The sequence below is a fragment of the Budorcas taxicolor genome, chromosome 5 (assembly GCF_023091745.1).
Source record: "Budorcas taxicolor isolate Tak-1 chromosome 5, Takin1.1, whole genome shotgun sequence".
NCBI lineage: Eukaryota > Metazoa > Chordata > Mammalia > Artiodactyla > Bovidae > Budorcas > Budorcas taxicolor.
This window is the reverse complement of record NC_068914.1, coordinates 119,648,286-119,706,374: the sequence shown is the minus strand read 5'-3', so window position 1 is coordinate 119,706,374 and position 58,089 is coordinate 119,648,286. Positions and strand designations below refer to the sequence as shown.

At 51.3% G+C, this 58,089-nt stretch overlaps 1 protein-coding gene and 1 non-coding gene across 3 annotated transcripts; one reads left to right on the top strand and one right to left on the bottom strand.

Annotated features, from left to right (window-relative positions):
* Nucleotides 1–16,765: 16,765 nt before the first annotated feature.
* LOC128049128 (U6 spliceosomal RNA) lies at nucleotides 16,766–16,874 on the bottom strand. Its single transcript, XR_008199494.1, has one exon. It is a non-coding gene; the product is annotated as a U6 spliceosomal RNA (small nuclear RNA).
* An 11,906-nt stretch (nucleotides 16,875–28,780) lies between these two features.
* On the top strand, nucleotides 28,781–54,917 carry CARD10 (caspase recruitment domain family member 10). Of its 2 annotated transcripts, XM_052639975.1 has the most exons (20): nucleotides 28,781–29,021; nucleotides 29,877–30,014; nucleotides 32,252–32,577; nucleotides 36,657–36,848; nucleotides 37,752–37,907; nucleotides 38,512–38,637; nucleotides 39,679–39,870; nucleotides 41,537–41,671; nucleotides 42,016–42,131; nucleotides 42,937–42,965; nucleotides 43,407–43,530; nucleotides 48,809–48,968; nucleotides 49,392–49,500; nucleotides 49,947–50,190; nucleotides 50,376–50,445; nucleotides 51,475–51,577; nucleotides 52,646–52,804; nucleotides 52,899–53,014; nucleotides 53,461–53,573; nucleotides 53,802–54,917. In XM_052639975.1, the coding sequence occupies exons 1-20, from the start codon at nucleotides 28,787–28,789 to the stop codon at nucleotides 54,040–54,042; spliced, it is 3,084 nt and encodes a 1,027-aa protein (XP_052495935.1). In that variant the 5' UTR covers nucleotides 28,781–28,786; the 3' UTR covers nucleotides 54,043–54,917. The 2 variants fall into 2 exon arrangements, with proteins under 2 accessions (XP_052495935.1, XP_052495934.1); XM_052639974.1 differs by lacking the exon at nucleotides 39,679–39,870 and having other exon boundaries at nucleotides 28,783–29,021.
* Nucleotides 54,918–58,089: the final 3,172 nt, after the last annotated feature.

The following is a 58,089-nucleotide window of genomic DNA, read 5'->3' as shown; positions in this document are numbered from 1 at the left end:
AGTATCACCCTCTGTTCAAAGCCCTAGGTCTGAGGAGCTGGAGTAGGGGCAGACAGAGGTGGGGTTGGCCAAAGTGTCCTGGGGGAAGCAAATAGCCCCTGCCCTCCTCACCTCCAGGCAGTCCCAGCCTGTGGTTGCCCTACAGGAGGTACTGATCGAGGGCCGGAGGGTCATGGCCAGTGAAGAGGCTGGGCAGAGGGAGACCTGACCTTGTCCTCTTCTCTCACCTAGCCCAGAAGAAGATCAGTGACACCTGTTCTCTATCTCACCTCTCCCACATCCCACCCTCTCGCTCAGAGAACCTGGAGACAGACCTATAGGATACAACATCCTTAGTGCTCAAGGCAGTCATCCCCTAGTGGGCAGTGGGTACCCCAGGAGCCAGCTATCCCAGAGAAGGCAGTCAGGGAGGGCTTCCTGGAGGAGGCTACTCTCTCTACACGGAAGCCTAAAATTAGGAAGGATGTGCCTGACCTTGGAAACAACTTGATCAAAGGCATGACATTTCCAGAGAAATGCTAGCAACATGATGGACCTAGAAAAAGATGCAAATAAGCGAGCCAGGGGAGATTATGGGTGGAGAGGGGGATGAGATCAGTCTTCAGGGCCTCAAAGCCTGGACTTTCTGTGGCTCTGGAGCTCCCTCTTTTGCCCCAGGCCAGAAGGTGGAAAACTTGAAAAAGATGGAAGACTTTCCAGTTCCTGATAGACCTGCTCTGAGCCAGAGCATCTAGGCACTTCCCCACAGTGGTGACCTTGGGCAAGTTATTAACTTCCTTGGCTTCAGTTTTGGGCTCTATAAAATGGGGTTAAAGAGAGGACCTGCATCAGAGGGCTGTTGGTGAATGGAATTAATTTAGCATATCACTTTGTGGCGCCAGTGGTAAAGAACCCACCTGCCAATGCAGGAGACTTGAACCCTGGGTTGAGAAGATCGCTTGGAGGAGGAAATGGCACCTCACTCCAGTATTCTTGCCTGGAGAATCCCATGGACAGAGGAGCTGGCGGGCTACAGTCCATGAGGTCGCAGAGTCCGGCATGACAGCATCACGCACAGCACAGCACCTGGTACTGTGTGTGCTGTGTGCTAAGACGCTTCAGTCGTGTCCAGCTCTGTGACCCCCTGGACTGTAGCCCACCAGGCTCCTCTGTCCGTGGGATTTTCCCTGCAAGGACACTGGAGTGAGTTGCCATTTCCTTCTCCAGGGGATCTTCCTGACCCAGGGATCAAACCCACATCTCTTATGTCTGTTTCATTGGCTGGTGGGTTCTTTACCACTAGCGCCACCTGGGAAGCGCAACACGGGCCCTGGCGCTAGCGAATCTTTTCTAAAAAATGTATTTATTTATTTGGCTACTTCGGGTCTTAGTTGCAGCATGCGGGCTCAGTAGTTGCCGAGTGTGGGCTGAGTTGTTCTGCAGCACGTGGGATCTTAGTTCCTCAACCAGGGATTGAACCCAAGTCCCCTACGTTGGAAGGTGGATTCTTTACCACTGAGCCACCAGGGAAGTCCCTCATGAGTCTTTTCGACCAGCTAAATATTATTACTAATTGGGAAAAAGAGAAAGTTGGTTTTCCCCCAAGGACATGATGACAGGTGGGTGGCAGGTGTTTTACCAGAAGAGTCTACAGAAAAAGACATGGTACTCAGCCCCTGGGATTCCCAGGCTTGCTGGAGCCAAGCAACCCCCAGGGGCTCTTATTAAAAACACCTGCTTCCCACGCCTAGTCTCTGACCTGCCAGGTCTGGGGTGAGACAAGCTGTGGGGTTTGTAAGGAGGCCCCAGGCCTGGACCTTCTATCAGGCAGGTATGGGGAACATTCCTCTCTGATGACAAGAATTCACTCCAACTGCTTCCTCCTCGGGGAGACAATTCCTTCAAAACATGCTCTTTTAAAATTGTGCTATTTATTGAGTATGCCTCACCTATTCTACAGAGAAGGAAATGGCAACCCACTCCAGTATTCTTGCCTAGAGAATCCTGTGGCCAGAGGAGCCTGGTGGGCTGCTGTCTATGGGGTCGCACAGAGTCAGACATGACTGAAGCAACTTAGCAGCAGCACCTATTCTAAACCCTTTCTGTGTTAACTCAGACAATCCTCACAGCAATCCTGTGATGTGTAGGTACTCAGGATTGCTCCCATCTTACTGATGGGGAAACTTGAGGCCTATGAAAGCTAGGAAACTTGTCCAAGGTCGCAGGAACTCTGTGACTTCTTAGGAGTCAGATTGGGACTTGAACCTGGACATAAGCTCTTAACCATTGGGTTGTAGTTTCCCCACCTGCTTCTGGTCCCTGGGCTGTTTGATAAGATTCCTCCAGGTGTCTTGGGTCAGAGCTGAGGGGTTCATATTTTTGACTCCTTGTCCTCTAAGATAGCAGTCTCTAACCTTTTTGGCACTAGGGACTGGTTTTGTGGAAGACAGTTTTTCCACAGATGGGGTAAGAATGGGGATGGTTTGGGGATGATTCAAGCACATTACATTTATTGTACACTTTATTTCTATGATTATTACATCAGCTCCTCCTCAGATCTCAGGCATTAGATCCCTGAAGTTGGAAACCCCTGCTCTAAGGGTGTGACCTTAGAATCAAGAAATGACCAGTCCTGCTTCAAACCACCTTGGGAAACAGAAAAATGGGATTCAACTTCCTGTGCCCTGCTTACTTCCTCTGGGTAGTACTCTCTCCTGGAACTGGTTTCCCTACCTCTAAATGGGGGTGCAGCACCTCCCTAGGTATCATCAACAAGTTAGAAGATCAAGGATGGGGAGGGGGGTTGTGAACTGTTAGGCTGTGGGTTCTTTTGGACCTGGGAGTGGCCAAGCTAGGGTGTGGGAGGACTGGGGTCAGTCTAGGAGTTGTTCAAGTCACCTACCTCCAGGGCGAGCCCTTTTCTTTTTTCTTTTTTCTTTTTTTATCTTCTGGAAGCATCACATGGCATGTGGGATCTTAGTTTCCTGGGATCGAACCCAGGGCCCCTGCATTGGCAGAGCAGAGTCTTAACCACTGGGCCACCAGGGAAGTCCCCAGGGGGTAGCCCTTTTCCAGCTAGTGTCACCAGGACTCCAGAGGCTGGGGGAGGCCACACAGTGGTGGGAAGAGAGGTTGGTGGGGAACCTGGCTTCTCCCTTCCCACTTGGCACTCCAACATGCCCTGGCTGGCGGTGGCTCATGATTCACCAGCTTTAACCCTGGTTTCATCAGTAATCAAGAAACGCATCACGAGAGAGCTTGGGGCATTTTCTGGAGGGCCCAGTGCCGTCCCAGAAACTGGGGAGCAGTGTAGGGGAGAGGAGAAGGAAGAGGTCCAGCCTCAGAAAATTTGCATAATGTGTTCTTTTATTTGAGGAGACTGAGAAAGCTTCAGGACCTGACATCCCTGGAAACCATTCACTCATTCATTCTAGTTTACTGAACCCCTTACACTGCACCAGTTACCACAGACCCAGAGAAATAAAGCGAAGTTATCCAGAAGCTTCCTGATGTGGAGATTACTGTATTATCGGCTAATTCCTGCACAGTGCAGTGAGGCGCAGGTTTACCAAATTCAGAATCTACAGAGGAGAGAGCCATTAATCTGGGGTTGGGTGGTTGTGGCATGGATAGGGGAGCAGGGTGAGATATTGGCAGTTCTGAGGCCCACATCGGGGAAATGACAGTGTGGGCTGCAGTCAGATGCTTCTGCCACTTCTGAATGGTTCTTCTCCCATCTGGACCCCAGTTTTCCCAGCTATGAACTGGACACAGTGATGGAGCCTTTCTCCTTGGGCTGTTATAAGAGTTAAAGGATTTCACTCATGTAAAGTACTTAGAACAGCCCCTGGTGTGTGGTCAGCGCATGGGTCACAGCGTGCCTGGCATACAGGGAGAGGGATTTCCAGTGAAGGAGCCTGTCTATGCATGGGCCCAGGAGTGTGCTGCACATGGGTGTGACAGACATCGGTTGGGTGGAGTGAGAGGTAGGAAGGATCACTGGAAGTAGTACCCTTTCCTGTGGACACTTTCCTTAGGGCAGTGGGGAGCTACAGACGGTTTTTGAGCAGAGGAGGGACGTTTGCAGACCTGAGCACCAAGGCTACAGACTGGTGATAAGCTGGAAGGCCAGACTGGGGCAGGGAGACCAGTGAGGAGGTGGTACCAGGGTCTTGGTGAGACACATGGAGGCCTGAATGAGTAGCTGTGGGATGGAAAAACCTGGAGATGAGGACCAGTGTCAGGGGGACACACAGCTGAATGGATGCGATGACATTGGGTTGGCCAGGAAGTTCATTTGGTTTTTCCATGACATCTAACATCATCAGTCTTCCCTGGTGGCTTAGAAGATAAGGAATCTGCTTGCAATGCGGGAGACCCAGGTTTGGTCCCTGGGTTGGGAAGATCCCCTGGAGAAGGAAATGACAATCCACTCCAGCATTTTTGCCTGGGAAATCCCAAGGACAGAGGAGCCTGGTGGGCTACAGTCTACAGGGTCACAAAGAGTCAGACATGACTGAGCGAGTCACATGAACAACATCAACAATACGATGAGTGAATAGACACCACACCGTGGGCTGGGGGAATGGAGGGGTCCAGGTGTGTTGGGGGATACTGATTCAGAATATACCAATATTCTTAGGAGAGAGTTTCAGGATAGGCCTTAAGGGGTGTATAGGAGTTGTCCAGGGGACCCATGAGGGAAGGGCTGCCCGGACAGATGGAACCAAAAGCAGAAGATGCTTTCACAGTGGGCCTGGGGAGGAAAGAGGGGGGTTCAGGAGTTGGGGGGCGTTGGGTGTCATCTGTAGGCCACTGGGGTTGGGCGAAGGTCAGCAGACAGAGCAGTGGGAAGAGAATTTCAACGTCTCTGTTAGCCTCTCATGGCTGTTGAAACAAATGAGGTACCGCCTGGTACCTTAAGGCATTCTGCTTTAAAGCAGTGGCGATTTATCCTCTCACCGCAATGCGGGCAAGGCTGTGCTCCCTCACAAGGCATCCAGCTTCCAGTGGCTCAAGGTGTTCCCTACCTGTGGCTGTAAAAGTTCAAACTCTGCTTCTGTTTCCACATGGCCTTCTCTGCGTCAGCATCTTTTCCTATGAGGACGCTTGCGATTGGATTCAGGGCCCACCTGGATAATCCAGGATAATCTCACCTCAAGACCCTTAGCTGAATTACATCTACAAGGACTCTTTTTCCGAATAAAGTCACCCACAGGTTCCAGGTGAACCTATCTTTTGGGGAGTGGGGGTTACCATTCAACACACCACAAGGTCCTAAACTCTAATCCCAGCGCTTCATCCCAGATGGAGAGTCTTTCCTCTTTCCCCTTCTTCAGGACTCCCGGTCCCTCCAGTCGTGCCTCAGGCAGGACGCCCCACTGTTCACCCTTTCATTCCCAGGGCCCAGAAGTTACGGACACGTGTGCAGAAGTAAGCTCCTGCCCCGTCTCCCTTCTTCCAGCAGCCAACGCCCTGAGGCGGGGACCTGGCTAAACCTGTTGGGGTGAGCGCCACCTTGTGTTCATTTGTAGCGCTGCAGTCCGAGGCTCCAGTCCGATCCTTGCCCTGCGGACAAGTGGAGCCGTGCGTCCACAGAGTTCCGGCTGTTCCCCGGCTCCACACAGGTGGATTCTGCTGGCCTCGATGTGAAGTGGGGGACATAGCCCCCAGACCAGGAGACCGCGGCTCAGAGAGGCTGTGACTTGCTAAGGTCTCACAACTTCGACTCCCGTCTGACTCCAAAGCCGCACCGCACAAACTAGACTAGTGCACCGGGCTAGGGGCAGGACCTGTCCACTCTGGCCGCTGCGAGGCTTTTCCGGGTCTACATTTGCCCACATGAAAGAGGAGCAGGGATGCACATGGGCACCCCCGGGCAGCCCCTTGTAGAGAAACCCGAAGAACCCAGAATTTAGTCTTTCACTGAAATGGTCTGTGGACCTCATTGCTTCTCCATACTTTCCAAACATTGGTCTTAAAAAACAAAAAGCAATTAGGTGTTTATTGTTTTTCTCTAAACATTTTCATGTGTGTGAACTATTTAATAACTTTAAAAACATACTTACTGGATTAGAAACTTTATGCAGGCTTCCAGTTCTCCTCTGAAAGGCAATAAGCTGAGCTGTTTCTTCCACATTCTTCCAGGAATGATCCCTGCATGATAATATATAGGTATGTATATATGCACATATACACGCCCTTGCATGTATATTCCGGAGAAGGCAGTGGCACTCCGCTCCAGTACTCTTGCCTGGAAAATCCAATGGACAGAGGAGCCTGGTGGGCTGTAGTCCATGGGGTCGCACAGAGTCAGACATGACTGAAGCGACTTAGCAGAAGCGGCAGCAGCAGCATGTATATTCACACACTCCCATTTAAAAAACAGTGGCAAGCAATCAACATTCTACATTTGCTCTGTCACTTAATGACGCTTTTACATTTGATCCATAGGATTGTGTGTGTGTGTGTGTGTGTGAATGAGTCATTCAATCATGTCTGACTCTTTGCCACCCCATGGACTGTAATTCACTAGGTATGAATACTGGAATGGGTATCCATTCTATTCTCCAGGGGATCTTCCTGACCCAGGGATCAAACCAGGGTCTCCACCGTTGCAGCAGATTCTTTACCATCTGAACCACCAGATATCTATATCTATATCATAAGTGTATACAGGGTGAACACAACAGGCAGCCAGCACCCAGATAAATACATGAACACACACACACACAAAACACACGAACACAACCAGCTCCCCGTGAGTCTCCTCAGTGCCTCTTCCAACTAACTGTCCTGACCTCTGAGATTTTGATGTCTTTGCTCTCCATGTAAATGGCATCATGTCCTCTTTTGTAGGCAGCTCCTTTCACTCAACATTTTGTTTGTGGGATCCAGTCACACTGTTGCCCGTGGTTGTACATTATTTATCCTCACGGCTTGTAATGCCCCACTGTGTGACTACACCACACTTTATTTCATCTGTTTTACTATTAATGGACATTTGGATAGTTTCCAGGTTTTGCCCATTACAAACAGTGTGCTATGAATATTCTAGCTTAGTATGTGTCTTTTTGGTGAAAGTGTTGGATCTACACCTAGAGGCAGAATTTCTAGGTCACAGGCCTACACGCGTTCTGTTTTGGCTTCCCAGGTGGCTCAGTGGCGAAAGAATCCACCTGCAGACGCAGGAGACCCTGCAGACGCAGGGTCAGGAAGATCCCTGGAGAAGGGAATGGATACCCATTCCAGAGACTTGAACCTGAGTTTGATCCCTAGGTCAGGAAGATCCCTTGGAGGAGGAAATGGCAACCCACTCCAGTATTCTTGCTTGGAAAAAATCCCATGAACAGAGGAGCCGGGTGGGCTACAGTCCATGAGATGGCAAAGAGTTGGACATGACTGAGCGACTGAAGCACGCACCCACGCACTTTCTGTTTTAGCAGAAGCTGCCAAAAGGTTTTCCAAAGTGATGGTAACAGTTGACGTTCCCACCAGTTTGGATTACTCCATATCTTCACTCACCCTTGATATTTTTGCCTTTTTCATTTTAGCCTGTGTATTGTGCTATGGCATTGTGGTTTTCATTTGCATTTCTCTGATTACTAATGAAGCCGAACACCTTTTCATGTATTTATTGGCCGTTTGGGTATCCACTTCGATCTGTTCAAGTCTTGCTTATTTTTCTTTTTAAAAAGTTTTGTTGGTGTATAGTTGATTTATTTTGCTATTAGGATGTCATGTTGGGTGTTTTTGTATTGATTTGTAGGAGTTCTATGTATATTTCAAGCAGAAGTTTCTTTGCTGTATATGTTCATTACAAACATCCTTTCCCATTTTGTGGGTCATCTTTTAACTCTTCAAAATGTATTTTTTGTTAAAGGAGAGTTCTTAATTCTGATATACTCTGCTAAAAAATTATTTGCTCCTTTGTTTTTTGTTTAAGAAAACCCTGCCTCTTTCAAGGTCATGAAGACGTTCTCTTAATGCTTTCTTCTAAGTCTTTATTATTTCACTCTTTCACATTTAGGTATGGAATTTATTTCTGTTTATGGTGTGAGATAGGGGTTACGTTAGGCTGAAAAAATGGTCTCCCAATGATGCGTACCTCCTAATTCCTGGAACTGTTACCTTCTATAACAAAGTGTGTGCAGAGTGATTAAATTAAAGGTTTTGAGTGAGAAAGATTATCCTGAATTATCTAGTTGGGTCCTAAATACAACCATGTGCATTCTTGTAAGAGGAAAGCAGAGGGAGATTTCACACACACACACACACACACACACACACACACACACACACACACGGAAGCCCCTATGAAGATGGAGCAGACAGAGATAGATTTGAAGTTGCTTGCCTTGTGACTGTATTGATATAACCAGGAACCAAGCAGTGCCTGCAGCTCCAGAGATGGGAAGAGGCAAATAACATTCTCTCTGACAGCCTCCAAGGTGTTGGCTCTGCTAATACCTTAATTTTGGCCCAGTGATACTGATTCTAAACTTCTGATCTCTAGGACTGTGAAGGCATAAAGTTCTATGGTTTTAAGCTACAAGTTTCTGGTAATTTTTTTTACAGCAGCTACAGGAAGCCATTAGAGGAATCAAGATGCATTTTCCCCACAATATTCTATGTAGTTGACCCAGCACCATTTCCTGAAAAGATCATCCTTCTCCCATTGCACTGCTGTGTCATATGTGCCACATGTGTGGGTTGTTTCTAGACTGTAGTGGTGATGATTGTACAATTTTGTAAATATACTTTTTAAAAATCCCACTGAATTGTACACATTTTTCATTTGCCACGCCACATGGCTCATGGGATCCTATTTCCCCAACCAGGCACTTGAACCCAAGCCCTCAGCAGTGAAAATGCATGATCCCAACCACTGGACGAACAGGGAATTCTGTTTGTCTGCTCTTGAACCAATGCCACACTGTTTAAATTCTTGTTTCTACAGTAGTTCTTGATGTCTGGTACAGTAAGTTCTGTGGTTTTGTTCTTTAATTTATTTTTTTTATGTCAATGGCTTTTCCTTTGCATCTCCATATATGTTTTAGAATCAATTTGTTTAATTTCAGGGGGAAAACTCTGGGATTTTTGAATTGGGATTGTGTTGAATCTTGCAATTAATTTAAGAAGAACTGATATGTTTAAAATATTGAGGCTTCTAGTCCATGAAAATGATATAGCTCTCAGTTTATTTAGATCATATTTAATCTCAAATAATGATGTTATTAAAAAATAAAAAATTGAGATGCAATTCAACATACCATACAATTCATTCATTTAAAGTAGACAGAGTGGGAATTCCCTGTGTGGCTAAGAATCTGCCTTCTGATGCAAAGGATTCAGGTTCAATCCCTGGTCAGGGAATAAAGACCCCACAGACAACGAAGAGCCCACACACTGTAACAAAGACCTAGTGCTGCAAAAAAAAGAAAAGAAGCATACAAGGAATTCCCTGTTCGTCCAGTGGTTGGGATCATGCATTTTAACTGCTGAGGGCTTGGGTTCAAGTGCCTGGTTGGGGAAATAGGATCCCATGAGCCATGTGGCGTGGCAAATGAAAAATGTGTACAATTCAGTGGGTTTTTTAAAAAGTATATTTACAAAATTGTACAAACATCACCACTACCTAATTCCAAAATATTTTTTATCACTCCCCAAAGAAACTCCATCCCCATTGGCAGTCATTCTCTACACTCCCCTTCCCCCAACTCGGCAACCACGAAGTTCTTTTTGTCTCTACTGGATGTGCCTATTCTGAACTTTAAATATATGGAAGTGGAATCATAAAAATGTGACCTTTTGTGTTTAGCTTCTTTCACTTAGCATCATGTTTTCTAGGTTCATTTATGTTGAAACATTTATCAGCACTTTCTCTCTTTTATGGCTGAATAATATTCCATTATTCAGGCAATGCCAAAGAATATTCAAACTACTGCACAATTGCACTCATCTCACATGCTAGCAAAGTAATACTCAAAATTCTCCCAGCCAGGCATCAATAGTATATAAACCGTGAACTTCCAGATGTTCAAGCTGGATTTAGAAAAGGCAGAGGAACCAGAGATCAAATTGCCAACATCTGCTGGATCATGGAAAAAGCAAGAGAGTTCCAGAAAAACATCTATTTCTGCTTTATTGACTATGCTTTATTGACTGTGTGGATCACAGTAAACTGTGGAAAATTCTTAAAGAGATGGAAATACCAGGCCACCTTACCTGCCTCCTGAGAATTCTGTATGCAGATCAAGAAGCAAGTTAGAACCAGACATGGAACAACAAACTGGTTCCACATTGGGAAAGGGGTACACGAAGGCTGTATATTGTCACCTTGCTTGTTTAACTTATATGCAGAGTACATCATACGGAATGCTGGGCTGGATGAAGCACAAGCTGGAATCAAGATTGCTGGGAGAAATATCAATAACCTCAGATATGCAGATGGCACCACACTTATGGCACAAAGCGAAGAAGAACTAAAGAGCCTCTTGATGAAAGTGAAAGAGGAGAGTGAAAAAACTGGCTTAAAACTCAACATTCAGAAAACTAAGATCATGGCATCTGATCCCATCACTTCATGGAAAATAGATGGCAAAACAATGGAAAAAGTGACAGACTTTATTTCTTTGGGTTCCAAAATCACTGTAGATGGTGACTGCAGTCATGAAATTAAACGATGCTTGCTCCTTGGAAGAAAAGCTATGACCAACCTAGATGGCATGTTAAAAAGCAGAGACATTACTTTTCCAACAAAGGTACATCTAGTCAAGGCTATGGTTTTTCCAGTAGTCATGTATGGATGTGAGAGTTGGACTATAAAGAAAGCTGAGCACCAACGAATTGATGCTTTCAAACTGTGGTGTTGGAGAAGACTCTTGAGAATCCCTTGGACTGCAAGGAGATCCAACCAGTCCATCCTAAAGGAAATCAGTCCTGAATATGCATTGGGAGGACTGGTGCTGAAGCCGGAATTCCAATACATTGGCCACCTGATGCAAAGAATTGACTCACTGGCAAAGACTCTGATCCTGGGAAAGATTGAAGGCAGGAGGAGAAGGGGATGACAGAGGATGAGATGGTTGGGTGGCATCACTGACTCTATGGACATGAGTTGAGCAAGCTCCAGGAGTTGGTGATGGACAAGGAAGCCTGGCGTGCTGCAGTCCATGGGGTCGCAAAGAGTTGGACACGACTGAATGACTGAACTGAATATTCCGTTATCTAGATATACATTGTTTGTTCATCCATCTATCAGTTGATGGATATTTGGGTTATTTCCACTTTGGGGCTATTATTAATATGAGTAAAGCTGCTGCGAACATCATGTATACGTTTTTGTGCGGGCATATATTTTCAATTCTCTTGGGTATTGTATATCTAGGAGTGAAATTGCTGAGTCATAGAGCACCTCTATATTTAACTGTTTGAGGAGCTGCTAAACTGTTTTCCAAAGCAGCTGCACCATTTTACAATCCTACTAGCAATGTGACAGGGTTCTAATCTCGCCACATCCTGGCCAACACTTATTACTGGTTGTCATTTTGATTATAGTCATCCCACTCGGTGTGAAATGGGACCTCACTATGGTCTTTATTTCGTTTTCCTAATGACTAACACATAATAATATTTTGTCTTTTTCAGTGTAGTGGTCTTGCACACCTTTTGTTTGATTTCTTCCTAGGAAATTGATATTTTGGATGCTCTTATAGATGGCTTCATTTCTTAAAAATAGAATTTTATTATTTTCCAGCAATTTTAGGTTCACAGAAAAATTGAGAGAAAAGTACTGAGAATTCTCATCTATTCCTTGCCTTCACATACATAGCTTCCCCCACTATCAACATCTCATTGTTTTAATCAATGAAACTATGGTACATCATCACCAAAAGTCTGTAGTTTACATAAGGGTTCACTCTCGGTGTTGTACATTCTACGGGTTTTGACAAATGCATAATGACATCCATCCATCATTATAGTGCCACACAGAATAATCTCACTGCCCTAGAAATCCTCTGTGCTCCATTTACCATCCTTCCTTCCCCCAACCACTAATCATTTTGCTATCGCCATAGTCTGGCCTTTTCTAGAATGTCATAAAGTTGGAATCCTGCAGTATGTAGCCTTTCCAGATTGGTTTCTTTCACTTAGTAATATGCACTTAACTTTCCTCCATGTCTTTTCATGGCTTGAGAGCTCGTTTCTTTTTGGCACTGAATAATATTCCCTTGTCTGGATGCACCGCAGTTATCTAACTGTTCACCTACTGAAGGACTTCTTGGTTGCTTCTAAATTTTGCCAGCTATGAATAAAGCTGCCATAAATATCCAGGTGCAAATATTTGTGTGCACTTAAGTTCTCAGCACTTTTGGGTAAATATTAAGAAGTAAAGGATTGCTGAATCATATGGTATAAGAGTATGGTTAATTTATAAGAAACTGTCTTATAAAAAAACCATCTCCCAAAGTGACTGTGCCCTTTTGCATTCCCATCAGCCAAGAGAGAAAGTTCTTGATGCTCACCAGCACTTGGTGTTTTCATCATTTTGGATTTTGGCCATTTTAGTAGGTGCACAGCAGTGTTTCATTGTTGTTTCAATTTGCAAACCCCTACTAACATGTGATGTTGAGTGCCTTTTCATATGCTTGTTTGCCATCTGTACATCTTTCCTGGAGGTGTCTGTTCAGATATTTTGCTACTTTTTTTTTCAGTTATGTTGTTCATCTTCTTATTCTTTGTATTTTAAGAGTTTTGTATATTTTGGGTAACAGTCCTGTATCAAATATGTCTTTTAGCATATTTTCTCCCAGCCCTTGGCTTGTCTGTTCATTCTCTTAACAGTGTCTTTTACAAGTTTTCAATTTTAATGAAGTCCAGCTTATCAATGATTTCATTACTTACATCTTTGATGTTTTATCAAAAAAGTCATCACTGGACTCCAGGTCATCTAAATTTTCTCTTATATTATCTTTCAGGACTTCAGTAGCTTCAGTTTTGGAGAAGGCGATGGCACCCCACTCCAGTGCTCTTGCCTGGAAAATCCCATGGATGGAGGAGCCTGGTGGGCTGCACATGGAGTCACTAAGAGTCGGACACGACTGAGCGACTTCACTTTCACTTTTCACTTTCATGAATTGAAGGAAATGGCAACCCACTCCAGTGTTCTTGCCTGGAGAATCCCAGGGACGGGGGAGCCTGGTGGGCTGCCATCTATGGGGTTGCACAGAGTCGGACCCGACTGAAGCGACTTAGCAGCAGTTTCAGTTTTGTTTTTGTGGTCAGTGGAGAGAAATATAGTTGATTTTGACCCTATTTCTAGTTTTGCTAAATTCACACAAATTGTTGAAAGCTGTATGTTAAAGTCTCCTACCATGATTACAGACATCTCTTTGTCCTAGTTTTGCTTGCATTTTTTTAAACCACGTACTCTTTTTCTTTTTTTTTTTTTTTTAATTAGTTATTTGGCTGCACTGGGTTTTCACTACAGCATGTGTGATCTTTAGTTATGGCATACAAACTCTGCAATATATGGGATCTATTTCTCTAAGCAGGGATCAAACCCCTGGCCCCCTGCTTTGGGAGCACAGAGTCTTAGCCACTGGACCACCAGGGAATTCCTCTTCACTTGGTTAATTATAATCCACTACCAAAGTGGATTCCATGCTCACCTCAGTACTCCATTTATGAGTTCCTTTATTTGTTTTTAAAAATTTATTTCTTTGGCTGCGCTGTGCAGCATGTGGGATCTCAGTTCCCCCACCAGGGATTGAACCCTGGTCCCTGGCATTTAGAGTATGAAGCCTTAACCCCTGGACCACCAGGCAAATCCCAAGTTCCTTTATTTAGCATTGCCTCTTTGCTGCTTGCACTCTAGCAGGAAGGGCTTCGTAGTTTTTTTTCAAGGGCACATATATGCTTTAAGTTTAAATTTAACAATACGTAATTACCTCTAAAATATAAACATATAAAATAAAGCAAAACCAACTAAAACAATAGCAAGATATTCCAGTAGACTCCCCCTTGTACATAGTATTGGCTTTCATTACATCTCACCTTTGATCTGTCTTAGAAACGATGACCTGTACTGAGATTTCATTCCAGAAAAATGGTTTCCACTTCACCTCCGATAGACCGAGTAAAATGAGATTGCCTGCATCAAGTGTTGGGAAGCATGTGGGCCTCTCGCAAACCACCAGTTGGAGTTCAAAATGGTCAAGCACGTGGCAGGACTGCTTGGCAGATCTACTGAGATTGTACATATGCCAACCCCATGACCAAGCCAGGCGACTCTTGGCTGTGAATCCAACAGAGGTGCGTAAACATGTCTATTAGAAGGGCAAATGGATATTCACAGTAGCGGCATCTGTAATAGCCCCCAACAGGAACTACCTAGCTGCCCATTCAGTTCAGTTCAGTCGCTCAGTCGTGTCTGACTCTTTGCGACCCCATGAATCGCAGCACGCCAGGCCTCCCTGTCCTTCACCAACTCCTGGAGTTCACTCAGACTCACGTCCATAGAGGCAGTGATGCCATCCAGCCATCTCATCCTCTGTCGTCCCCTTCTCCTCCTGCCCCCCAATCCCTCCCAGCATCAGAGTCTTTTCCGATGAGTCAAGTCTTTGCATGAGGTGGCCAAAGTACTGGAGTTTCAGCTTCAGCATCATTCCTTCCAAAGAAATCCCAGGGCTGATCTCCTTTAGAATGGACTGCTTGGATCTCCTTGCAGTCCAAGGGACTCTCAAGAGTCTTCTCCAACACCACAGTTCAAAAGCATCAATTCTTCGGTGCTCAGCTTTCTTCACAGTCCAACTCTCACATCCATACATGAATACTGGAAAAACCACAGCCTTGACTAGATGGACCTTAGTCAGCAAAGTAATGTCTCTGCTTTTTAATATGCTATCTAGGTTGGTCATAACTTTTCTTCCAAGGAGTAAGCGTCTATTAATTTCATTGCTGCAATCACCATCTGCAGTGATTTTGGAGCCCCCCAAAATAACCGTTTCCACTGTTTATCCATCTATTTCCCATGAAGTGATGGGACCAGATGCCATGATCTTCATTTTCTGAATGTTGAGCTTCAAGCCAACTTTTTCACTCTCCTCTTTCACTTTCATCAAGAGGCTTTCTAGTTCCTCTTCACTTTCTGCTATAAGGGTGGTGTCATCTGCATATCTGAGGTTATTGATATTTCTCCCGGCAATCTTGATTCCAGCTTGTGTTTCTTCCAGGCCAGTGTTTCTCATGATGTACTCTGCATAGAAGTTAAATAAGCAGGGTGACAATATACAGCCTTGACACACTTCTTTTCCTATTTGGAACCAGTCTGTTGTTCCATGTCCAGTTCTAACTGTTGCTTCCTGACCTGCATACAGATTTCTCAAGAGGCAGGTCAGGTGGTCTGGTATTCCCATCTCTTTCAGAATTTTCCAGTTTATTGTGATCCACATAGTCAAAGGCTTTGGCCCATTACACAGTATGTTTACAAAACAGAACGCTATTCAGTGACGAGACCAGATACACTGTCTACAAATACACGACAGTCTACAAATTTAAGTACCTACTACAAATATGGTGTTGTATCTATCACCTACTACAACTATATGTACCTACTACAACTACTCCAACTGTGGTGTTGGAGAAGACTCTTGAGAGTCCTTTGGCCCACGAGGAGATCAAGCCAGTCAATCCTAAAGGAAATCAGTCCTGAATATTCATTGGAAGGACTGATGCTGAAGTTGAAGCCCCAATACTCTGGCCACCTGATGCAAAGAACTGGCTCATTGAAAATGACCCTGATGCAGGAAAAGATTGAAGGCAGGAGAAGAAGGGGATAATAGAGGATGAGATGGTTAGATGGCATCACTGACTCGATGGACATGAGCTTGAGCAAGCTCCAGGAGTTGGTGATGGACAGGGAAGCCTGGTGTGCTGCAGTCCATGGGATCACAAAGAGTCAGACATGCCTGAGCAACTGAACTGAACTGAACTGAACTACACATATATGTACCTATGTGGAAGAACCTCACTTCCACGTGGTGAATGTGGTGAATGAAAGACTCCAGAGACAAAGGAGCACAAGTTGGACAATTCCATTTCTATGAAGAACAAAAATAGATGAAACTAATCTGTGGCGACAGAAGACAGAAGGGTAGTTGCCTCTTTTTGTGTTATTTTTTAATTGGAGGATAATTGCTTACAACGTTGTGCTGTTTTCTGCCATACGACAACATGAATCAGCCATAGGTATACATATGTCCCTCCCTCTCAAACTATCCTCCCACCCCATCCCACCCCTATAGAGCACTGGGTTGAGCTCCCTGTGTCATACAGCAAATTCCAACTGGTTATCTATTTTACGTATGGTTATCTATTTTAGCTATGGCAATGTATAGGTTTCAGTGCTACTCTCTCAGTTCATCCCACCTTTTCCTTCCCCAGCTGTGCCCACAAGTCTGTTCTCTATATATCTGAATCTCTATTCCTATGCGGCAAATAGATTAATCAGTATCAGTGTTCTAGACTTCATATATGTATGTTGCTGTTATTGTTTAGACATTAAGTCTTGTCTGACTCTGCAGCCCGCCAAGTTCCTCTCTCCATGCGATTCTCCAGGCAAGAATACTAGAGTGGGTTGCTGTTTCCTTCTCCAGGGGATCTTCCCGACCCAGGGATCAAACCTACGTCTGTTATGTGTCCTGAATTGGCAGGTAGGTTGTTTATCACTAGCACCACCTGGGAAGCTATATATACAGTAATATACTCTATTCTTCTGTTTTCCAAAACTATGGACTACTTCACGAATTTGCCTGTCATCCTTGCAGAAGGGCCACATTAATATTCTTTATATTGTTCCAGTCTTTTAGTATATGTGCTGCTGAAGCAAGCACGAGTAGTTGCCTCTTGATTGGGCAACGGAAATGGTCAGTGTCTTGATCTGGGTGGTGATCCCCCAAGTGGAGACATAGGTCAAAGTCTTTTAAGTGCCCACTTAAGATCTGTGCACCTTATCATGTTTCATACCTAGGTAAACATTTTTTAAAAGCTTTGAAAAACGTTTTGAGGCATACAGTCACTTGACCCAGGACTTGGAGACTGAGTCTGCCACGCACAGGCAGAGCAGGCTCCACGGCTGACACCTTGCTCCAGCCCCAGTCACCTCCTGTGACAATACATTTTTAAAGATGTCTGGCGTGGTATTTGTCACCCCACACAGGCTCTGCCAGAAATCTGCCGCTCCCCCATCAAAAGGTACTGTCCAGGCCCTGCCCTGCCCTGGCACCCTCAGTCTGGGCGAGCCAGTGACTGTTTTGACCAACAGAGTGTGACAGCATTGACACTGGCTGACTTCCAAGGCCAGGTCATAAAGGGCGATGGACTCCTCGGGCTCTCTTTGGACATGCCATGTTGGAAGCTGGCCGCCCCAAGGCCGTGATGCTTAGAGACCATGTGGTAAGCATGCTGAGAGACAGAGCGAGGTGCCTGAGGAGCCCCAGCTGTCCAGCCTCTAGCTGCTTTTTGATCCCCACTGATGTCACGTGAGCAAAGATGAGAAGCCCGAGTGCAGACTCATGAGCTACAAAAATGGTGGCTGTCCTTTGTTGTAAGCTATCTTTTGGGGTGGACTGATATGCACCAATAGGTGCTGGAACATCTGATAACTTTACTCTGCAGGGCTTTTCCAGGCCCCCTCTCTGCCACTCATCCAGGCACATCTGGGTACACTCAGTTTCTTATTGCACAAAGGCGTTCTCCTGCCTGTGGTGCAAGAATCTTCTCCCCCCTGGTTCCAGACCCAGCTTCTGCCCTGTCTCCTCCAGGAAGCCTTTCTGTTTGTTTATAAGCAAGCTGATGGCGGGCTTCCCAGGTGGCTCTTGCAGTAAAGAACCCACCTACCAATGCAGAAGACAGACATAAGAAACGCGGGTTTGATCCCTGGGTCAGGAAGATCCCCTGGAGGCGGAAATGGCAACCCACTCTAGTATTCTTGCCTGGAGAATCCCATGGACAGAGGAGCCTGGCAGTCTACAGTCCATGGGGACACAAAGAGTTGAACATGAGTGATGTGATTTAGCACAGTGCAAGCTGATGGTGGGGGATGGTGATCATGAGGGTGGCTACACCTGTACAGAGGCAGAGGGTATATGTGAACCATCTGTGAACCAGACTGTGTCTGAGTTCAAATTCTAGAGTTCCCACTTCCCAGCTGGGTGCCCTTGGGAGAGGTACGTAACTGGAGCCTCAGTGTTCTCATCCATAAAATGGGAGTAATAATTGTGGCTACTTCCCAGGTCTGTCCTGAGGATTAAAGGGATTAATCAATGGAAAGCACTCAGTGTGGCCTGGCAAACAACAAGCACGCTGAAATATTCATCGTCAAGACAACCCTATTTGATAGGTTCTATTCTCCCCATTTTACAGATAAGGAGACTGAGGCACTGAGAGGTGTTTAAATGCAGGCTCCAGAGCTTGTGCCATGCTGCAGGTTCATTTCATCAGGCTACATTTACTGCAGGGGAGTTGGAAAATGAGGTCAGGAAAGGAGGTTCCTGCTCCCCAAAGTACAGTAACAAATGGGAGGCCAAGTAAGAGTTAAACCTGGTTTTCTCATCCACACTGAGGTTGCTCACTCTCCCAAAAGCGTGTAGAAGTCAACATGTTCCTGGCTGGGGCGGGAAGCTCAGCCTTTGGCCTCACCTAAGCCTAGGGCAGTGACCAAGAGCGCCAGGCTGCGATGGCACAGGAGCGGCTGAGAGGAGCTACCCCACGTCCAAGCTCAGGGGCAACGGCCGAGAGGAGCAAACCCATGTCCAGGAGCGGCGGTTGCATGGGGAGGGCTGAGAGGAGCTACTCCATGTTCAAGGTCAGGAGGGGTGACCTCCTCCAAGGTAAGAAGCAGCGGCTGCACTTTGCTGGAGCAGCCCTGAAGAGATATCCCACGTCCAAGGTAAGAGAAAACCAAGTAAGACAGTAGGTGTTGCGAGAGGGCATCAGAGGGCAGGCAGTCTGAAACCATAATCACAGAAAACTAGCCAATCTGATCACATGGACCACAGCCGTGTCTAACTCAATGAAACTAAGCCATGCCATGTGGGGCCACCCAAGACAAATGGGTCATGGTGGAGAGGTCTGACAGAATGTGGTCCACTGGAGAAGGGAATGGTAAACCACTTCAGTATTCTTGCCTTGAGAACCCTATGAACAGTATGAAAAGGCAAAATGATAGGATACTGAAACAGGATCTCCCCAGGTCGGTAGGTGCCCAATATATAACTCCAGAAAGAATGAAGGGATGGAGCCAAAGCAAAAACAATACCCAGCTGTGGATGTGACTGGTGATAGAAGCAAGGTCCGATGCTGTAAAAAGCAATATTGCATAGGAACCTGGAATGTCAGTTCCATGAATCAAGGCAAACTGGAAGTAGTCTAACAGGAGATGGCAAGAGGGAACGTCGACATTCTAGGAATCGGTGAATTGAAATGGACTGGAATGGGTGACTTTAACTCAGATGACCATTATATCTACTACTGTGGGCAGGAATCCTTCAGAAGAAATGGAGCAGCCATCACGGTCAACAAAAGAGTCTGAAATGCAGTACTTGGATGCAATCTCAAAAATGCCAGAGAGATCTCTGTTCGTTTCCAAGGCAAACCATTCAATATCATGGTAATCCAAGTCTATGGCCCAACCAGTAACGCTGAAGAAGCTGAAGTTGAAAGGTTCTATGAAGACCTTCAAGACCTTTTAGAACTAACACCCCCCAAAAATGTCCTTTTCATTATAGGAGACTGGAATGCAAAAGTAGGAAGTCAAGAAACACTTGGAGTAACAGGCAAATTTGGCCTTGGAGTATGGAATGAAGCAGGGCAAAGGCTAATTGAATTTTGCCAAGAGATCGCACTGGTCATAGCAAATACCCTCTTCCAACAACACAAGAGGAGACTCTACACATGGACATCACCAGATGGTCAACACCGAAATCAGATTGATTATATTCTTTGCAGCTGAAGACGGAGAAGCTCTATACAGTCAGCAAAAGCAAGACCGGGAGCTGACTGGCTCATATCATGAACTCCTTATTGCCAAATTCAGACTTAAATTGAAGAAAGTAGGGAAAACCACTAGACCATTCACATATGACCTAAATCAAATTCCTTATGATCATACAGTGGAAGTGAGAAATAGATTTAAGGGACTAGATCTGATAGATAGAGTGCCTGATGAACTATGGAATGAGGTTCGTGACATTGTACAAGAGACAGGGATCAAGACCATCCCCATGGAAAAGAAATGCAAAAAAAAAAGCAGAATGGCTGTCTGAGGAGGCCTTATATACAGCTGTGAAAAGAAGAGAAGCAAAAAGCAAAGGAGAAAAGGAAAGACATAAGCATTTGAATGCAAAGTTGCAAAGAATAGCAAGGAGAGATAAGAAAGCCTTCCTCCATGATCAATGCAAAGAAATAGAGGAAAACAATAGAATGGAAAAGACTAGAGATCTCTTCAAGAAAATTAGAGATACCAAGGGAACATTTCATGCAAAGATGGGCTCCATAAAGGACAGAAATGGTATGGACCTAACAGAAGCAGAAGATATTAAGAAGAGGTGGCAAGAATACACAGAAGAACTGTACAAAAAAGATCTTCACGACCCAGATAATCACGATGGTGTGATCACTCACCTAGAGGCAGACATCCTGGAATCTGAAGTCAAGTGGGCCTTAGAAAGCATCACTATGAACAAAGCTAGTGAAGGTGATAGAATCCCAGCTGAGCTATTTCAAAACCTGAAAGATGATGCTGTGAAAGTGCTGCACTCAATATGCCAGCAAATTTGGAAAACTCAGAAGGGGCCACAGGACTGGAAGAGGTCAGTTTTCATTCCAATTCCAAAGAAAGGCAATGCCAAAGAACGCTCAAACTACCGCACAGTTGCACTCATCCCACATGCTAGTAAAGTAATGCTCAAAATTCTCCAAGCCAGGCTTCAGCAATATGTGAACCGTGAACTTCCAGATGTTCAAGCTGGTTTTAGAAAAGGCAGAGGAACCAGAGATCAAATTGCCAACATCTGCTGGATCATGGAAAAAGCAAGAAAGTTCCAGAAAAACATCTATTTCTGCTTTATCGACTATGCCAAAGCCTTTGACTGTGTGGATCACAATAAACCATGGAAAATTCTGAAAGAGATGGGAATACCAGACCACCTGACCTGCCTCGTGGGAAACCTGTATGCAGGTCAGAAGGCAACAGTTAGAACTGGACATAGAACAACAGACTGGTTCCAAATAGGAAAAGGAGTGCGTCAAGGCTGTATATTGTCACCCTGGTTATTCAACTTCTATGTAGAGTACATCATGAGAAATGCTGGGCTGGAAGAAGCACAAACTGGTATCAATATTGCCGGGAGAAATGTCAATAACCTCAGATATGCAGATGACACCACCCTTATGGCAGAAAGTGAAGAGGAACTAAAAAGCCACTTGATGAAAGTGAAAGAGGAGAGCAAAAGTGTTGGCTTAAAGCTCAACAATCAGAAAATGAAGATCATGGCATCCGGTCCCATCACTTCATGGGAAATAGATGGGTAAACAGTGGAAACAGTGTCAGACTTTATTTTTGGGGGCTCCAAAATCACTGCAGATGGTGATTGCAGCCATGAAATTCAAAGACGCTTGCTCCTTGGAAGGAGAGTTATGACCAACCTAGATAGCATATTCAAAAGCAGAGACATTACTTTGCCAACAAAGGTCCGTCTAGTCAAGGCTATGGTTTTTCCTGTGGTCATGTATGAATGTGAGAGTTGGACTGTGAAGAAACCTGAGCGCCGATGAATTGATGCTTTTGAACTGTGGTGTTGGAGAAGACTCTTGAGAGTCCCTTGGACTGCAAGGAGATCCAACCAGTCCATCCTAAAGGAGATCACTCCTGGGTGTTCATTGGAAGGACTGATGCTGAAGCTGAAACTCCAATAGTTTGGCCACCTCATGAGAAGAGTTGACTCATTGGAAAAGACTCTGATGCTGGGAGGGATTGGGGGCAGGAGGAGAAGGCGTCGACAGGGGATGAGATGGCTGGATGGCATTACTGACTCGATGGACATGAGTTTGGGTAAACTCGAGGAGTTGGTCATGGACAGCGAGGCCTGGCGTGCTGCGATTTATGGTTGTCGTAAAGAATCGGACATGACTGAGCGACTGAAGCGACTGACTAACTGAGCCTGGGTTTCTTCCCCAGCTCTGTAGGGTAAGAGGCCCCGCCCCCCGGTCTGGGTCCTGGGAGAGTAAGAGGCCCCGCCCCCTGGGCAGGGTCTTGGAGGAGGAAGAGGCCTCGCCACTGGGCTTACCTGAGATGGTCCGGTTCAGCAGGGGTCTGAGCTCTCTCTGTGAGCACTGCAGGCCAGTGGATGATTATTCACCAGCTTGCCTGGTAGGACCGCCCCCACACCTCACCTCCTGCTCTGGGGTGGGGTCTGAGTCATGGGGACCACGGTGAGTAGAACTGATGGCTCGGAATGGTGCAAGTCCCAGCAAGTGAGGGGAATGAGGGCCCTGTGGGAACAGAACGTGAGATTTCCTGCCCCTGAGTCTTTGCACTAGCTGTTCCTTCTGCCTGGACGGCCCTGCCCTCTCTTGTCTCTTCCCCAGCTTTAGGTTTTGATGCCCCCAGGGCAGAAGACTTGTTCTTCTTACCTTTGGGAGCAACTTAGTTTAAAGGGCTTGGCCCAGGGCACGAAACAGACTGCGGACAGAGACTGGGGAGGGAACAGTGTGTGCAGGCGGGCCTGGGGGCGCGGGATGGAGAAGAGAAGGAGCGACTGTGGGCGGGCAACCCCACACTTAGCACAGCACCAGCAACACCGTCCATGTGACTCCACATGTCTCGCTGTTTGTTAATTAGGAGCTAATTCTGGAAATTTTTAATATATAGATGTCCTGTATATAATAAGAGCTCAAAACTATTTGGTATTGTTGCTGTTGAGTGACAGCTTTGTGTCAAGCCTGTTACATACTCATTCATTTAAAGACACCCTTATTGTCTCCACTGTCCCAGGGCACGACCTCACTGGAGTGGCCTGGCTAGAATTTGAACCCAGTTCTGCAGAATCCCTCATTTGGTTCCAGCAGCCCGCAGAGGAAGGCATGCAAGTCAGTGGGGCCCCAGTGACTCAGAGCTGGCGGGTCCCCTGGCCCGCCCTTTCCTCCTGACTCAGCCCAGGCAGTTCAGCGGGCCTTTCTCTGGAATTCAGGGCCCCCAGGCAACGTTCCTGAGTGGCTGTCTCCTCTGGGATACGCTCCCTGGAGAGCTGGCGGATGGCTGTGTTCCCATGGAAGCCTTGGCTGTGTCCTGCATCCCCCTTGGGGTCTCCATCTTCTCTCAGGAGGGTGGTCAGTGACTTGCTGGGGTCAACATCTCCCTCCCAATTTCCCTGTGATGCAGAGGGGCAAACCGAGGCAGAGGGAACCCGTGGTGTGGCTGGGTGATACAGCCATGGTTGAGGGTAGGGATGGGAGTAGGAGAAGCTCAGATTCAATTTCTGGCTGCTTTTTTCTGTCTTTGCCCAACCCAGGACCCCTGAACGGGACCCTTCAGCCCAGCCCAGCTCCCAGCCCAGCTCCCAGCCCTGGAGAGGCGAAGGTCAGGCACGCACAGACCTCTGTAACTGACCTGAATGGGGACAAGTGTGAGTTGCCTTTCTATTCCACTACTGCCAAGAGAAAGTAAGGACATGGCTACCTCTTCTCCTTCTGTTCCCCCTGGAGTCTCCAGCTCAATAATGTGATGCTGGAACACAGTTCCTGCCAGCCATTCCCTGCAGCCATTCTGCCTCAGGTTGCCCTGCGGTCACTGTCTTCTAGAACCCAGGCTTACCCAGGCTACCAAAGCCTTGGCCCTCAGTTCCCCCAATTTCTATAAAATGATAGTCTTATTTCCCCAGTTTCATTCAGATATAATTTGGGGAGAGAGGGGAGGAATCAAGCCATTTTATTGAGGGAGAGGTGAAAGGCTGGGAGGACAGTGAGATCTGATATCCTGGGAGGGATCTTCCCCAGCCTCACAGTAGCTGAAAGTTCTTTCAGATATAATTGGTACACAACACTGTATTAGTTGAAGGTGTGCAACACAATGATTTGATACATGTATAAATTGTGAAAGGATTGCCACAATAAGTTTAGTTCACATCCATCACCTCCCATTGCTGCAAAATGCTTTTTTCTTCCAAAGAGGACTTCAAAGATCTACTCTGGTAGCAGCTTTCAGCTATACAAAAGAGTATTGTTAGCTATAATCACCGTGTTGTATATTTCATCCCCAGCGCTTATTTATCTTTCTAACTGGAAGTTTGTACATTTTGACTCCCTTCACTCATTTTTATCTGCACCCAGCCCCCACCCTTGGCAACCACCGGTCTGTTCTGTTTCCATGAGTTCAGTTATTTTGGTTTCCACATACAGGCGAAATCACACAGTACTTGTCTTTGTCTGACTTATTTCACTTGATGTAATGCCCCCAGGTCCATCCATGTTGTTGCAAATGGTAGGATTCCTTCTTTTTTTTTACAGCTAATGTAAGGTGATAGTTTTAAATACCCTTCTGGCCCAGATTCCTGCGATTGGTCAGAAAAGACTCCCCAGCCTCCTCCTTCCTTCCCCACCTCAGGGAAGTAGGGCCCCTCTGGCCTTCTGCACAGAGCGACCCTAGGGGGATCCTGGGCAGTGGGAGAGGAAGAGACATTGTTAGGTGAATTCAATTGAGCATGTGCATTACGGCCCCTCAGATGAAGTGTAGAGAAAAGTTAGATTGTGACTTGCCTAGAATCACTAGCATGTGTTATACTGGAATTGAACCCCGGGCAATCTGGCTCTTGTGTCTTGAAGCCCATCAAAAGGAATTCTCCCGTTGCCAGGTCCATTCATCAGTCTCCTGCTGAATACTTACCGTGTGCCAGGTCCCCTGCTGAGTGCTGCCACGTATGCACTGATGCGACCCAGGCCCTGCGCTTGGTGAAGAGATGGCCAGACAAGGTGAGATCAGTCTGGGGGGTGGGGTGGGGAGCCCGGGTCCACCGCGCATGCACATTTCCTGTCTAGCAGGCAAGAGAAATCAAGGCTCCAATTCCTGGAGTGCAATCAGAGGCTGCCTAAGAGGAATGGAGAAGGTGCGGGGCTGGGGCCCTTCCTGAAGGAGTGAATGAAAAAGTGCATGCTCGCTTCTGTGGGCTTTGAGACTGATTTGAGGGAGACGGTAATAATCTAGTACAGCTGATCTTTGAACAACGTGGGGGTTAGGGGCACCCACCCCTTTGCAGTTGAAAATCCTCTTAGAACTTTATAGCCAGCCCCCCATATCCTAGGTTCTGCATTCTTGGATTCAACCAACAAAGGATGATATACTACTGTAGTAAATACTTACTGGAGAAAATCTGCATATACGCGGACCTGTGCCAGTTCAAACCCATGTTGTTCAAAGGCCCACTGAATTGCTACAGATAAAAGGGAATGTCTTGACAGTCTCCTGAATGGCCTTCTGCCCTATATCTTTCCCCCACTCCCTGCCTTCTCTGATCTCCTCTCCAGTCCTTCTCCACTTCTCATCCTCACTGTTCTTGGAACTTTCCAGTGTACTCCTGTTGACCAAGATATTTCTGTTCTTGGAGCAGAAGCAGGCAACAAACAGGTAAAGTCACCCAAGAATGGGGAGAAGTCTGATGGAGAAAGCAAGCAGAGTGGCTTGAGGGGGTACATAGGAGCCATGCAGGGTGAGCTCTGCCTGTGTGCCTGTGTGCTCCTGTGCCAAGGGAGGTGACCTTTGATCCAAGACTTGAATAATGAGAAGGAGCCCTCTGCATGAGGAGCTGAGGGACAAGCATTTCAGGCAGAGGAAACAGGCTGAACAGAAGCCCTGAGGTGAGAAGAGCTTACCAGTTCCAGGAACAGAATGAGGCTAGTGAGGGAGGGAGGCAGATGGAAGAGATGGGGTGGGGCAGCTGGCAGTGTCTAGGAGCAGTTTACATTATATTCCAGTTTGGTAGGAAAACCTCTGGAGAGTATCAGCTGTTTTTAAAGTGATCCCTCTGGCTGCAGAGTAGACTACAGTCTAGCAGCCCATGGGTGGGCAGGTTAGCGGCTTGGACCATCAGCAGGGTCAGAGGTGGTGGGACATTGGATTGGTTTGCAATATGGGGCCTTTGCTAGGAAGCAGGAAGAGCACTGATTGCCCAGTGCCCATTTCACAAATGAAGGAACTGTAGCTTAGAGACAGTCTTTGCATAGGGGGAACCATTGTGTCCACTGTACAGATGTAGAAATTGAGTGGGAAAGGAATTTGCTCAAGGAGACATAATTGAAGTCAAATGTAGGCCCTTGGGCAATTTCTCTGCTCCTAAACAGTCTTGCTCTCTAGGTGTGGCTGGAATTACTCACCACCTGCCTTCTGCAGACGAGGAAATTGAGGCTCAGAAGAACAGCACTCATGACAGTGAGCCTGGGATAAGACCCAGGGCCCCTACTGTGAGGTCTTAGACCCTCTGCCTCCCTACCGCAGTCCCTGCCTTCCTGGTGTGACTGTAGTGACATGAATGCAGCAAACCCACCAAGCACCTAACAGGAGGTGATGTTGAATTGCACACTTCCACTCCCAGTGCTGGGGATGCCCAGGGACAGATGAATGAGGGGGCTTTGCCCTGTGGGGAGAGCAGCTGTGTGCCTTCTTGTCTCCCACTCAGCTGGAGGCCCACTGTGGGCATGTGCGTGTGTGTCGATGAGTGTGTGTAACTGTATGTGAGTATGACTGTGGTGCCCACAGCAACAACAGTCTCTCTGGGACTGCTGGGCATCCAGCGACCTCCTGCTGGTCACTTCTTTGTCCACTTACTTGCAGGCCTCTTGGTTTCTATGTCTTATCTCCAGGCTCGGCTTAGGCTTCTAAATGAGGAAATAATTAACCACAGAAGCATTTTCTAAGACTTTCATCCCATTCTCCTGGTCAAGTTAAAAAGTATTCACAATGAACAGGGTTGCTAGTGGGAGGATGACAGGAAGCCACTGGGAGGAAGGCCTGGTGTGTGCCTGGGCTCAGAGCCTGGGGCTGGGTCCTGGCCTGGTCCCACTGCTTCCTCACTGTGTAAATTTGGTCAAGTTCCTTGCCCAACTGGGCCTCTGCTTCCTCCTCTGTGAACTGAAGAATTTGCACTAGAATCCAGTACTTCCAAAGCATTCCCCCCCACCCCCACGATGAGAACCGGCGATCTCCGAACAAAAAAACAAAAATTGGTTAAGTTTGGGAAACAACACTAGGGTATATAGAGGTAAGCCAGTTTCTTGACCATGTTTTTTGGCCTTCATTTGTTGAAAACTTTTATTTCTTTGGATACATAGCACAAATGCACATGGCATTAAATTCAGAGAGCATGGAAGGAGTTTGGGGAGCTCACAGCTCTTTCCTGCCCCTCCGCTCCTCACTTTCAGCAGGCCCCACTGGCAGTATCTGACCCATGAAGAGGTGGTATCGCCATGCCAGCTGATGTGGGTGTTCACTTTATTGTGGTAAGTGATTACCACAAGGGGGTTGGGGAGTGTAGATTCCTTGCTTGGACTACAGCAACACTCCCAAGTGTTTCTGGGTCTAGCATCTAGAGGAACACCCGTTGGGAAGTGGGTCTCTGGATCTTCATGTTCTCCAGTGAAACTATGTAGGAGGGACCTGGCTGGTGCCCAGAGAGTTCCGACTCTGATCTCTGAGAAGGCAGCCATAACTCCTGTCTTTTGCTGCCCACCCAGGGGGAGCCCTTTAGCTTGAGAGGAGGTGCCAGAACTGACAATTTATTTGGGGACACAGAGACAAGGGTAGGTTGGAGGCTGGAGTGGGATCTGGATCTCCTGCTCCCGGAGCAGTGCTCTCCCAGCTGAGCCCAGCCACAGAAGTCCTCAGGGCCTGGGAGAGACCCTGGGGACGGGGTGGCCTGGCTCCACACTGCATGGTCATTTCCTGAGACGAACAGATAGAATTGCACTGGGGGTGTGGCATCTGCACGGGGCTGGGGTGATGTGTGGGCTGTGTGGGACGTTTTAATTCCGAGCACACGGCTTGCTAATGTGCCGTGTGCCGGAGTGACTGCTATGCCCTGTGGTCGCCGTGTACGCTGCGAGCCAAAGTCAGCGCCAGGTGCCAGGTGCGAGCGGCGGACTGGGCGCTGAGGAGCCGACGCCGTGTGCCCAGTGCCCCGTGCGCGCGGGAAAAGGTGTGTGGCGGCGCGCTGGAGGTTGTCAGCGTGCGTGTCCCGCCGGCGCCGCCCCGCCCCGAGGCCGGGCAGGTGTGGGCGGGCCGCCCGGACCCTGCCGAGCCAGGGCCGGGAGAGCCGGCGGGAAACAGGAAGCGGGGGGAGGCGCGCGGCGGCCGGACGGCAGGGAGCCGGGCTTGCGGGCGGACGTGCGGGTGGCTGGCCGTCCGGACGCTTGGCCCGGACCCGGGCGGCGATGTGGGGAGGTCCGGGCAGCCCGGGCGGTGGCGGGGCCGGGGGCGGGGCCGGGGGCGCCGCCGACCCCGCCCCCCTGCGCCGCAGGAGCCGCCGCCCGAGCGCCGACCCGGGAGTGCGAGGCGGCTCTGGCGTGCGGGGTGAGTCCCGGGGTTTCGGGGGCCGGGCATCCTCGGGGCGGACGGGGAGCGGGAAGCCGCGGGAAAGCCGGGGGGATACGAGGGGTCCTGCGGACGACGCCCGGAGCTGGGATCGGTCGGCGCACCCCGCCCCCGGCGTCCGCGCTGACCCTCGCGCGCCTCTGGCCCGCAGACCCCGAGGACGCGGCCATGCCGGGCGGAGCCGAGGCTGGGGAGGCCGAGGAGGAGGCTGGGGCCGGGTCCGGGTCCGAGGCGGAGGAGGACGCGCTGTGGGAGCGGATCGAGGGCGTCCGGCACCGGCTGACGCGCACCCTCAACCCAGCCAAGCTCACGCCGTATCTGCGCCAATGCCGGGTCATCGACGAGCAGGACGAGGAGGAGGTGCTGAGCACCTACCGCTTCCCGTGCCGTGTCAACCGCACCGGTGAGCCGTGGGGGGCGCGGGGTCGGGCCTGAGCGGGCGGGGCCGGCCTTCCCTGGGGCCTTCTTGGGGCCGACCGGCCAAGGACTCTGATCCCCGGGACCTCGGTGTCCACACCGGTAGGGTGGGATGGTTGCTGTGTCCGCCATCCTGCCTCCTTTAGCGTGTCCCCGTGTCCACACCGCGCCTGCATTTCTCTCCCGCCTCCTCGGCCCACCTTAGAGTAAGGGGTTGGCTGTAGTTGCGGTTCAGGCCGGGCTTGGGACCTCCCGGTCACAGCTGGTGGACTTGGCCTCGTTCCTGTGTCCTGTGCTTTCATAGGTTCTCCCTGTCCCCCGCTTTCTGTGTGTCACATACTTCTCGGAGAGTTATTTTTCTTTATTTTCCCATCCCAGTTTTTTGAGGGTGCCTTCTCCCGTAGGTTGTGCCCCTGAACGGAGCTGGCGAAGCAATGAGGGTCTGATGGTGGAATTTCAGGCACTGGTCAACGGGATAGATATTTTGGTTTGCCTTTGAGGATGGAGGGGGATTTTCTGTGCCGTTGTAAAGGCAGGCTCTGTTTGCTGGCCCTGTATCTGTGTGGAGGGCAGGCAGGGGCTTGAGGTGCTGTTGAAACACACTTGCCACTGGTGATGGTGGGCGAGTGGGTCCTGATTCTCCTGGCTGCAGCAGACAGGCTATCTCCTCTGATGTGTTGAGTCAGGCCACAGTGTGTGTCACTGGTTCAGAGATCTGGGGAATGTGGGCCCTGGAGTAGTCGGGGGCACGGGCTGGGGCGGGGAGCAGACGGGAGAAAGCAGCTAGGCGCTGGGGGCAGCCCTCACCTTGACCCTTGGACACCCACCCCTCATTCTCCAGGGCGCCTAATGGACATCTTGCGCTGCCGGGGGAAGAGGGGCTATGAGGCCTTCCTGGAAGCCCTGGAGTTCTACTACCCCGAGCACTTCACACTGCTCACTGGCCGAGAGCCTGCCCAGCGCTGCTCCATGATCCTCGGTGAGTGGGTCTGCTGTGGGTGCTAGCAGCATGGGTGCCAGCGCAGATTCCTTACCCCCTCCCTGTGAGGGGGGCACTCCCATTGTGGCCATTGAACAGGCAAGGAAACTGAGGCACAGAGACAGCTGAAACTGTCTGCCCAAGGCCTCCCCAGCCGGCTGAGTGTGGGGCTGGGTTTGTAATGCAGTTAGAGTCTAAATTCAGAGCCCACACACTTAACGTAGCTCTTTCCCCCTGAAATTGTTCTCAGACATGTATGTGGCCGACAAGTACCAGTTGGCAGTTTCTTCTGTAAAAAATTCAAACATGCCATGAGATGAGAATAAACAGCAAAGATCTTTACTTCTTCTGTCAGCTCTTCTCTGCTGGTAACACTTTGGCAATTATACACACACGCACACACATACACAGGGGATCATCTTACGTGTCTTGTTCTGTATTTCATTTTTTCTTGGAACAACTGATTTTTGTGATTCATCCCCCCCCCCCACCAGTGTGATTCTGTTATGCTTGTTTTTAATGACTGCATCATGTTTGTTAGTGATGTGCCATAGTTATTTAACACATCCTCTATTGATGTGTTATTTGCAAATATTACACTGTTGGGAACACCTTCTAGATGCATCTTTGTGCACATGTGTGTCTCAGGAGAAGTTCTGAGAAGTCATATTTCTTAGAGAATGTGTAGCTTCCCTGGTGACTCAGTCTGTAAAGAATCTGCCTGCAGTGCAGGAGACCTGGGTTCCATCCCTGGGTTGGGAAGATCCCCTGGAGATGGGAATGGCAACCCACTTTCAGCATTCTTGCCTGGAGAATCCCATGGACAGAGGAACCTGATGGGCTACAGTCCATGGGCTCGCCCAGAGTCGGACATGACTGAGAGACTAACACACACACAACATGGGTCCCTCCAGCAGTGTATGAGCACCCTTTTTGTTATACCCTCATTCATCCTGGGGATCATTTTAAAATATTTTTTGTGGTTAGATATATGAAAAATAATATGTTGTTGTTTTAAGTTTGCACTTTGTTGAGAGATGTACTCGGCTTACTCAACAGGTTAGTTAGCCTTGGGCAAATGGCTTGACATTTCTGTGCCTGGATTTGTCTGTCTTTAAAATGGGTGCAATAAATAGTACCTACCTTAAGTGTTGTGAAGATAACATAAATTAATATACATATGTAGCGCTCTTGCCTGGAAAATCCCATGGATGGAGGAGCCTGGTAGGCTGCAGTCCATAGGGTCACTAAGAGTCGGACACGACTGAGCGACTTCACATTCACTTTTCACTTTCATGCACTGGAGAAGGAAATGGCAACCCACTCCAGTGTTCTTGGCTGGAGAATCCCAGGGATGGCGGAGCCTGGTGGGCTGCCGTCTATGGGGTCGCACAGAGTCGGACACGACTGAAGCGACTTAGCAGCAGCAGCAGCAGCAGACCATGGAGTGGGACAGACCAGAGTGGGACACAACTGAGTGACTAAGCACAGCTCAGCACAAACATAGGAAAATATGTTCCTCATTGCATATCTGCATGCATACATGCTCAGTTGTGTCCAACTCTTTGTGACCCCATGGGCTGTAGCCCACCAGTCTCCTCTGTCCATGGGGATTCTCCAGGCAAGAATACTAGAGTGGGTTGCCATTCCCTTCTCCAGGGGATCTTCCCAACACAGGAATGAAACCCAGGTCTCCTGAATTGCAGGTGGATTCTTTACTGTCTGAGCCACCAGGGAAGCCCATGAATACTGGAATGGGTAGCCTATCCGTTTTCCAGGGTATCTTCCCTACCCAGGAACTGAATTGGGCTCTCCTGCATTGCAGGTGGATTCTTTACCAGCTGACCTATCAGGGAAGCCCTTTCCTATGTTTACCAGTCGTTTTTTTGCTTGGGAATTTGCAATTTGATAGTTTTTGGCCATATTTTTATTTTGTTGTTTGCTATTGATTTGTAGGAGCTCTTTATATAGTGTGACTCTGTGTCATGTGTTGGATTTTCTCCCACTCTGTTACTTGTCTTTTAACTTTGCTTCTTACATCTGTCATCATTCAGAAATCTCTTATAGTTTTTTTTATTTTTGCCTTGTTTAGGAAGCCTTTCCCTGTCCTCATATTGTAAAAATGGGTTCCAATATTTTCTTCTAGTGTTTTTCCAGTTTGGGTTTTTCCGTGTGGTCTGCCATCTTGCTGGATTTTATTTGCCTGACCCGACTTTTCTCTGCCCTGTCCTTGGCAGATGAGGAAGGGCCTGAGGGCCTGACCCAGTTCCTGATGACAGAGGTGCGGCGGCTGCGGGAGGCTCGAAAGAGCCAGCTGCAGCGGGAGCAGCAGCTGCAGGCCCGGGGCCGGGTGCTGGAGGAGGAGCGAGCAGGGCTGGAGCAGCGGCTTCGGGAGCAACAGCAGGCTCAGGAGCGCTGCCAGCGGCTGCGGGAGGACTGGGAGGCCGGGAGCCTGGAGCTTCTGCGGCTTAAGGATGAGAACTACATGATCGCTATGCGCCTGGCACAGCTCAGCGAGGAGAAGAACTCAGCCGTGCTGCGCAGCAGGGACTTGCAGCTGGCGGTAGGCCCTGGGGAGGTTGGGGTGGGGTGTGCCACGGGAAAGGGGCAGCTTTGCAAAAAATGATGGTAATATGGTAGCCGGCTGGTGTCCCAGAGCCACCATCTGCTGGCTACTGGTCCATGGGCAAGTCCCTTCTTCACCCTGTGCCTCAGTTTTCTCATCTGTAACATGGGGATATTGATAGTGCTTATTTCATTGAGTTATGACTGTGGTTCTCAACTGGGGTTGATTTTGCTCCTCCTGCCCCTAGCAACTTTTTAGCCATGTCTGGGAACACTTTTGATCATCACAACCAGGAGTGTGTTACTGGCGTCTAGTGAGTAGAGGCCAGGGACACTGCTAAATGTCTTGGAGCCCAGGAGAGCTCCACAACCAAGAACTGTCCAGTCCAAAACGTCTGCAAGTGCTGAGGCAGAGAGGCCTTGAGGTAGAAGTATTCCTCAGATTTAAGATACAGAATTTAAGACATGTACAGGGCCTGGTGCAGGGTTAGTGCTCGAAACCTGGATTGGTCAGCCATTGTTATCGATATTATTAAGTATGACTCTATGCTATGTAGGTTACACGCATCACATCATGTAATCTCAAAAACATACCGTGTACCACGTTCTCGTTTTGAAGTACAGACACAGGTGTAGATTGTAAAGGGACTCGCTTAAGGTCATAGAGCAGCAAGTGGCACAGCCCGGATGTGAACCAGGGCTGCCTGGTGCCCCTGCTGGCTTCTGCCTTATGATGCTCTTCCTCTTGCTCCCATCCAGACGAAGTCTCACCCAGTTCTCCCTATAAGTGAACGAGGCCATGCCTCTTACAAGCTGAGAAACTGAGCCTCTTTCTTGGTGTCTTATTGGGTCTTCACATGGCGATAAAGCTGGGATTTTACTGCTGCAGAGAGTTGTCTCAAGGATTTGACAGTGCCTGCGGCCAAGGCAAGAGATGCAGGGTTTGGTCCCTGGGTGGGGAATATCCCCTGAAGGAGAAAATGACAACCCACTCCAGTATTCTTGCCTGGAGAACCCCATGGACAAAGGAACCTGGTGGGCTACGAGTGAAGTGACTGAGCACACAGGTGGCACACAGTAGGCTGTCCTTGGCAGTACTGCACAAGGTTCCATTGGGGGATTTTGATGGTGGGATCTGAAGCCCCCTGACCCCATGAGCCTCAACTGTGGCTGGGGCACCCCAGAGGGTGAGAGGTGGCCGTGGACAGTAGGTCGCATGTCCACAATGAGCCTGTAAGTGTGAGAGCACTGGTGTGCTGGAGCCTGTGACTGTGGGTACCATTGCGGGTTGGGGGGGACATCTGGGGTAAGGAGTCCTGACTAGGGGTTGTTGAGGCCCCAGGTTCATGGACCCAGGCTGCCAGGCCCACTTGAGCCTCAGGTTCCTCATCCTTGAAGTGGGAGGTCAGGGTGCAGTGACATCATAGCAATATAGCATCGTCTGTGTAGTAGGCTTGGTCCTCCGGGCTTGATGTCCATCAACTCCTATAATTTCCTGGGAACTCCACTGGAATGGGGGTCAGGTAGAGCCCTGTTATTATCCCCATGTATGAATGAAGAAACTGAGGCACAGACAGGTTGGTTGGAGTACTTTCCCAGGGTTCCAAGATGGAGAATTTCTGACTCTACTCTGGGCACTGCTGGGAGTGGGGAGAGCCTGCTCAGAGAGGACAGTGTGATGGCCACTGGTCCCTGGGTGCTGGGAGGGGCTGTGGCCAGCACAGTTTGTCTCGCCTTTGGGTTGCATGTGATTCTAAGTTGGGTCTGCTGAGGTGGTGGATATGTGCATGTGTCTGGGTGGGGGGTGCCTTGTGTGTGTGTGCACCTGTCTGGAGCCTCCTGGGGTTGGGTAGAGGGATGATGAGGTGTTGGAGGTTCCCTGTGTGTCAGCATTTCAGCTCTAGGTGCTGAAATGTGCACACTATGTGTGTGCTTAGTCACTCACTTGTGTCCAACTCTTTTGCGACCCTATGGACTGTAGCCTGCCAGGCTCCTCTGTCCATGGAATTTTCCAAGCAAGAATACTGGAGTGGATTGCCATTTCCCTTCTCAAGGGGATCTTCCTGACCCAGGGAATCTTCCTGACACAGGGACCAAACCCACGTCTCCTGCGTCCCCTGCACTGCAGGCGGATTCTTTACCGCTGAGCCACTGGGGAAGGTCTAGGATGGCCCTAGGGGTAAGGAAATCTGCCAGTGGGCAGAGAACAGCTGCTTTTTTTCCAGTTTAGCTGGTGGAGGGTAAGGGATGAAATTCAATTAATAGATAAGCTTTTCTTCAAATGTAGCTACTATACACTTGCCTTAATTTATTGGAGCTTTTCTGCAATTAACAAAGGCTTTGCAGGTGGAGATGAACAGAGCAGCTGATCATGCTTTTTCCTGACAGCTTGGGTTCCCTTCCCCCTAGACAGGTGTGTGGTGGCTGTTATTTAATACTGTATTTTATAAGGTGCAAATTTAATGAGCTGTTATTTCTAAGCAACATAAACTTAGAGGAATGAACGCTATAATTTTGTGCTAAGTGAGTTTGTATACCAGGATTAAATGCATCTGTTATTTCCTGGTGTTCGGCGGAGACTCCCAGGTGCCCTGTCTCCTGAGCTCATCTGGGAAGCCTGCCGGCCTCGGGTCAGGCAGGAGGTCGGGGTGTGTGGCTGTAGTTTGCTGGAGAGGGTGTGACCACATTTGCCCTTGTAACTAGCTGTCTTTCTCCAGCGGCTTACAAAGCGGGTTTTGTGAGGGGAAAGGAATGTGAGAGTCATGAATTTCTTTCTGAGTCCTCTGCGGAGGAGGAGTGGGCTGTTAATTCATGGAACTGCCTGACCCAGTCTCCAGATCCTTGCGTGTGTAGGGTGGTGGGGGTTGGAGAATGCTATGCCAGGCTCTGGAGGCTGGGAGGCTGGGAGTCCTTTCCAAGCAAGGCCAGGGTGTTCCTAGGGCACCAGACATCAGCATGCCTGAGTGTAGCCCCAGAGGTCACTGTGTCGTTTTCCAACAATGATTTCATTTCGTGGCCTGCCACCTGCTGCTCCTCACATCGCTGTCTAGCCACCTCAGACCCCACATGAATTTGGAAAATCACTTGGGCTAAGTACACTCATAATCCAGCCAGCTGCTCATACATCTCTGCCGTGGCCACCACTCAGCCACCCACACAGCCCCCTTGATCAGTTTCTGGCTGCCCACACTGAACTGGTAACAGTGGGGGGAGGGATTTTATTCAAAGCTGTAAAAATAGCCACTGTTACACCCCCATCAGTTCTGTAGTTTAAAGGCGTCTATCTACCTGCTGTCTTGTTTGATGCCTGCAATGACTTTGGGAGGCAGATGGTGGAGCAAGAGCAGGGGGATTGAATAGGTCCATTTTACTGATGGGGAAACTGAGGCCCAGAGGAGGTAAGTGAGTTGCTCAGGATGATGGAGGGTAAAATGGTACAATTGAAACCTGGACCCCAGATTTGGAATTTGTGTTGGGAGTGAACCAATAGCATAACCATCCCTCATGGAGGCTCTGGTAGGAATATCTCTAAGGGAGGATCAGACTCATGGCTGTTCTGTGCATGTATGTTGAGCAGGGAGGCTTTCTGAGCGGGGACATGCTGGCTCTTGGGCTGGGTGAGACCCTCAAAACTGTCTTCCTCCTTATTCCCCTGGGAGATGAGGAGACTGAGGCACAGAGAAGGGCCATGACTTGCCCAAGGCCACACGGAGTTAGAGGCCGAGCTGGGCCCAGCCCCTGGGTCCTCCTGTTCTTGGTGCAGCCCTCCTTCCTGTCCATTATGCTGGTGCTGGGCTCAGTTGCCTGTGCTCAGTGTCAGAACTGCAGGACAGACAAGTGTGTTGTGATCTGGCCCATCCACCCACAAGTCCTTGAGGCAGATTCCCCTGGGAGGGTGGCTTGGCCTTGTCATATTGGTCCAGCCTGTTGCTTCTTTGTAGACATGTCCAGGGAGGATGCCTGCTTGGGCCCCTCTGGGAATGGGGGAGGCACCCCGGGCGCAGGAGCGGGACCTCTGTCTCCCCTCTGGCCTGGCTGGTGCTCCCTCCCTGAGCTGACCCGTGTCCTGGGCCCCAGGTGGATCAGCTCAAGCTCAAGGTGAGCCGGCTGGAGGAAGAGTGCACGCAGCTGCGAAGGGCCAGGGGGCCACTCCCTGGGGCTGAGGAGAAAGAGAAAGAGCCTGACAGTGCGGACCTGGTTTTGGAGCTCCGTGCTGAGAACCAGCGGCTGGTGGCCTCGCTGCAGGAGCTGCAGGAAGGCCTGCAGCAGGTACGGGGGGAGGGGAGACCCTCCTGCTCACTTGTCCCCCTGAGGCCTGGAAAATGAGGATTCTAGATCCAGGGATCTGAGATCTGGCTGGCCTCTTAAGCTCTGAGTGGAGGCCCTCAGCTCTCCCTGGGTGTTGAGTCTGGGGTCTGGGGCTGGGGGAGGGGGGACTCAGGAAGCCTCTGAACTCCTTGAAACTGTGCATCTGATTTTGTATGTGAGCGTTTTTTTGGGCAGTGGGCCCCCAGTTTTCCTTGGATTTGTAAAGGAGTCTGACTGTGGAAAGGTTGAGACCTCTGAGGTCTGGGTGGCCCCAGGGCTTGCTCAGTGTCCTGTGGCAGGTCAGGGACAGCATGGGCCTGCCAGCTGGCCATCACTCCTCACAGGAAGTTGGGGAGGAAGCTAGGGCTCTGGTGTATTTTATAGGGTTGGGGGTGTCTAGCTAGGGTGTGGGTCTGGGGACTGGATCTTTGGCCCATGGTCTCCCTGCCTGGGCCAGGCTCAGACCCTGTGAAAACCCCTTGTCAGGCCAGAGGAGGAAGGTAGAAATAGGTCTTGGAAATATTACCCATCTTCTGTCCTGGCTAGTGGGTTGGGGCCAGAGCAAGAGAGAACAGGCCTGGTTCTTGTTGAGGAATAAGATCCTGGTCCAACTTGTCCAAGCACGCCCTCATCCACTTACCTCATTTGTACCCTAGATGCTCCCTGGAGGGTGGGCAGAGCTGCTGGGGCCACACCCACTCAGCAGGAGGGGAAGCTGGAGTTCAGAGAGGCCAAGGCTCTCGGCCAAGGGGGCAAAGCTAGTGGGCTGGGCCTGAGGGCTATGTGTTCCCCCTCACCCTACACTCAGGATGGGCCTGGAGCCAGGGCTGAGGCAGCACTGAGCTCTGACACCCGCCCCCGCAGGAGGCAAACCGTGCAGGGGCCCCAGGCTCCGAGCGCATCCTCCTAGACATCCTGGAGCATGACTGGCGTGAGGCGCAGGACAGCCGGCAGGAGCTGTGCCAGAAGCTGCATGCTGTGCAGGGGGAGCTGCAATGGGCCGAGGAGCTGCGGGACAAGGTGATGTCCACGTTCCCCATACACCCCCTGCCTTGCCCCCACTTGCCTTTTAGCTCACAGCTTGGGGAAGCTCCTGGGGAGTTGGGGGGGGGGGGATGCGCATCCCCCGTTTACTTCAGCCAGCTTTCCCCGAGCATCTGCTGTTGTGCCAGGTCCCGTGCCAAGAGCTGTGCATTCGTTTGTTCTCAAATATGTGTTGAGGTCCATCTGTGAACAAAACAAAGGTCCCTTCTCCTGGGGGGACAGATTCTAGCAGGCGAGACATACAGGACACTTTATGTATAATCCACAGTCCCTCACTTCATGTCATGGAGGGTGATGAGTGCTGTGGAGGAAGCAGAGTGGGTTAAGGGGGCAGACTGCAGTTGCAATGAGGAGGCCCAGGTGGGTTGGGATGGGTTGTTGTCCCCATTTTACAGATCAGGCAGCTGAGGCCCAGTGAGGAGATGTCAGTTAGCAGCCCAGGCCACCCAGCTGGGGAGGTGGGCATTCATTACTGGGGCTCAGGCCTTTCCCTGGACCTGCTGGGCTCCTGCCCATGGTCCCCAGCCCTGGAGTCTGACCCGGGTGTGTCCCGTCCCGCTCTACCCTGCTGCACCCACAGTATCTGCAGGAGATGGAGGACCTGCGGCTGAAGCACCGTACGCTGCAGAAGGACTGTGACCTGTACAAGCACCGCATGGCCACCGTCCTGGCCCAGCTGGAGGAGATCGAGAAGGAGCGGGACCAGGTGAGCCCTGCCTGCTGTGTGCCCAGTCCTCGTTCCCATCCAGGGGAATATGGGGAGAGGCAGGTGGGACTGGAATCGCAGACAAACAGTATACTGGTCAGTTTAGGATGGGGCAAGTAGGCCAGGAGAAACAGACAGGGGACCTGAGCGCTGATGTATGCCAGCCCTGCCCTCTCAACACATCTGCCTCGCTGGGCTCCTGGGACAGGTATGAAAGCTGGTGTGGATGGCCTTTGCATCTGAATCCTTGTTCTCCCCACATCAAGAGCAAGGCTTTCAAATGTTTGTTGGTGAAAAGATTCTCAAAAGGTCTGGCTCCCAGGCCCTGGGTACCAGTCCTTCACCTCCTGAGGGGTGGGCCAAGGCCCCCAGCCCTCCTCGTCTGAGCTCCCCATGCAGCGGGGAGGGCAGCAGGTTTTGTCCTTGTTCGAATCCCTGGAATCCCTGGAACAGTTGGCATCTACACGTGAGCCTTGGGGGGCCTGGTGAAATGCAGATTTCAGGTTTCAACCCCGGTCTGGGATGGGCCCAAGAATCTGCCCTGGTTGCTCCTAGCCCCTGAGACTCTTCACCCCTGCTCCCTCTGAGACAATGGGTGGTAGGTCCCCGTGGGCATGGACCCAGCTCTTGGGCACCCTGGTCTACATTGTGTGGAAAAGTTCTTTGGGTGCACTGGGCTGGGTTTTGAACCCTGGAGGCTGGGAATAAAGTCCCCCATACACAGTGTGTCCCATAGAAGAGTTCTGAGTTGTTTTCTGGGAAATGGTACGAGCCTGGACTCTGCAACTGTGTCCCTGCTGGCTTGGGGTCCCTGCCTGTAAAATGAAAGTAAGGAGGCTCTCTAACTTGAAGAGTTAGTTAGTGTGAAGATTAAATGAGCCAATGTTTAGCATAGGGCACAAGCGTGCAGGAAGTTCTTAATAAACATTAGCTGACGGTCCTGTTGCCACCCACCCCGCCCCCCCACCCCCTGGCCTGATCTGAGCTAGCATGTTACCTTCGGCTCCTGGCCCTAGTTCCCTCCTTGCCCACTCTTGCCAGGCCATCCAGAGCCGAGACCGTATTCAGCTGCAGTACTCGCAGAGCCTCATTGAGAAGGACCAGTACCGGAAGCAGGTCCGAGGCCTGGAGGTGGAGCGGGATGAGCTGCTGACGGCGCTCACCAGCCTAGAGGGCGCCAAGGCCCTGCTGGAGGTGCAGCTACAGCGGGTCCAGGGGGGGCCCCATCTCAAGGTGAGCAGGGTCAGGAGTCCAAGCTGGAACTCTCGGCCAGAGTAAGACCTGGTGAGAGACCTCAACCGGGGGTGGGGACGTGGGGGACTCATTGGGAGTCCTCACCTGGGCCTGGGAAGATGCAGGCTCTGGGAGGAAACATGTGGGTCCTGGCTGGAGTCATCATTCGAGGTCAAGAACATGCCAGTCTTGGAGGGGGCTGTTGGCCAAGGTGGACAAAATGCAGCTCGGATGGGTGGGGGTTGGTATATCAGGGAACAGGACAGGAGTGTAGGGGCCTCTGGGTTTTTGAGGTTACACCTGGGGCACGGAAAACAGTTTGAAGCTTGTCTTATCATACACTTGGAGAACCCCAGCTCCCTGAGGGCTGGTGAGCATCTTAGAATGCAAAATATGTGCCCTAGAAGTTCCCCAGAGACCGACTAGTACAGTTGCCTCATTGGACAGGGCCCAGAGAGGGTCAGAGGCTTGCCCAGGATCACATAGCCATCCAACAGTGGAGCCGAGCCCCCAGATCCCTTATAAATCAGACTCTGGCTCTCAGATCTCTGTCAAGATAGGAAAAGAAAGGCTTTTCCTATTTTGTGTGTGTACTTAGTTGCTCAGTTATATCTGACTCTTGGTGACCCTTTGGACTGTAGCCCATCAGGCTCATCTTTTCATGGAATTTTTCAAGCAAGAGTGCTGGAGTGGGTTGCCATTTTCCTCCTCCAGGGGATCTTCCTGACCCAGCGACTGAACCCACATCTTCTGTGTCTTCTGCATTGCAGGCGAATTCTTTACCCACTGAGCCATCGGGGAAGCCTTTTTCCTATCTTGGGTTTGCTTAAAGAGGATCAGTCCACCAGGAGTGTACTACCTAAAGTAACAGAACAAAAGAAGCATAAATCTGTGATTTTTGACTTTTAAATGTCCTCAGTGGCTTACTTTGCCCTAGAAGTCCTACAGGGTGGTTCCCTTAGTTATCTACCTCAAGCCTGGTTCTCTCAGTCTCAACTTTTTTTTTTTTTAATTAAACTTTTTGTTTTGTATTGGCATATAGCCAATCAATAACATTGTGATGTTTTCAGGTGGACAGCAAAGGGACTCAGCCGTACATATATGTGTATCCGTTCTCCCCCATACTTCCTTCCCCTCCAAGATGCTACAGGACATTGGGCAGAATTCCATATACTGTACAGTAGGACCTTGTTGGTTATCCATTTAAAATATAGCAGTGTGTACATTGTTGATCCCACACTATCCCTTCCCCCAGTCGCAGCTTTTTAATTCCTAGAATGTGTCAGTCCTGCCTCAGGCCCTTTGCTCTGACTGTTCCATCTGCCTCCCCGACTTGAACATGTACTTATCCTTGAGTTCTCAGTTCTAACCACACTTTCCCTGGAAAACACTCTGATGGCCCCCTGGCCGGGTGGGCCCTTTGAGTGCCTTCCCCACCCCAGGTACCTTCCTTCCCAGCTCTTTTGGAAGCTGAGCCTTAATTCCTTCATCTGCCTGCTTGTTTATAGTTTGTCTCCTCCACTAGGCTATGAGCTCCATGAGGGCAGGAATGCAGCTCCCTGCTTCCCCACGTCATCCCTGTTTCCAGCACTCGGGCGTTGAGCAAATGGTGGTGGCTGGCCCCGGCCCAGCGCTGCTGACCGCTCCCTCTCCTTTTCCTCTCCAGGCCTGCGCCTCTTCCCATTCCCTGTGCTCCAACCTCAGCAGCACCTGGAGCCTCAGCGAGTTCCCATCCCCGCTGGGAGGCCCAGAAGCAGCGGGGGAGGCGGCTGTCGTGGGAGGGCCCGAGCCCCACACCTCGGTAAGACGCCTGCCCTAGCCCAGATGTGGGGGGTACAGTGGCCATCATATTATTACTGACACACAGGGGGCTCTCCAGTTTGCTGACCATTCCATTTCCCATGAGAGGAAATTGAGGCCCACAGAAGCTAAGCGCCTTGTTGAAACTCCCAAGGAAGCTGGCTCAGTGCTGGGCCTAGGCTCGGGCGCCAGGAGACCTGGGGAGCCATTCACATACCAAAACTTCGCAGAGTCCACCTGTCCACTCTGGGCTCAAGTTCCTGTCTGTGAAATGAGCACAAACTTGGCACAATGAGCTGTGGGCGGGTGCTGTGGGGGTGACCAGGCCCTGCTGTGACTTTGCAGGAGGAGGCCATGGACAACGAGAAGGAGATCAATCGCCTCTCCATCCTGCCCTTTCCACCCAGTGCTGGCTCCATCCTCCGCCGGCAGCGAGAGGAAGACCCTGCGCCCCCTAAGAGGTAAAGGAAGAGGCCTGGGGTGGGAGGTTACTACTCTTGCCTCCCAGAATCCCTGATGCCAGGGTCAGGTCTAGGCTGTCACCTCCCTTTGCTGCCCTTAAATAACTGGAGCTATGGAAACCCAGGTCCCAGGATTCATATGCGTAACCAAGGGGTTAAGACAAGGTCAAAGGGCAGAGTGGGCTCAGTCCCTGCTGAGTACCCTGACATAAGAGTCACTGGAGGTTAAGCCTCAAAGAGCCTTAATCCAGGGGGAAGCCTGGGTGTTCAGGACTAGGAGACATGGAGGAGGTTCTCAGGGGTCAAGGATCTCAGGCAAGAAAGGCTGCAGGTTCAGGCAGCAGCAGAAAATGGGGGCCAGAGAAACTGAGCCATATGATTGGTGCCAGGACTGAGGGCGGGAGATAGCCTGCCACCTGGCATGTGTCCCCCGTCATTGGCTTGATGTAATGAGTGAACCCGCCATGATGAGTGTGCGATGGGAAGGTCATGGTCTAGTGTGGGAGGCAGACCCTGGAGCTACAAATGACAGTAGAAAGTAGAGTTGGGATGAGGCATGAGAGGTCAGGGCAGGCTTCCTAGAGGGAGAGGCGTTACAGACCAGAAGGGATGGCCTTCTAGGTGGAGGGACATGGGCACAGTTGCACGGTCAGAATATTAGCATCTTGCCCTGTGACTTTAGGAGTCTAGTGTGCATGTGCTTGGGGGTTGCCAGACACTGGAGCAGCACGGGCACAGGAGCAGGGGGTGGGGCTGGATGCCCACCGCGCTCAGTGCTGGCCCCTCCCGCCCTCTCTCTGCCCAGGTCCTTCAGCAGCATGTCAGACATCACAGGTAAAGGCCCTGGGGCTCCCCCGGGAGGGCTCGTCTGGGAACCCACCTGAGGCCGGTGCAACCTATGCTGCCCTTGGCCTGCGCCCCCTCCCTGAGGCTCTGCTGTCCCCTAAGCAGGGAGGCTCTGCTCAGGAGGCCCTGGGGGAGTTGATTCCCACCTCTCATCCTGGGCCCATCCTGATCCTCTCTCCTGGTCTCAGCTGTGCTCTGTGGAGCTACTCAGTTCCAGCCCGCCCTCCACCTTCTTCCAGGAAACTGAAGGGTCACCCTGCTTGACCCAGGCCCAGCCCTGTGAGTCCAGTGTGTTCCCAGGGCCTCCAACCTGCCAAGGTCTCTGGGCCCTGGGCCGTCTCTGGGCTCAAGGGGCTCAACCCCTTCTCATGGACCCAGCCCTCCCTCACTGGTCTGCTGGCGCCCCTGAACCTCACCCCTCCTCCCCAGGGAGTGTGACGCTCAAGCCCTGGTCCCCGGGCCTCTCCTCGTCCTCGTCCTCCGACAGCGTGTGGCCTTTGGGAAAGCCGGACAGCCTTCTGGCCAGAGGCTGTGGCCTGGATCTCTTCAACAGGTACTGCAGTCACCTGCGGCGGGGTGGAACTGGGGGGCTGGTCCGGATCCCCAGAGAAGGGTGAGCAGGGGTGAGGTGGGAGGGAGCAGCAGAGAAGCCCTTGCTCATGCCTCTGTCAGACTGTTGGGTTTTTGCACAGAGGCAGACGTTGAATTCATATGCTGTCACCATTGTCTGGGAGGCTTGGGCTGGTTATTTCACCTCTCTGGGCCTCAGTTTCCTCATCGGGGTAAAGGGCACAGCAATGTCTTCTGCAGGTGGTGTTTGGAGGCTTAGGATTTGTGGCAGCCAAGCACCCTGCTTTGCCAGGCGTGTGGTGAGTGCTTGGTAGGTGGCAACTGTTACTTGTACTGCGTGCCTGTCCCTGCTCAGATCTCCCAGCAGGACTGAGCCTCCCAGCAGACTTTGTGCTGAGGGTGGGGTGGGGTGGTGGTAGTTTGTCATTTGTGGCTCCCTGCAGCTGAGCTGGCCCCATGCCCACGACTGGAGACACGAGCCTTGGCGGCTCCCAGCATGCTGCAGGCCATGTGCTCTGTGCGTTTGGGTGGGTGCATGGCTCTCCTGGTCCGTGATCTCAGGAGGACAGGCGATGGAGGAGGCTGATCTGAGTATGTGGCCTTTGAACACAGCCAGGAGAGAGCAGGCCAGGAGGGCAGCTGGGTGATATGGAAAGGAGAGAACAGAGGCTGTCCAGGGTCAGGCCTGGCGTTCGGTGGTGACTGGAGCGTGGGGGCAGGGAAGGGGGAAGGGGGAAAGATGAAAGTTGAGGCTAGGGCAGGCTTTGTGAGTTAGGCTGGAGAAGTGTGGTGCTGTGCACCCTGGGAAACCTGGGCGGTGAGGGGAGGGGGGGATGGTGCTTAGCTATTACTAAACGCAAGGCCGGCTCCTGGCTGCTTTACAACATTCCCTCTGTCCTGGGAGGCAGGCTCTATTATGATTACCCCTTTTTTATAGAGGAGGAAACCGAGGCTCAGAGAGGTTAAGAGACTTGCCCGAGGTCACACAGCTGGGACGTGCCAGGGCCAAGCTCCAGAGTGGCCTGACCAGATTTGGGTTTTGGGGAGGGCATAGGAAGCACTGAATGTCAGAGCTGGAATGTGGGGATGCTGCTTACAGAGGACAGGTCGCTCAAGAAATCAGGGCAGAGCAGCACCGGGAGCCTCCTGCCTCCTGGAAGCAGCTTGGCCAGGCCCCTGCCCCCACTCTCACGGTTCGGCACAGGGCCCAGTGTGACATTGTTTGTCACTGTGCAGGACGTGCTTCTGGGGGAAGGGGCGGAGGCACCTCCCTTCCTGCCTGCCTCGGCCCTTCCTCCCTTCCTCTGCTCAGGCCTGCAGCAGGGGTCCTGGCTGCTATCCAAGGGCCTCCGCCACAGAGGGAGCTGGAGGTTCTGGCCCATGTGATCATGGGACCACCTCTGATGCCCACGCAGTTCCTGGGGAGGAGGGAGATGGGGGAGGAACACATATTGAGGGGTTGGGGCAGGGTTGGGGGACTGAGAGAGAAGGGGGTGGGCTCATGGGGGTTCAGGGATGTGCGAGCCCTAATGGACTGGCGAGCACTGTTTGCACATGGCCTGGGCTGGAGGCAGGGCTACAGGTCAGAGCACACGTGGGATCCAAACAGACTTGTGAGCCAGCTGAAACCCTGGCTCTGTCACTTGCTACTGTGGGGCCTTGAGCAACTCATTTAATTTCTCATTACCTCAGTTTTCTGCTCTGTAAAATGGGCTCGCAGTAGTACCTGTCCCTTGGGGTCATTGTGGAGGTTCTCATATTCTTACTAGAGTGCTAAATGCAGTGCCTGGCTCGTAGTGAGTGGGAAGTTAGCTCTTCGTTATTGTTGGTGCTGTTGTGGCTTAATCCTCGGAGTAGCCCTGCAAGCCCCATATACAGATGATAATGAAGCTCAGAGTCAGGAATGTGTCCCATGGCCACTTGGTGGTGGAGCTGGGGATTCCAGAGTCCCTTCCTCTCGTCACAGCTACTTGAGTTTTTTAAAAAACTTTTATTTGTTTTTGACTGTGCTGGATATTCATTGCTGCACACAGGCTTTCTCTAGTTGCAGCAAGAGGGGGCTACTCTCCAGTTTTGGTGTGCAGGCTTCTCATTGTGGTGCCCCCCTCTTGGAGCTCAGGCTCAGTAGTCACGCACAGGCTTAGTTGCCTCATGGCATGTGGATTCTTCCCAGAACAGGGATCAAATCCGTGTCCCCTGCCTTGTCAGGCAGATTCTTAACCACTGTACTACCAGGGAAGTCCCCACTAAAGCTGCTTTAACCTCCACCGGTGTTGAGTGCTCCCTGTGTGTTGGGCGTTGTAGCTCTTTGCTCTCCCCTGCCCCTCTTGGTAAGGCAGGTGGAAAAGAGTGAAAGTGACATGTTGGGTGGGGAGGACACTGGGAGAGTATTGGGGTGTTATCTCCTGGGAAGGGCCATACCTGCCCGCTCTTGTCACAAAGACAGGATCTCTGGCATTGGCTGACCTCGCACAGGGAAGGTTTGGGTAGGTCATTGTCTAACTCCACCACCCACCAGCTGTGTAACCCTTGGCAATTGTAACTTCCCCTGGCTTCAGTTTGCCTCTTCTCTTATGTTGGGGTAATAACAGACGGCTTCCGTAGGGTGGTTGGGAGGATTCAGTGAGGTAATCTGTGTGACATGCTTACATCTCAGCTGCATAGGTCCTTGACCTATGAACCTAGGGATCTTCCCACAGTGCCCTAGGGTGTAGGGCAACACTCATCCAAGACACCTAACTCATGATGCTCAGGGTTGGCAGAGTGAAGGACTTGGCCCAGTTCCTGTTGTTCCCCTGTGACCTGACTCCTGAGCTGACACTGGGGGATAGGATTGGGAGCCCTCTCCTGGTGGATGGGGACCCGCAGCCTTCCCACAGGCAGGACTGGGATCAATTAGATCTTGTTGCCAGAAACCTAAGAGCTCCTGAGAGGTTGGAGCAGGCAACCCCTGCCCTCTACCATGTTCCTTTTTCTTCCCCACCCACTTGTCTGCTGAGGTCTGAGTCTGAGAGACCTGATCTGGATCCTGCCCTGTGAGCCCCCAGGTAGTAGCCTGGGGCTTTGGAGGCTCAGAGAAGTCACTTGGTCCCTCAGAAAGGTGGGCAAGGGCATCCTGAAGGAGAGGATGCCCAAGCTGGGTCTCTGAGCCTGGAAAGGTGGAACAACTGAGGAATTGCCCTGATGCTGGAATTGCAGGGAGGGGGCGTGGCATGCAGGCATGGGTAGGGATTGAGCAGATGGACCTGGAGGGCCTGAATGCAGTCTTCTCGCTGGGCCCTCAACTGGAGAAGCCAACAGTGGTCATCTGTCTGTGGGTTTGAAATTGGGTGAGGAGAAGCTGGACCACAGAGAGGTGACTTGTCCTGAATCACAACTGGTGATAGTAAATGTCTAGTTTTTATCAGGCACTGTTCAGCAACATCCAGTGTTTAAACTTACTGAGTTGTACAATGAGGTAGATAGACACAGATGGGACTGCTGAGAACCAGAGGCCTCCTGGCCCCAGAGTTCCTGCTGATGCTCTCCACACCACATTTCTCAAACTCTTCTGATGGTATCCCGCTGCAGGAGAAACCCAGTACAAGTGCCTGGAACAAAAGGGTCACAGGAAGATAGTTGGATTTACTTGAAGGGAGGCAGGCTTGTATTTTCTGTTCCATTCCATTCAAAAACAGTGCTGGTCATGACCCAGTGAATTTCATAACCCATTTAGTTGGAAAGCCCTGGAGCCCTCTGGTTTCCACCTCTACCTGCATTATCTCTATATTTGTCTAAGCCTCACACCCACAGTGGGAAATGAGTGTCATCGTTGTCCTTGCTTTATGGATGTGGAGATAGAATCAAGTGGCCAGCTCGCTTACAAAGGCTAGAGCACAGTTAGTACTGGGGTTGCAGCTGATAGCTGTGGCTTCAGCCATTGGGCAGCATAGCCAGGCCCAGCCTCAGGCCTCCCATCTCTGTCCAGGCCTTTCTGTGCCCAATCGATATGGCCAGGACAGTCCCAAGGCTGAAGGAGCCTGTAAAGGCAGCCCAGATGTCCCCAGCACCCATGTCTATCCCTAGCCCCTGGGTCTTGGTCCTCTATTTTGACTGAGGGGGCAGGAGCCAGGCTAGACTCCCAAGGGCCAGGGTCTTCCCCTGCATGGGTACTGATTGGGTTAAGGTCTTTGCAGCCTTGCCCACCCTGGGCAGGCAGCAGGGGGCAGTATGGCTGTGTGGCTGAAGCTGCCAGGGTAGATGGGGAGGTGAGTGAATGACCAAGCTTTTCCTGGGCTCCCTCTCTATTTGGGGCACACCCACAGAGCCTGACCTCTCCCCTTCCCTAGAACCATGGAGGAGGGGTCATGGGGAGACTTGTGGTCAGTTCTCTCTGAGTCTGGCCACAGGGCTTCACCACTTCTCATCCAGGGATAGGCAGAGTCCTCCTATGACAGGGATTTGGTGACTCTGTCCTGACTGTCAGTGGTACCCACTGACCACCAGAGGAAGGTCAGATACCTTCATTCCTTGCCCTCCATAGGCTGGCTCCAGCTTGCCTTTCCTGAGAGCTGTTTCCCAGGATGTTAAATAAGTTAATTAGGGCAAGGAGTTTAGCATGGTGTCTAGTACATGGGAAGCACCCAGTAAGTGTCTGATGCTACTGTTACTATTGTTGTTATTAAATTCTTCTGCATTGTATCCTATTCTCCACACTTCTGCCTATACCAGCTCTTTGGTCTGGAACCATAGGATTCTGTCTGTTCCAGAAGTACTTCTATTCTTCACCCTCATATAGCCTAGCTGCTGCTTCCTCTGGGAAGCCCCTCCCTTTATGCTCCTACTGCCAGCAGTAACCATCCTTGATCTGTTATGATTTAAGGGTGACCTCCTGCCCTAGACTATGAGCATAACAAGCTTTTATTAGTCATCTGCCAGATGTGCCAGACACTTGTGATTGGTGGTAGGGATCCAGAGCCAAACATGATAGAGGGCTGATTCTCAAGGCATTTTATTGAGGGAGGAAACCAAGGGGAAAATAAGCTTCACCTCACTGTGTGCAGGGGTTTGAGGGTTTTGGGAAGGAGAGGTTGCTTTTGACCTGAACAATGAAGGATAAGCAGAATTTGCCAGGGAAAAGAAGGGAAAGAGCATTCCAGCGGGTGCAGTGGCCTGGGGTGGCAGTCTTGGCATCTTTGGGGCATCACTATAGTTCTCCAAGGATATTGAACTGAATCAACATACTGACTAAACGCTAATTCATCTCCTTTCTCTCTGCTCAGGTCTCTGGCTATCCGAGTGTCTGGCTGGAGTCCCCCGGGGGGACCTGAGCCCCAGGACAAGGGCCCAGATAGCCTGTCATTCCTCGGGGACAGCTGGTCTGGGGCTGTTGTGCGGAGGGTGCTCTCTGGGCCAGGGTCGGCCAGGGTAGAACCAAGAGAGGTGAGGCCCCGCCCCTCTGAGCTGGGGGTGGAATCGGTACATTAGCTGGGGCTAGGCTCCCTCTGATTGGTGGGATCTAGATCATTGGGCGGAGTTTCTGGAGATTGGTCGAAGCAGAGGTGGGCTCATCGGTTAGCCCCGCCTCAGCCAGCATTAAGTGAAATCTGATTGGGCACGGCTGGGAGGTGGGGCAGACTGATAGCACCTGGACAGATCCCCACCCTTACACATGGAAAAGACCAGACTGAGCCACGCTGGGTGGGGAGGCCAGTTGCAGGGAGCAGGGTCTGGCTGGGCACGCACCCTGTAAGGTGGGAGCATCAGAATTTTGAGACATGGTCACCCCCACACGCGGTGTTCTTCGGCCTCAGGGCTGTCCTGGGAAGCTAGCTCAGTTCCCTCCCTGTCTGGGTTTTCTCCCAGCCAAGGGCAGAGGCTGCTGGTTTGGAGGGGGCAGGGCTGGAAGGCGAGGCCCAGCAGACAACCTTGCCCCGGAAACAGACGTCCACGCTCCCACTGATGGACTTCAAGGGTAAACTTGGCCTGGGGCGGGCAGGCACTGAGGACTTAGGAGTCCTGGAAGGTCAGAACTGAGGGCTCACGAGAAGGCTCCTCCAGTCCATAGTGTGGGTGGGACAGCCGCGGCCTGGGAGGGGGATGCCTCGCCTCCTGACTCCTGTTACTGCTCTTCCCTTCTACACCGCTGTCCCCTTGCTAGTTGTCTCTTCTTACACTCTTCCTCTGTCTTGTCCTCAGTAAGCAACTTACAGTGAAGGGAGCTCTGGATAGGAGTCCAGGAACCTGGGTTTGGGTCCTGGTTCTGTCCCCAGTGGGCTTGGTGGCTTGGGGCCAATCCCCTCCCTCCCTTTGCCTTGGACTCTCATTTTAAGAAGGGGAAGGTATGGCCTTTCTGAGGTTAATGCTTGACTTTCTCCTTCCCTTGTCCTTATTGCTGCCCCCTGCCTTGTCCACACTCAGCCTGCCAGTCCTTCCACGAGGCCCTGGATGCCTGGGTGAAGGAGCCAGGAGCTGAGCCCTTCTACATTCGAGCCAACCTCACCCTGCCTGAGCGGGCTGACCCCCACGCCCTGTGTGTGAGAGCTCAGGAGATACTGCGCCTGGTGGACCCAGCATATAAGCGACGGCAGGAGTGGTTCTGCGCGCGGGTTGACCCCCTCACCCTGCGAGACCTGGACCGGGGCACCGTGCCCAACTATCAGAGGTGACACAGCCCGCGGCCCTGGGAGCCGGGACTGGGATGGGGGACTCTCGGCCCCCTCCCACAGTCCCTCGCCATCCTCTGGGACAGGATTGGGGGAGGGGGCTGGAGGAGAGAAGGTGAAGAACTCCCCACCTCCCTGCAAACTCATGACATGACCTCCCTTTTCCCCCATCCCCTCCCGCCAGAGCCCAGCAGCTCCTGGAAGTTCAGGAGAAGTGCCTGCCATCTAGCCGACACCGGGGCCCCCGCAGTAATGTAAGCTGGGCTGCGGAGGACAGGGTGAGGGCTTCGGGAGGGGGAGCCAAAAGGGAGAGGACAGGCTCCATTCTCTGGAAGCTGGGGGAGGAGACCCCAGCCACTTGGTTGCTCATCTTCTTGGTGAGCATTTTGGTTGCGTCTTCACCCAGACTTGGTTGATCCTGTTCCCAGCATGTCCATCAAAGAGAATAGCAATAGGGCTCCAGTCCAGGTAGTTGACAGGGGGAAGTGAGGCATTGTGCCCGGTGCTCAGGAGTATGGGTGGCATGTGGTGAGCACTTAACAGAACAATAGTCACACTCCCTTCTCTGATCCCTGGACCATGCGCCTAGGCAGAGCAAGGCTCGGAGAGGTTAAATATTTCAAGAGACCATGGTACTAAAGAGAAGGTGGAGAACCTGGGCTTTAGAGCCAGGCCTCCGGAGTTTGCATCCCAGCTCTGCTCCTTCTTTGCTGTGTGACCTTGGCCGACTACCTGACCCCTTCTTGAGGCTCTGTTTTATCATCTGTAAAATGGGGAACCCTTGCCTGTCTCATGGGTTCATGCATGTGGGATCTAGTTAGCGTTTGTCCCATTGTCACATTATATAACACCTGTCAACTATTGATATCCATGGGGTCGCAAAGAGTCAGACATGACTGAGCAACTGAACAACAACCACCACGATTGTTATAACTAGCAGTGTCGATTTTGGTTTTTCTATATTCATCCTACACTGCTGATTAATTGGAAGAGACCCCAGAGTTTGTCTCTTACATCTTATTAGGTCCTTCTTGGCCTCGATTTCTGATCTGTAACGTGGGGGCAGACCTAAGGCTCTTCTAGCTCTAACTAGCGCTAGCAGCCTTACTTTCCTGGATTCCTAGTAATGGTCACCCGCCTCTGTCTCGGGGGCTGTACTGAGCCAGGCGGGGGCAGGGGACAGCCAGACAGAGAGGGGGTTCTTGTGCTGAACTGCCCTTTCTCCCTGAGGATGGGACGGAGCTGAGCTCTCAGGTGCCCCTCTTTTTCTACTCCCTCACCAGCTAAAGAAGCGCGCCCTGGACCAACTGCGACTGGTGAAGCCCAAGCATGTGGGGAGTCCTCCTGGGGACTCCCCAGAGCAGCTGCTGCTGGAGCCCTGCTCAGGTGCGTGCCCAGGTGCAAAGGTGCCTACGGGCTCCAGGAATGTGCCCATCTGGGTGTCCTTTGGCCTTGGTGTTCCCTTTGGGCTTGAAGGGCTTGTGGGAGGGTTCCAGTCGGGGGCAGGGTGCAGGCCAGGGACCTGGTGGGAGATGGGCCACAAGGATGGAAGGAGCTGGTGTGTGTCCAGGTGTGACCAGGGGTGAGGCATGGGCAAGCATGGGCCTGTTTTTGTCTGGCACAGTGTGCACAGCTGTGCCTTTTGCCTGGGTATGGTGGCAGGTGCCGTGATGACCCGAGAGAGAGTTCCTGGAGGAAGGAGGATGGGGGGTTAGGGGAGCCCAGAGGAACAAATAGCAATTCTGAGGGTAAGGCTGGTTAGGTTTCCTGGAAGGGAGATTGTTTGAACTGGAGCTTTCAAGGATGAAGACTCCATGAGAGGCAGAAGGCAAAGACTCAGAGGCATGGCTATGTGTCGTATGCTTGGAGGACACGGAGTACAGCAGGCACATAACTCTTGTCATGCATTGTGCCAGAGGGGAGGGGGGAGGTAGGAGGGGTTCCTGCCCACCTGGGAGCTTGGGAAGGCATGACCTAGGCTCTGATAGGAGAGTTAACTGGGCCACCAGGGTATGCAGAGGTCCTGTGATTACAGCTGCTGATCTGTGAGGTTGGAATAGAGCTTGTAGTGAGGGGATCTGTGGCTTGCTGCCTCCCCAGCTCCGGCAGGGCTGGGTCACCCACGTGGAGGATGTGGCCTTCTTCCTGAGAGTTGTGGGAAGTCACTGGTGCATTGAACACAGGGGAGTTACAGGATTTGACTTCAGCGTTGAAGCCTGCCTCAGCTGCCAAGAGGAGAATGGCCTGTAGGGGGCACGGGTGAGGCCTGGGATGGGGAGGAGGACAGTCCCAGTGAAGTCCAGCAGCGGGTGTTAGGAAGGGAAAGAAGATAGGGGCCTTGAGAGGAGGCACTGGGGTTCTGAGTATTCAGGGGGCTGGCCATCCCAGCAGCGAGGAGCTGGGGCCCTGCCTGCACCCTCATCTCGTCTACATCCTGTCCCCTCCCATGCCCAGAGCCAGAGCAGAGCCTCAAACCCTACAGCCTGGTGCGGCCCCTGCTGGTGTCTGCCCTGCGGCCCGTGGTGCTTTTGCCTGAGTGCCTGGCGCCCCGGCTCATCCGCAACCTCCTAGACCTGCCCAGTTCCCGTCTGGACTTCCAAGTGTGCCCAGCGGGTGAGCCTGTGCACTTGAAGATGGGAGGGCAAGGTGGTACCGTGGGGTAGTCAAGCCCACTGGCCCTTCATTTGTGCCTTTCTGTGCTTTGCAGAAAGCCTCTCTGGAGAGGAACAGTGCACACTGTCAGCACCTGGAGCCCCCAAGGCCCGGCCTGCTGCCCCTGGTCTGGGCAGCAGGATCCGTGCCATCCAGGAGTCTGTCGGGAAGGTAGGTTCTTGGGGTGGGGCATGGGGGTGGTGCCCTCTGGGCCCAGGAGCAGAGGGTGACCCTGGGCAAGCCCCTTCCCTTCCATGGGTGTTTTCGCACCTGTGAAATGGGTAACCTGGGGCACTCTGCCTCAAGTGGCTCACCCTGGAGAGTTTGGCTGATACATCTGATCTGTTCATCCTTGTCTCAGACTTGCTGCTCCCCTGGGAGCCACCTGGGGCTGCCAAGGGTGGGGTCAGTGCCCTCTGCAGATCAAGGTCTAGGGAAAGTGACTTATTTCCCTGAGTCTTGGGCTTTCCCTTCCAGTTCTTTCCTTATTGCCAAGGTGGATGGGGAAGCTGGACCCTGTAGGGGGCTGTGTTATGGGGCCCCAGTCAGGGGGCAGGGAGGCTTGGGTCTCTGGCTTGGGAGTAAAATGTAGCCTTGACCACCCCTACCTTGAGAAGAAGCACTGCCTGTTGGAGCTGGGTGCTCGGGGCGTGCGGGATCTGGTCCAGAACGAGATCTACCCCATCGTCATCCACGTGGAGGTGACCGAGAAGAATGTCCGGGAAGTCAGGTGAGTTGGGCCGGGAGGAGGGGTAGGGACCCTGCGCTTCCTCCTGTTTGGATGCCTTGCTCTCTCTCTCTCTCTCCATCCGTTCGTTTGCCTTCTATCTGTCACTCTGACTGCCTCTGTCCGTCCTCCCTCTCTGACTCTCCATGTCTTAGTCCATTCCTTTCTCTCTGTCTCACTGTCCGTCTTCATCCCCCACTCTGACCACGGCCTGCTGTCCTCTCTTGGCAGGGGTCTGCTGGGCCGGCCGGGCTGGCGGGACTCCGAGCTGCTGCGGCAGTGCCGGAGCTCGGAGCATGTGCTCTGGGGGCTGCCCTGCTCCTGGGTGCAGGTGCCCGCCCACGAGTGGGGCCACTCAGAGGAGCTGGCCAAGGTGGTGCGGGGACGCATCCTGCAGGAGCAGGCCCGCCTCGTGTGGGTGGAGCGTGGCAGCACCAGAGGCGGCGGCAGCAGCAGCAGCAGCGAGGCCTGAGGGCCCCCCTGGAATGCCTGCACCTTCCTCCCTCACTCCAGAAGCCACCAGCAGGGACCCTGGTATCTGCAGTGGAGCAGTGTCCTCCCATCCTGAGCCTTCCTCAACCCTGGGACTGTTGACGCGGGGCCCTCGGCTGTGGGCTCTCTCACCCACAGGAGCCCCTGGCCAGAGCTCCCTCCCACCCCTGGACTTGCTGCTCTGGGCCTTTCCCTGGCCCTGTGTCTCCACGGACCCGTCTCGTGGGTCTCAAACACACATCTGTGTCCTGTCCCTCATGGCGCTCCTCAGAGCATCTGCGTTCTCAGTCCTGTGCGTTGGTTTGCACACCCAAGATCCCACAGGGTGGACTCGAGTCTGCCCCTCCCCTCGGCTCACAAGGTCTCCTGGCTCCACAGCCTCTTATTTTCTTTTTGGCCTCACTGTGTGGCATGCAGGATCTTTGTTCCCTGATCAGGGACTGAACCTGTGCCCTGTGCAGTGGAAGCACAGAGTCTTGGTCGCTGGACCACTGGGGAGTCCTCCACAGCCTCTTCTGTTCACAGGAGCCCCTGAGCCTGTCGTGTGTGACACCCACCCGTCCAGCTGACATTTCTTGTGTTTACCTCCACGGGGGCGTTGTGGCCTCCCCAATCCACCGTCACCTGTGACCTGAGTGTCACATGTGTGTCTATGGTTCTCCCCTGTGTAAATGTCATGCCCCCACCCCCGTGACCCTTAGGCACTAACCCGCGTGTGTTCCTGGTGAGCACACTCGAGGACCATGTTCTCACAGCACCTGCGCCCTTCCCTGTCCTGCCTCTCAGAGGGATGGGTGGGGAGGGGGCCAGCTGCTCTGTTACCAGAATGTACAGCTTGTGGGTTTTTAATGGGCTTTTTTTCCTCTCAGAAGCTGCACATTATGGAACATTAAACAGTTTGTCATAGAAGCTGGTGGCCTTTTGCTTGCTTGCCTCCCTGGCCTGGGCCCCCTTCCCCTCGTCCCACTTGTTGCCACCCCCAGCTCAGGTTGATGCCACCTTTCCGGTTCCTGCTCGCTCATGGGGAGGGTCAGATTTCTCTCCTGACTCATCCTGGAGCTGCCTACCATCTGTGCTGGCATCACCTTACCTGCCCCCAGATGACCGGAGAAGGGCCCCACAGATGGGCCACCCCTTCACCCAGCCCTGCCTGTGTCTGATCATCAAAGAGATGTCTCCTGGAGCGGGGATACCTAGCCAGCACGGTCGGGTCTTAGGCTAAGGGGCTCGGCCACTGAATCCAGAAGACTAAGAGCAAACCGTCAGTCAGTGTGCTACCAAGCCCATGAGACTGCTTCACTGTGGAGAGGATGAGAACTTCCAGTGGGAGAAATCTAGGCAGGCTTACTGGAGGAGGTGCTGCTTGAGCTTGGGGTGTGGGATTCCTTTCTTCAGGAGGCACGTAAGGGACTCACATGCCTATGTTGTTCCTGGTCCTCCTAGGACTCTCCTCAGTCACAGTGATGAACTTGGGCAGGCTCCTGGGAGTTGGGGGGAGTGGATAGACTAGGTGGAGGGAACCTCAAGAGCAATGGCTCAGTGGCAGGAAATAGGTTGAGATTGGCCACTGGGGAGTGGTAGGAAATGAAGCTGAGAGGTCCAAGTCCAGGGGTTGGGGGCTGCTTACATTTGAAGTCTGGCTCAGATATCATTTCCACAAGGCCTCCTGAGTTTCCCAGGCCTTGGGAATTCTGGGCCATACCATGCTCTGCTTTGTGGCCAGATGGTGGGTCTCTATGGGTGGCTATTGGCTCCCTGGCCATGGAGACTGGATTATGCTCATTGGGGTAAGCAAACCACCCCCTTCTTGGCCCAGTGCTTGGTCTATGGACATATGAGCCTGGGTGAAGTTGCAGGAGCCCAGTGGCTGGTCCCATGTTAGGTGCCCTTTGCATGGGGGTGGAGAAGCCCACCAACCCCAAGTCTTATTTTTGTCCCCATCTTACAAATGAAGGTGAAGTTCAGAGAGGTGAAGTAACTTGTTCAGAGTCACACAGCTAGGAATTTGAACCCTGGTCTGTATGGCATGAAGCATGGGTTTATCCCTTGGAGATGCCATTCTGAGAAGATGGGCTGTGAGGGTGCCTGGCACAGGGCTGGGCCATAGAAGGATGATTCAGAAGGGTTGGTTTTCCTTTTCTCTCCCTCTATAGTGCTAATACAATTCTCCACGCATCTGGTATTTCCTGTGTTTAACAAGAGAAGTTTGAGTGCCTACCATGTTTGAGTGCCTACCATGTTTGAATGCCAGGTCCTGTTCTAGGTACTAGGAATTCAGTGAATAAAAAGAAATCCGTGCCCTGATATTCTCATGAGGAAGACAGACAATAAATATATAGGATGTTGGAAGATGAAAAGTACTTTTGGATAGAACACTGCAGAAAAGGGGCCCTGGGAAAGAGCCTGGAAAGTTGGGAAGGAGGGGGGAGGAGCTGCAATTTAAATAAAGTGGTCTGGGAAGGCTTCATGTAGAAGATATTTGTGTAGACTTGAGGGAGGTAGGGTGACGGGAGAGTTAGATCTCTGGATCTCTAGACCTGGCAACCTGGGGAGAACCAATTATTTTGCAGTCCATAGAGTTGGGTCACTGATTCATTTTATTAACTTCCAGTGAATCTCATTTTTCATTTTAAAAAATCCTAATTATTTTGATCCCTTCTTTACAAAGAGGTAAAAATCACTTTAAAATACTTAGTAGTAGTATAGTATGAATTTATTGTCTCAAGGTCAATGATTTTCTATATAATCATGAAACTGTAGCTTAAAGAGAATTGTCTCTTCCATCTAGTCTGAGATGTGAATGCTAAGGCTTTCAGGTTTTTTGGTAGCATGTTGGTAGAACCAGTTGATTTGTTTCTCCAGACCAATATCACAGGGGGCTCAGTGGTAAAGAATCTGCCTGCGGTGCAGGAGACGCAGGAGACTTGGGTTTGATCCCTGGGTTGGGAAGACCCTCTTGAGAAGAAAATGGCAACCCACTCCAGTATTCTTGCCTGGGCAATCATCCATGGACAGGGAACCCTGGCGGGCTACATTCCATGGGGCCGCAGGGTTGGACACAACTTAGCGACTAAACAGAGAGAGGCCCAGGCAGGAACCATGGGCAAAGGTCCTGAGGTGGACGTGTCCCTGAACTGGTCAGCCCACTGGGTCTGGAGTGAGGAAGCAAAAGAGCAGGAGCTGGGACTGGAAGTAACAGGGGCCACCCTTAGAGGGTCTGCAGGTGTTGATCCCTGGCATTTGTGAAGCCATCAGGGTTCCAGCAGAGGGAGGACAAGACATGAATGACCTTGTACCAAACAAGGTGGAGGGATTTCTTTGGTGGTCCAGTGGCTAAGAATTCACCTTGTAACACAGAGGACATGGACTCGATTCCTGACCTAGGAAGATCCCACATGCCAAGGAGCAGCTAAGCCCATGAGCCGCAACTACGGAGCCTGAGCTCTAGAGCCTACTAGCCGAAAGGAGAGAAACCCCCTTTCACTGCAACTAGAGAAAGCCTGAGCACCACAATGAACACCCAGCACAGTCAAAAATAATTAATTAACTTAAAAACCCAAGACAGAGGTGGTAGCTGCAGAAAGTCCTCTGTCCACTGGGCTGGCTGGGAGAGTAAGTAAGTAAGTAAAGTCACTCAGTCATGTCCGACTCTTTGTGACCCCGTGGACTGCAGCTCACCAGGCTCCTCAGTCCATGGGATTTTCCAGGCAAGAATACTGGAGTGGGTTGCCATTTCCTTCTCCAGGGGTTCTTCCCGACCCAGGGATCGAAACTGGGTCTCCCGCATTGGAGGCAGACGCTTTAACCTCTGAGCCACCAGGGAAGCAAGAAGCAGTAATGACTGCCAAGCAAGATGGACTGCAGTGGGTCACAGCAGGACAGGGACCCTCAGGGGCCTTCTGTGGGCCAGACAAGGGCCAGAGACCTGGGTTCACTGGCTCTGTGGCTGAGCTGCTGGCTTAGCTTGGATCATTCCGAGCTTTGTATGTTCAGCTATGAACTGGAAATAAGTTTAGCATTGTTGTGA

Coding starts and splice junctions, on each gene's coding strand:
- CARD10 (XM_052639975.1), top strand. CDS start 28,787: ATGCCGGGCGGAGCCGAGGCTGGGGAGGCCGAGGAGGAGGCTGGGGCC. Junction 32,578..36,656: donor GCAGGGACTTGCAGCTGGCG/GTAGGCCCTGGG, acceptor CCTGGGCCCCAG/GTGGATCAGCTCAAGCTCAA. Junction 37,908..38,511: donor CCGAGGAGCTGCGGGACAAG/GTGATGTCCACG, acceptor CTGCACCCACAG/TATCTGCAGGAGATGGAGGA.